The sequence below is a fragment of the Pistacia vera genome, unplaced genomic scaffold (assembly GCF_008641045.1).
Source record: "Pistacia vera cultivar Batoury unplaced genomic scaffold, PisVer_v2 Contig73, whole genome shotgun sequence".
NCBI classification, from domain to species: Eukaryota; Viridiplantae; Streptophyta; class Magnoliopsida; order Sapindales; family Anacardiaceae; genus Pistacia; species Pistacia vera.
Window position 1 is genome coordinate 636102 of NW_022196590.1, and position 55532 is coordinate 691633.

Sequence of the window (55532 nt, forward strand, 5' to 3'; positions counted from 1 at the left end):
GGCCTCGACACACTTATCATCGACAAGTTTATTCAACTTCAATCGATATACATCAATTCGATCGCAAGGCCCGAATTACATCGATAGTTGGCCATGCCGATCGAGACTCTAAACATCTAAATTTACATCTACTAATTTACAACGGTTCACATCGACAATCAGCCATGCCGACGAAACACCGAAACATCTAACTTACATCTGCTGATTTGTATCAACTGATTTACATCAACAATCGGCCATGTCAACCTAACTTGGGCACATTTGCATCAGAGATTCGATCACTTGACCTAAGCGCACGAATTCTTGAAAAACTAAAACATTCCAAGTATGCAAATCACACAGTAACATAAAGAAACACAACTCTTGGTAATGGTGCAAATAGAAAATGATCTATTAAAAGTTTATAGCCTACATCTGCAAAAAGTTGCGAGTACAAAAGCGAACAAGGCATCACGTGCCTGAAAGGTCTAAGATAGTATTGACAAAAGCTTAAAAACTAAGGGTCAACAGGTCCTGGCTGATCCTCCCGAGTCAACTGATCCCCAGTCAGCCTAACCTCTTTCTCTTGACTGGTTGATCCACCAGCAGTGGCCACATCCTTAATGGACTCGGTCGAACTCGCTAGAGCTTCCTCTTAGTCTTCAACAAAATCTGTTTGATCTTTAGGATTAGACTGGGCTCACCCACCTTCCATTCGGTCATCAATACCGGCTACCTCAACCTCTATTTCCTCCCAGAGTTCTATGTCGCCATCAGGGTCCCAATGTGCAGTCTTCCTGACCTTGTATTACTTCATCAGCTCATCAAAAGCCTTGATCATGGCATCCTCAACAATGGATTTGCAACGTTCCCTGAGTGCGACTGACTTTTCCTCTCTTTCTTAGCTAGTTCTCTCTTTACTTTAAAAAGCATCTTCTCGAAAAAAACTCTCCTTCGCGTTCTTCAACGTTTGAGCCTCCTGGTTTTTCAAACCGATATTGGACTTGGTCAACTCTTAGATTCACGCATCTTACGGGACTGCAACCTTCTTCAAATAGAGAGTCACACTTAAAGCCTATAAGAAAACATGCGAGTTAGTTCTATAACTTAGCAAAAAAGTTGGAAATTAAAAAGTACTTGAAGCTTCCGAGTCACTGTCCACTCGGCCATGGTAGTGACCCCCATCTGATTTAGTCGTTTCTCATCAGCAGACAGTAAAAATGATTAAGCCAAATTACTCATCCAGTTGCATCAGAGTAGATCGATGCCATGTTGGGAAGAATGATAGTCACATTCTCATCCTTATCAAACAAGACTTCCTTAGATGATCTGGCTTCTGTCGATGAATGACCGACAATAGGAGTCGACTCAATTTGCTGAACTTGATCCCTCATCGGGGTTGACTCCCTCTTCCTTTTGGCTCTGCGCTGTGCGGCCACATCACTCGCATTCGGTATATCAACCTTTAGATTCCTCATCAGCCTCTTTGCAATGGCAACCTCCTAAGGTGTTAGTGGATGAAGAAACAAATGCCCGAATAGTAGCTGATTGCTACAGCAAATCAGTAGCATGTGCCATAGTTGCTTTGATAAAGGGAAGGGGATACCTCTTTGAATAGCTTCCACTTTGGCCCAAAGGTGACTCGTCCTTAAGTTGGACTGTTTTAAGATCACTTTCTAGTCTATCTGTTCCTTCGAAATGGCAACCGGTCATTCACTTATTTGAATTTTAAGGATTTTTTTCTCTGACCACTTCTCTTTTGAAAGACTGAAATACGCCCAGCAGGAACGAAATGAGAATCGTCGTCACGTCAAGATCGTCTCTGCTCTGTCCAGCTCCGTCAAAGTCAGGTTCTACAAAAAAAAGGGAGAATAACACTTAGTAATCATAAGTATAAACACGAATTAGTCTCTCACCCCTGCCTTTTCATGTGTATGGTATCTCGCCCTGACCTCTCTCATCGAATATAGCCTTGTCCTTTATGAAGAAGAACCGCTCCTTTAGTTCTTATCGCTCAACCTCAGGTTTATCACCAAGTGGAGTCGATCGTGCCTAAGGGTGATGGCATATCTATCTTTCTCTCGGTCATGCTCCTTCGGATAGTAGGAATGTAGAAACTCATGCAAATCGAACATGACTTGGTTATGAGTGCATACAGTTCCAAGAACAACAATAACATCCATCCGTTCGACATTATCTGTGTTGGTGCGATCATGAAATTGTTTACCACCTCCCAAACGAGCTGAGGTATGGGGAAGCACAAACCGTCATGAAACCATATCTCATACATGTTCACCCATCCTTTTGCCTCTTAGTCAACCCGTTCATAGCTCTTTGGGAACTGATCTCTACTGAACTAGGAACGTAGTACTGCATCCGAATCCGTCATTAATCATTCTCCAAAAGTAAAGGCAAAAATTCGACTCCCAAGATCCCACTACTCGGTTGGCTAGGCTCCTTTACCTAGCTGCCACTAGTTGAAGCATTGCTCTTGGAGTGTTTTGGCTCATCTTCTGTATCTACCCCACTCATCCCTTGCCTCTCTGAGCTATAGCTACTCGACTTAGCAATACCACCTGGCTCGGAGATTGCTACGTTCAGCCCCTTGGGAACTCCTATTGGTATGTTGCCTTTGTTGGAGTATGTGCGCTAGAGCCATTCAATTATTGTAGAATTGACTATTTGTAATAATGTTTATTAATCAATAAAAAGACATTTTTTACTAAATCATGTAAATCATATCTGTATGTATTGATATATGTCCTTAGGATGGTAGAATCGTGACGAGGGTATCAAGTGTTTCAAATCTTGATAGTGAGAACCCTATGATCACATATAGTGGCCATTCTAGAAATATATGTAGCCACAATTTTATTCTGACCAAGGACACAGATAATACAGTAAGGTTATCATCGTGTTGAACGACCTTGTTGAAAGGCAGTGAATGATCTCACTTGTTAAGGTTGTTTGCCGAGAACCTAGTGCAATACGTGGGTGCTTGCTGTAGGCAAGTTCACTGGACTGACCCACTAGAGGATTCCATATAGATGGTAACCCCATCTATGGAACAAATCCTCTAATAAATCGTGGTGCATGTGATCCTTAGACTTGAGATCACCAGAGTGCCTTGTGCACTGATTGGTGTAGTTTGACATTAGCCCAAGACTATGGTGGATTGATAGATGATTCATCACTCCCGAGGAAGGGAGAAGTTAACTTACGACACAATTCAATGTATGGCAATGACACTAAAGCTGTGGCCACAGTGGGATTGAGTTGTTGCTCAATCCAATTTATTTATCTGATCATTGGTCTAGTAACTGAATACAAAGATATCGAGAGTAACTGAGGTTGACATTATTTATGTACCTTAGTCTCAATGAGATAACAGATGATGAAAAGATTTGATTGCATGGTAACCATATCGTTGATAAGTAGCTATTTCGCTAAATCTGAATCTATTGGATGGCTATGATGCCTTACTATGGGCCAATCTTGGTCTGTGTGTAGTGAGACGATTAATTGGTGTTAATCGTGATACTACTCACTGTCGGTATGATACGGAGCCTACGGGTCACATACTTAGAAGATAATTTAAGAATCAGTTTGTATAAAGGCTATTTTCATCTTTTAGGACAAAAGGGTATTGTGGTAATCTCACAGTACAATTAAATTTGCTGATGTTGTTGCCTGTATTTAATTTAATATTAAAATTAAATTAGTGAGATTATATTTAAATATATGTACGTATATATTTAAACGAATTATTATTATTAATTAAATGTTAATATATTTTATAAATATATTAATTAATTTTAATTTTAATAATAATTAATTAAAATAAAATACCATAACAAGGGTGTTTGGATACAAGGGTGGATTAGGGTTGGAGCCCATACCTATACCTTATAGGAATAGGGTTTTAGCACATGCACTATATAAGTGCATGTGTGTTAAAGAAAATTATTCATTCATTATTGAAAGAAAAGAGGCAACCCTTTACTCTCACCCTCTCACATTTCCCTTTGTTAGTGAATCAAAGATTTTCTTTAATTCAAGTTATTTCTTAAAGTCAATTAGTGGATCTAGCAAATCGCTCTTTGGTTATTTGGATTATCTTCGTGTGGATCACTGTTCGTTCGGTTTTACATTAAATCGGTAGCGAAGTAGAATTAAAGACATTTGAAGGAGCCTCCAAATGTGCGTAAGATCTCTGATCCTTGTCTGGACTGATATTATTTTGTGCAGAATTTTGATTTAACATGTAAACTATATAATCTATACCTGGATCTTGGCATAAAAGGAATCGATTTATCCTTTTAATTTTTGTTTTTCCTCTGCATTGGGTAGATTGATTCCTAACAGCTCTTCTGGCATTATGACCATAGTGGGAGCCTGCTCGTACTTAGCCCACACATCGGTCTCCATATGACTTCCCTCACTCGATCCTAAGTGTGACATCAGATGACAATTTAAGCAAGTCTTTATGTTTGACTCGGTCTTGCAGACCGACAGAATTACTAAGGGTAATCTAACCTCGATAAACTCCTTCACACCAAATCTAACGCTTCACTCGGCTCAGACAGAGACACTGAGATGAGTTGAGTGGCTATCCTAAGTGTATCGATTTCATCTTCCCTTACCCGATGAAGCCAAAACCCCAAAATCCTAGAAAACACAAAAAATCTTTGATTTCGTCAAAAATGCCAAATTCGCCAAACAATGACCAAAAACTTGCTAAATCACACTTTATTTACTTGGCACACTCCCAGGACTAATTATACTTAGTTTCTTGAGAAGAAGAATAGAAAAACCAGAAAAAAAAAAATACAAAAACTCCAAACCCCTTCGAAAGTTCTCCAAAAAACTAGCCTAAACACGCTAAAAGTGCTCCAAGAAAATAGAAAACAGGAAAAAGAAACTGAGATTCGTAGAGGAACGGAAGTTTTACTATGAATAGAGGTAAAATTCACCTGAATTGCCACTGCAATAGAGAGTTTTAAAAGATGAAGAAATTCAAACGCCAAGACGAAATGAAAACAAAGAGAAGCTTAAAGGATTTATCCTTTTTCTGCACATCCAATCTGTTAGAATGGCCATGCGGCACCTGGCAATTGGGTGCAACCTTTTGCATTCCTGCTCAAAAGTAGAAACTAATATTTGTCGTACACGTGTCATACAATGGAATCACTTCGAGATCCGCAGTTTGCCTTCTCTCGCTCAAACTCTATGAAACCCAACACAGTACATGCATCCCATTGCTAAAGCGCCACAAAATCACTCAAACAAGACTCGGCTCGACAAGACAGACGACCCTATCTAAGTGCAAAAGTCAACAAGTATATTATGTTAAAACTATACAAGACCTTGGTCTTCCAAACTGACCAAGTACCACCAAGGATCACAACTTACACCCTATCACTCGACTAAATCAGCAAAGTGGACACAGCTGCAAGGACCATGCCTTGCATCCTAACACTCGACTCAATTAGTCGAATGGAGTCAATTGCATAAGAATGTGTGAGTACAACCAACGGGAACATTTCACATCCCTCATCAAGATATGACACTTGCACTCAGTCAAAAGAGCATTCGCTAGTCCTGGTAGACCTCCGCTCAGCCTAATTAACCTCCTTTCGGACCAGTTACTCTACAAGCAAAATACTTTTTAGCTTAGAGAGTGGGGGGCTAATTGTGGGGGTAAAAAATCACCCAGGGTCCAGTCAGGCCCAGATAGGAATTTTCTACTACAATGGCCCTAGGACACGATCTAACTCTAGCTGGGCTAGCGTTGAATTTCATGATTTTGGGCCAAAGCCGGTGGCCCAAATCTAGCCTTCCTCCCGAATGGGCGTTATCGACAACCCACTTAAGGCTAGGCCTCCGGAACAAGGTAGGATTGATTCTTCCTGTTCGATTCAATCCTAATTCGTTCAAGATTCCGTATCTTGGATGAATTAAGACTCCTGCTGCTAATGAAGGCGAGTGAATCAGGATTTTCCTATTCACTAGATCTCTTCCTTTATGGATTTAGAATCTTAATAGGATACAAAGATCCCAGACTAATATATAAAAAGGGGTCACCCTACAGTTTAGGCATTCAACATTACAACTTCTAACCCATTAGTTCTCATTCTTGAAAGCTATACATTGTCAACGTGGTTTTAGATTCTGACTAAGTTACTGGTAATCTTTTCTTTCCCTTACCTTCACTAAAAAACCTTTATTATCTTTGATAACATGAGAGTCAAAATGCATACGGCAAACAACAACCCGATGTTTTCAGTTTTTCTTTAAATAATCGTAGATTTTAGCGTTTACACTTGTGTGATACGAAAAAAGAGTTTATTGTAATCAAAATTCTAAATTTCTACATAATCTAATCATCTTAATTGAATTTTCTTTTTTTGTTTTAAAACAAATATTTCGATTTAGGTTTGTCAACAAATATTTCGATTTAGGTTTGTCGGATTTATATTTACACCCTATTAGCCCGTAAGACATCACATGCTTGAATCAACAGCCTGGTTCGGTTTATATTTTCGGGTTTGGGTGGGTACTTACGTTTACCCATCTTCGCTAACGTCTGTTAAATCCTGGGTCAATATTCGATTTTTAAATGGCAGGACAACTAGTAAGCGAAAATCAAATCATTCTCTCGTTAAATACATTGAAAATTATTTGGAAAATGAAGCTGAATCTGGGAAAGAGAGCGAGTCTCTCTTGATCTCAGCCTGTCAAACCCGTCAATACATCTCCTGCAGGTTCCTTTCTCACTCTCTCTAAAATCAGTTTAATATTTACTCTTCATTTTCAAATTCTTTTTCTTTTTGTTTTATAATTTTTAGCTACTTAATTTGGTCGAATATGATTTTTGAATTGAATCAAACAAACTAGGGTTTTGTAGAAATGAGATTTGGGAATTCTTTTTTAATCCATTGATTTGTGAATTCGTGTTTAATCCATTGATTACGGATTCTTGTTGAGTTCATTGATTTTCGAATTCTTGTTTAATTTATTGATTTATGTTTGTTTTATTAGTGGATCCATGTAGATGTGTGGTTTTATAGTAATTCTGTATTTATGGTTTTCGTTACAATCTTAGTGAACAACAATGGATGCTTGCAGGGTATTTCATTTGCTGCGTGTCGGGATTATGCTTGACTGATGTTTGAAACTTCTCTGTTAATCAAGTTGTGATAAATTTTGTAGAAAATGGAATCATTTGCTTTCAAATTAGTTAATACAACACTGAACTGGGTGACGTTGGCTCTAGATGCTCCGTCTGCCCGAGCTGTTGTTTTTGGAGTGCATATTGGCGGTAACTTCTAAATTCCAATATATTTGTGGGTATTTTTGTATCTTTTAGGGATGAAACCTTGTCTGACTGAATTAAGGTTGTTTTGGAACTCTGTCGGTACTTGATAGGCCATTTGTTTGTGGAACTTCTTCTTCTTGTGGTCATTCTTTTCCTACTTTCCCAGAAAAGTTACAAGCCTCCCAAGCGGCCGCTAACGAAGAAGGTTTGTGTGACAGCTCTTCTTTGAACTTGTCATTTCATCCACAATTATGGTTCAAAAAATGCATTTATGTCTGTTCTTATGATAAGGGTTGTAACAAGGGCTTTAATTACATGTCTTATGCTGGTGAATTTTTTTATTATGTATGGTTCTAGAGAAGTATACGATGTTAGTAGAAGCTGGGAAATTGTTGGTCGGCTTTATGAAAAATTTCCTCATTGGGGATACGTCACATGTTTGTATTTTTTTTAGATTGAAAAATCTCCATCAAGTGTTGATGCTGTATAGCCATATGAGTTTTTCATGAATTGCCCCATCTTTTAACATATGCATTTAAATTTTATTGATTATTTGTCAGATTTACTTTGTATCCTTTATGACGCTTAATCTGTTTCTGGTGCTCATTCGTTTCTCTAAAATGTCATTGTTTTCATAGTAGTTTGTCTACCATTCACTCTGATGTACATAATGTTGTATCAACCTAACATTGCTTAAAAGTTTGCTTGACTTCAATAGGAAATAGATGAGCTATGCGATGAATGGGTTCCAGAATCCCTTATTCCTCCTATCACAGAGGAGATGCAATATGAACCCCCAGTACTGGAAAGGTAAAAAATTGAAGTTATTTATATAGTACATTTTGTTTGAATGTAGCAAAGTTATGCTGCTGCCTCGATATATTGCTTATTTGTCTCACTTTTTAGATTAAAGGGGTACCCTGTATCTTCTGATCTTTAGTTTCATAATCTTTCTTTCTCTACAAAAGTCAAGTTCTTTAATGATACTACTCGTTTTCCCTGTATTTGATATGTTTCAATTGCCATTATTGTTCACACTAAATTATAGTGTACAAAGTCATAATTATTACCTTATGCGTCTTAATTAATTTTTATGTTTTGCAATTTAAAACTATTGCCTTACATGTCTCAGTTAATTTATGTTTTTTTGTAAGACATCTGTTCTATATGATTTACTCTAAAACAAGGAATCGTGGAATTCTAAGATTGAGAGTCATTTTTTCTGAACAATCGATTAGTTTTTTGAAAAGTATCTTAGTTCACAAGTTGCTTTTGATGCAGTGCTGCTGGGCCACATACAATAATTAATGGGAAAGAAGTTGTGAATTTTGCCTCTGCAAATTATCTTGGATTTATTGGACATGAGAAGTTACTTGTAAGAAAAGCTATTTTCATTATTAATTTGTGTCTACCATGATTATGGGCACTAGGATTCTCGCATGTAAAAGAACTCTGTGGCTTGGTCACTTCATAAAAGTTGTAGTCCTGGATGTGTAGATGAATTTGGCTTTTGAATCACCTCTTTCGATATCTAAAGCTACAGTAGGCCATTCGAAGACTCATACTCAGCTAGGAAATCCTTCCGCGAGTAGGATTCCAGGTCCGGCTTTGCAACAACTAATGAGGACACAAACGAACTCGGATTCTCACCCATAATACCTTCCTGGAATGCTTGATTTGTCTACTTTACTTTCCCTGAACCCTTTTGCAATCGAGAAATCTGACTCTATGAAAAACCTGAAAACGCAGCATTGGTCAGAATAAACAAAACTCTGGAATTTCCTAATATTTTCTCAATTATTTATAAAGTCTATCCAATTGCCAACACAAATAAACTCAATCAACTCAATTAGGCATAAACATAACAAAAAACATAATATGGAAGGAATAAAATATTAAATTACACTCTCTCAGCGCCCAACATAGTGCCTTTGGTAATCAACACTCCTTTACTCTACTCCACAAGGGAATCAATCAGGACTGAGATGATAGACAAGGCTCCCACAGACCTCTTAAATATCGAGGCTTAACGACCATGATGCAAGAAGGTGGTAAGGTGGCAGCATTAGAGGCCGAGAAAGCCAACTCCGGACTAAAAACCAACTTTACGAGAGTAGGTAACTCAGTTTTATTCACTTGACTTCCTCATGATCAGGTGCTCAGGAATTGCTTTCGCGTCTCGATAAGCTCATGCAAAACTTGTCAACCCTGACCTTGGAAGCTCAAACAGAGATCTGCAATCCTCCCATATCTAGTCGTCCTTAACAGATGGCTCAACCTTACACAATCCAGTAACTGATCCTCCTTACAAACATCTTCTCTCAGTTGACCCCCCTCACACTGAACCCATTGTTTAGACAATCCAAAACCACAGTTTCAGACATCAGCCACTATTGTCACCACACCCTACCAACCTGACTGATAACCCGTACTGCGAACTCTTAGGCTCGGCTCTCCTCTATGGGTCAGCGAACAACATACGCCCAACAACCCATCCTGGTATAACCATCCTTGTAGCTTTAGTCATCCCTAAAATACACTCTGTGTCATTCATGCGATCGGAATAGTTGTTCGATCACATTGGGGCTCACTCAACCTAAATGAGCAATGATACTCTCCAATTCCCAACCAAACCATTATGGAGCAAACCTGCAATCCACACATTATGATGCGACTCACCTTGGCGCACCAAGTGTCACAAGTATACAACCAAATCGATGCACACTATTATCCACAGGCACCCCTCTTGAGCAATATTGGCAGAAAAGTAGCCAATAAAAAGGCCATGATGAGATGCATACTAGGTGCCCACCTCACCGAAAAAGCTTGCCTTACACTACGCAGTCCCCATTTGGATTCAATACCTTAGCGAAATCCATGTAAATTCATTATACCCAACATGAACCATATATGGGACAACTGACCCAGATGATCGCATAGCTTCGTATAAGTATACCAAATATCTCAGGGAAGCCTAATGTGCAAGAGCTTCGGTTCCAACCTCTTAGGACGGCTTTACAGTAGTACACTAATCTCCCCACAACACCATAAGCTCTTTTGCTCAACTGATCGACACCTTGTCGAGCAATTTGCCAGCAGCAAAAAACTGGAGAAGCTATCAGCCAATTTATATCGAGTGTACCAAAGAAGGCGACACCCCTGCGAGAGTATGTTAGTCGCTTCAAACAGGAGAAAATCCCCATCCCTTCCTGCTTGATGGCGAGTTTAAAAAGACCTTACCAACTCGACAAACACAACGGAAGATGCATTGGCTTGGCATAATCCAAATCATGGAAAGGATGAAGCCAACCAGATGTGACATAACTGTTATGATGATCGCAACCAAAACTAATGACAGGCGTCCAAAGCTCACTTTTATGACCACATTATCCCACTCAGTCTCGTGGCCCCAACCATCACATAGAAAACCGTATGATAGACAGCCTGCCTACCCAAATAGACACCCATCTAGCTCACATTGTTCAAAGTTCCAGATTACATCCTCACATTGCCCCCTAATGGCAATTATGAAAGATATGGGCAGACTGTCAAATATCCAGCTAAGTTAGACCAAACGTCAAGAGAAACACTTTCAAATGGTCTAAGTTCGACCATGATCACGAACACAACATGCTGATTGCATCGGTTTGAGACTGGAGGTCGCAGCACTGCTAAAAAGTGCACCTGAGAGATATACCGACTGACAAGGGAAGTAACCCTGAACTAGAAGTAACAATGAGCGGTCCCCCCTCCCAAGTCCAAACCAAGGGATTCTTAATATCTATCCGAGGGCTTAGTATTAGTGGGTCAATTATTCATCGACAAAGAGACATGCTCCAACAACCACCACCAGATGTCCATCATCACATCTACCCATGCAGCCATCCTTAAACAGATCATTCAATTTGAAGACGATGACCCTATCACCCTAATCGTATATACCATGATGCCCTAGTGATTAACTCAGATCGCCATATCTCGTTTAGGAAATTTTGGAAGACGGAGATCCTCAACCAACATACTTTTTTTGGAAGCAATGAAGATGATGGGTTAATGAAGCTGACATAAGTAACACCCAACCATCCTAGTCGGGTTCAGCTCAGAGCAAAATATACCATTGGTGAGATTGTTTTACTTGTCTATGCTTGCGGTGTGAATCGTCAAATATTTTCTTGGTCTTGACCTGCCCTCCCCCTACAATGTTGTCATGGCCGACCTTGGATCCATGACATGATAGTCATTCCATCCACCACATTCCATCGGACAATCAGGTTTCCTACCAAGTGGGGAGTGAGTGAAATCAGGGGCGATCCTAAAGTTTCCAAAAATGTTACAATTGCCTTCAAGGTAGTCACAACAATTATAGTCAAATCCAACTCCCTAAGCGAGCCTGACGAACTATCAATGGAGATTTGAGGTATAGATACACCTCAGATGACCTTGATAAGAAGACACAAATTGATTCTTGACCTAGTCCGCTATTAAGGAATGGTTGATCGAATTCTTGCAGCAGAATATGACTACTTCACTTGGTCTCATTGAATATGACAGGGATCAGTCTGGTGCATCATCCACCACATCGCGGTGGACCCCATCATCCTCATGAAACGAAGAGAAAAAGTTCGCACCAGAGAGAAACCAAATCATCAATGAGGAGGTTGAGAAATGTTGGGTAATGGGTTGTGCGAGGTACATTATCCAGATTGGTTAGCAAATGTAGTGGTGGTCAAGAAATAATGGAAAATGAAGTTTGTATAAACTTCACGACCTAAATGAAGCATCCTCGAAAGATTCATTCCCATTTCCCATATAAACATGCGGTAGACGCCACAACGCATCGACATGAGCTCTCGCTTCATAGATGCCTTTTCAAGCTACATTAGATCCTGATGTATCCGATACCAAGAAGATAGCTTTCATCATCGAAAAAGGCACATACTGTTATAAAGTACTTTTCGACTCAAGAATCAGGGGTGATTTGTCAACGCTGGTAAATAAGATGTTCGCTGAACAATTGGGAGACACGATGGAGGTGTTTATAGACAACATGTTCCCCAAATCCTTAATGCCAATCAACACCTCGACACCTGAGCCAAGCATTCTCGATACTCAGAAGTAAAACATGAAGCTTAACCTTGCCAAGTGTTCGTTTGAGGTCCATTCGGGAAGTTTTTAGGGTACATGGTGACTTAGCATAACATAGAGGCAAACACTGATCAAATCCGAGCTGTGCCACATGTTCTTCGTACACTCAAGAAACCCAAAAATTTGAATGGACCCTAACTTGCGAATAAGCCTCACGACAGCTAAAGGTACTTGACTCCCCCCCCCCCCCTTTCTTCAAACCCTTCATAGAAGACATTTTATACATCTGTCTGTTTCTAAAATGCTATCTTAGCCATTTTAGCTAGGAAAATAATGAGAAACACTGCTTGTGTATTATGTGAGTAGTCTCCTCGACATTGAGACTCGTACAACTACTGGAGAATTGGCCTTATCACTCATCCATGCCCCTAGAACTTTGTCCATACTTCTAGTGTCATTCCATAGTCGTCTCACCACATTCCCACTGAAGAGATCCTTCACAAACTGAAGCTATTAGGAAGACTCATCTAGTGGACAGTCAAGCTAAGTGATTTGATATATCCTACCAAACCGGATACCATAAAGTCTAAGCATTGGTTGATTTCATTGCCGACCTCACTCCAACACATCATCCACAAAAGTTGTTGTGCATGACAAGTGTCGAGTCTCTAAGTGGATTCTCTCAGTCGAGGGGTTAGTAATTCGAATGAAAGTGGTTTGGGCATCGTATTAATTCATCAGAGGGAGACATCGTCCAAAGAGCCATCAAATGCGACTTCGAGTGTACTAAATGAGTTGAGTATAAGACATTAATAGCTGAGCTCACCTTGGCAAAAGACGTAGGAGTAACAAAATTAAGGTCAAGTCCGACTCTCAGCTAATGGTTAATCAACTCCAAGGGACCTACCAAGCCCGAGATACCAAGATGAACACATACCTCACATAGTAAAAGAACTCTAGTTGACCTTTGAAAAGTTTACAATCATCCAGATCCACGATCGAGAAGCTTAAGTAGATGCCTAGCCAACCTGGATCATCCTTCAAGGGTCTCTTCACAACCTCCCTTTCCTGCATGGCCATCGACTGGAATCCCACCAGGAAACACCTTATCCCTAGAGAGCCTTCGGAAGTATTAGACATCAACTCTGTTGACTCATGGATAACACCAATCATTCGATACTTGGAAAATGATGAACTCCCCCTGACAAGAATGAAGCTCACCGACTGCAGAGCCAAGGCTACCATCGCTTCACAATCTATGAGGGTCAACTATTGAAGAGTCCTTTTCCTAGCCCCTATCTCAAATGCATCACTCTAAAACAAGCCAAGTATGTCATCGACGAGATACACGAAGGCGAGTGCGAAACCATGGTAGAGATTATCTCGCCCACAGAGTGATCACAGTCGTTTATACTAGCCTTCCATGCTATTTATGTTAGCGCTTACGCCAAGGCTGTGATAGTTGTCAAAGGTTTGCTAATGTCTCGCACCTCCCTCTTGAAAGACTTAACTCCATTCTCACTCCCTAGCCATTTATAATTAAGGGATGGACATAGTTGGTAAACCTCCAACTGTACCGAACAACAAGTATACATGCTGATAGTCACTGACTACTTCACTAAATAGATAGAAGCTGGGCATTCGCCTAGGTGTGAGACAAGAAGTGAAGGGATTCATCTAGAGAATGTAATATGTAGGTCGTATACAAGGAATGTTCACTGATAATGGATCCCCATTTATAGCTCCGATTCAAGACTTTTATGATATTGTGGTATCAAGTTTAGCTTCTTAACACCTCGTAATCCTCAGTCAAACGGGCAGCAGCGCTCAACAAACGGTGATTCAGACACTCAAGAAATGCCTCAGAAAGCTAACGGTTTGGCAGATGACTACTTGGAGTGCTTTGGTCTTATCGAACACAACCCACTCATCCACTGAAAACACCCTTCTCACTACTATGGTTCAGAGGCAGTCATCCAGTTGAGGTCTGTACCCTTCAACCAAACTCCAATGGACAGATATTAGACAACGACCAAATCTTTGTCACAACTGGATGCCATCGATGAGCTGAGGGATCAAGATCACTCAAGAATGACACATATCAGTAATGAGTTGCTCACACTAATCAACGTAATGTCGTAAGAGCTTTAAGGAGAGTTGGGTGCTTTGCAAGTCTTTAAAATACTAAGAGATTAACGTTGGGAAGTCACCCTATAGAAAGGCCATATAAGGTAACCAGAGTAATGGGCAAGGGCACCTACAGGCTCTAGAATCAAGAGGGAAAAAAAATCAATAATAGTTGGAACACCATCCATCTCAAATGGTACTATTTTTAGTAATGCTTTATTTTCCCTTTTAGTTTTTTTTGTTAAAAAAGGTGAGTGGCATGTCCACCTCTTCTCCAACAGTCAGCCTTTTGGCCAAGTATAATAAAAGATATTTAGCGAAGAAATTGTTCAACTTTAATCGATATCACGACTCGGTTGCAGGCTTAATTACATCGACAGTCGATCATGCTACTGAGTCTCGACAAACATAGTACGACAGTTTATTCAACTTCAATTGATATACATCAACTCGTTCACAAGGCCCAAATTACATCGATAGTCGATCACGCCGATGCGCTCAGCACACTTAGTATCAACAAGTTTATTCAACTTCAACGATACACTCGACTCTTGCGAGCCCAATTACATCAACATTGTCATGCTGCCCGGCCTCGACCCACTTGATCGACAAGTTTATTCAACTTCAATCGATATCATCATTCGTCTCAAGCCCGAATTACATCAAAAATCGGCCATGCCATCGAGACTCTAAACATCTAAATTTCATATACTAATTTACAACGATTCAATCAACAATCAGCCATGCTAACTAAACACCGAAACATCTAGCTTACATCTGCTGATTTGTATCACTAATTTACATCGACAATCGGCCATGTCAACCTAACATGGGCACATTTGCATCAGGGATTCGATCACTCGACAAGCACGTGAATTCTTGAAAACTAAAACATTCCAAATATGCAAATCCACGTAACATAAAGACCACAACACTTGGTAATGGGGAAATAAAAAATGATCTATTAAAAGTTTATAGCCTACATCTGCAAAAAGTTGTGATACAAAGCGAACAAGGCATCACGTGCCTGAAAGGTCTAAGACGTATTGACAAAAGCTTAAAACTAAGGGTCACCAGGACCTGCTATCCTCATGATCCTGATCCCCAGTCGGCCAACCTCTTTCTCTTGACTACTGATCCACTAACAGTGGCTACACTTATGGACTCGGTCGAACCCGCTAAGCTTCCTCCTATTCTTCAACAAAATCTTTTGATCTTTAGGATTAGACTCGGCTCACCCACCTTCCATTCGGTCATTGACACCCGGCTGCCTCAACCTCTATTTCCTCCCAAGCTCTATGTCGCCATCAGGGTCCCAATGTGCAGTCTTCCGACCTTGTATTACTTCATCAGCTCGTCACAAGCCTGATCATGACATCCTTAACATGGATTTGCAACGTTCCCTGAGTGCAATTGACTTTTCCTCTATTTTTTAGCTAGTTCTCTCTCACTTCAAAAAGACCTTATCAGAAGAACTCTCCTTCCGTTCTTCAACGTTGAGCCTCCTAGTTTTCAATGACCATTGGACTTGGTAAACTTTAGATTCGCATCTTACGCACTGCAACCTTCTTCAAATAGAGAGTCACACTCAAAGCCTATAAGAAACGTACGAGTTAGTTCCATAACTTAGCAAAAATTAGAAATTAAAAGTACTAAAGCTGTCGAGTCACTGTCCTACTCGGCCATTATAGTCGCCCCCATCTGGTCAGTCGCATCTCATCCGTACAAAAATTAGCAGCCAAATTATCATCCGTGCATAGAGTAGATCGATGCCTGTTGGGAAGAGTGATAGTCACTTTTCATCCTATCAAACAGGACTTCCTTAATACCTGGCTTCTGTCGACGACTGACCGAAAGTAGGATTGACTCATTTTGCAACTTGATCCCTCATTAGGCTGACTCCCTCTTCTTTTGGCTCTGCGCTATGCGCCACATCACTCGCATTCGGTATATCAACCTTCAGTTTCCTCATCAGCCTTTCTCGATGGCAACCTCCTAGGTATGGTGTGAAGAAACAAATGCCCGAATAGTGGCTGATTGCTACAGCAAATCAGTAGCATGTGCCACAGTTACTTTGATGAGGGAAGGGGATACCTCTTTGAATAGCTTCCATTTGGACCAAGATGACTCTCCTTAAGTTGAACTTTTTAGATCACTCTCTAGTCTGTTCCTTCGAAATGACAACTGGTCATTCACTTATTTGAATTTTAAGGATTTTTTTCTCTGCCCACTTCTCTTTGATGGCTGAAATTCGCCCAGCAGGAACGAAAGTGAGAATTACGTCAGTCGAGATCGTCTCTGCTCTGTCAGCTCTGTCAAAGTCAGGATCTACAAAAGAAAGGGAGATAAACTTAGTATCACAAGTATAAACAAAATCAATCTCTCACCCTGGCTCTCCATGTGTATGGTATCCGCCCGACCTCTCTATCAAATACAGTCTTGTCCTTTATGAAGAAGAACCGCTCCTTCTAGTTCTGTCGCTCGACCTAGGTTCATCACCAAGTGGAGTCGGTGGTGCCTAAGGGTGATGGAAATCTACTTTCTCTTGGTCATGCTCCTTCAGATAAAAGGAATGCAGACGCTCATGCAAATCGAACATGACTTGGTTCTGAGTGCAATAGTTCCAAGCCAATAACCTCCACCCGTTCGACATTATCTATGTTGGTGCGATCATGAAATTGTTTACCACCTCCTAGATGAGCTAGGTATGGGAAGCACAAACCGTCATGAAACCATATCTCATACTGTTTCACCCATCTTTTTTCCTCCTAGTCAACCCCTCATAGCTCTTGGAACTGATTCTCCACTGAACTAGGAACGTAGTACTGCATCGAATCCGTCATTAATCATCTCCTAAAGTAAAGGCAAAAATTTGACGCCTCGATCCCACTACCGGTCGGCTAGGCTCCTTTACCGAGTCCCACTAGTACTGATTGCTCTAGAGTGTTTTGCTCGTCTTTTGTATCTTCCTCACTCATCCCTTGCCTCTGTAAGCTATGACTACTCGACTTAGCAATACCACCGCTCAGAGATGCTCGTTCAGCCCCTTGGAACTTCTACTAGACGTTGCCTTTGTTGGGTAGTGCCCTAGAGCCATTCAATTATTGTAGAATTGACTCTTTGTATAATTTTTTAATCATAAAAAGACTTTTTTTACTATATCATGTAAATCTATCTGTATGTATGATATATGTCCTTAGGATGTAGAATTGTGACGACGGTATCAAATGTCAAATCTTGATAGGAGAGAACCCTATGATCACAATAGGGCCATTCTAGAAATGTCTGTAGCCCAATATTTTCTGACCAAGGACACAGATAATACAGTAAGGTTATCATCGTGTTGACACCTTGTTCGAAAGGTAGTGAATGATCTTACTTGTTAAGGTTGTTTGCCGAGAACCTGTGCAATCTGGGTGCTTACTGTAGGCAAGATCACTGGACTGACCCACCAGAGGATTTCATATAGATGGTAACCCCATCTATAAAATCCTCTACAAATGTAGTGCATGTGATCTTATAGACTTGAGATCACCAGGTGTGCCTTGTGCACGATTGTAGTTTGATAAGTATTAGAGTTGTCAATACGGTATGATTGACGTTTTGAGGAGGTATCAAGATGTGTGAGTGATAGAGATTCATCACTCCTGGGGAAGGGAGAAGTTATCTCAGACACATTCAGTGTGACAATGACACAAAAGCTATGGCCATAGTGGATTGAGTTGTTGCTCAATCCAATTTATTTCCGATCATTGGTCCAGTAATGAAACAAATATACGAGAGTAACTGAGGTTGACATTATTTAGTACCCTCGCTATGAGATAACAGATGATGAAAGGATTTAATTGCATGTAACCATATCGTTGATAAGTAGCTATTTCGCTAAATCTGATCTATTGGATGACCATGATGCCTTACTAGGGCCAAATTTTAGTCTGTGTGTAGTGAGACGATTAATTGGTATTAATCATGAACTATTCACTGTCGGTATGATACGGAGCCTATAGGTCACACACTTGAAGATAATTTAAGAATCTTTGTATAAGGGCTATTTTCATCTTTTAGGACAAAGTTATTTTGGTAATCTCACAGTACAATTAAATTTGCTGAGGTTGTTGCTTGTATTTATTTAATATAAAATTAATTAGTGAGATTATATTTCAATATATGTATGCATATATTTAAACGATTATTATTTAATTAAATGTTAATATATTTATAAATATATTAATGATTTTAATTATAATAATAATTAATTAAAATAAAATCCATACAAGGATGTTTGGATACAAGGTGATTAGGGTTGGAGCCCATACCTATTCTTTATAGGAAGGGTTTTAGCACATGCACTATATAAGTACATGTGTGTTAAGAAATTATTCATTCATTATTGAAAGAAAAGAGGCGCCCCTTTACTCTCACCCTCTCAACTTTCCCTTTCTAAGTGAATCAAAGATTTCTTTATCAAGTTGTTTCTTGAACCAATTAGTGGATCTAGCAAATCTCTCTTTGTTTCTTCGGATTATCTTCGTATGGATCACGTTCGTTCAATTCTACGTTGAATTGGTAGCGAAGTAGAATCAGGACATTTGAAGGAGCCTCCAAATGTGTGAAGATCTCGTTCCTTGTCTGGACTGATATTATTTTGTGCAGAATTTTGATTTAACTGTGAACTATATAATCTATACCGGATCTTGGCATAAAAGAACGTTTATCCTTTTAATTTTTGTTTTTTTGCTGCGTTGGGTAGATTGATTCCTAACAACTCTTCGGCATTAGACCATAGTGGAGCCTACTCGTACTTACCCACACATCGGTCTCCAATGACTTCCTCACTCAACCCTAGTGTGACATCGATGACAATTTAAACAAGTCTTCATTTTTTGACACGGTCTTGCAGACCGACAGAATGACTAAGGTAATCTAACCTCGATAAACTCCTTCACACCGAATCTAACGCTTCACTCAGCTCAGACAGAGACACCGAGATGAGCGAAGGCTATCCAAAGTGTATCGATTTCATCTTCCCTCACCCAATGAAGCCAACACAAAAATCCTAGAAAGCACAAAATCTCCGATTTCGTTAAAAATGCCATTCGCCAAACAATGACCAAAAACTTGCTAAACACACTTTGTTTACTTGGCACACTCCCAGGACCGATATACTCGGTTTATTGAGAAGAAGAACAGAAAAACCAGAAAAAAAATACAAAAACTCCAAACCCCTTCGAAAGTTTCCCAAAAACTAGCCTAAACACGCTAAAATGCTCCATAAAATAGAAAACAGAAAAAAAACCGAATTCGTAGAGGAAGTTTTTACTATGAATAGAGGTAAAATTCACCTGAATTGCCACAGCAATAGAGAGTTTTAAAAGATGAAGAAATCAAACCCAAGACGAAATGAAAACAAGAGTCCTCTTAGATTTATCTTTTCTGCACATCCATTTGTTAGAATGCCAGTCGGCACCTGGCAATTGGGTGCAACCTTTTGCATTCCTGCTCAAAAGTAGAAACTGATATTTGTCGTACACGTGTCATACAATGGAATCACTTCGAGATCCACAGTTTCCCTTCTCTCACTCAAACTCTATGAAACCCAACACAGTACACGCTCCCATTGCTAAAGCGCCACTAAATCACTCAACAAGACTCGGCTCGACGACAGCCGACCCATCTTAGTGCAAAGTCAACAAGTTTTATGTTTAGACTATACACCTTGGTCTTCCGAGCTGACTAAGTACCACCAGAGTGCAACTTACACCCTATCACTCGACTTAGTCAGCTAAGTGGACACAGCTGCAAGACCATGCCTTGCATCCTAACACTCGACTCAATTAGTCGAATGGAGTCAATTGCATAAGAATGTGTGAGTACAACCAACGGGAACATTTCAAATCCCTCATCAGATATGACACTTGCACTCATCAAAAGAGCATTCGCTAGTCCTGGTAGACCTCCGCTCAGCCTAATTACCTCCTTTCGGACCAGTTACCTACAAGCAAAATACTTTTTAGCTTAGAGAGTGGGGGCTAATTGTGGGGTAAAAAATCACCCGGTCCGTCAGGCCCAGATAGAATTTTTCTACTACAATGGCCCTAGGACACGATCTAACTCTAGCTGGGCTAGCGTTGAATTCATGATTTTGGGCAAAGCCGTGGCCCAAATCTAGCCTTCTCCCCTGGGCGTTATCGACAACCCACTTAAGGCTAGGCCTCCGAACAAGGTAGTGATTCTTCCTGTTCGATTCAATCCTAATTCGTTCAAGATTCCGTCTTGGATGAATTAAGACTCCTGCTCTAATGAAGGCGAGTGATCAGATTTTCCTATTCACTAGATCTCTTCCTTTATGGATTTAGAATCTTATTGGGATACGAAGATCCCAGACTATATATAAAATAGGGTCACCCTACAGTTTGGCATTCAACATTACATCTTCTAACCCTTTAGTTCTCATTCTTGAAAGCTATGCATGGTCACCGTGGTTAGATTCTAACTAAGCTACTGGTAGCCTTTTCTTCCTCTTACCTTCACTAAAAAACCTTAATTATCTTTGCTAACGTTAGCTTTTGATTTAAGTATATACAATAATAAACCAAATGTTAACCTGTTGTGGGGGTCAAAAATCACCTATTCACATTTTATGAATAAATAAAAAATAATAATTTTTAGAACTAAAAAAAAAAAAACAAAGAAACATGCCAAATGATCATTATATATTACATGTGTGATTATTATCTATTTTATTTTATTTATGAAGTTTTGATTTAAGTATATACAATAATAAAACAAATGTTAACTTGTTGTGGGGGTCAAAAATCACCTGGGGTTCAGTTAGGCCCAGATAGGCATTTTCTACTACAACAACCCAAGGACACAATCCAAATCTGGTTGGGCCAATGTCAGATTTCATGATTTTGGGCTAAAACCTGTGGCCCAAATCCAGCCTTCCTTCCGAATGGGCGTTATCGACAACCTACTTAAGATCAGGCCTCCAGAACAAGGTAAGTAGGATTCTTCCTATTTGATTCAATCCTAATTCGTTCAAGATTTCGTATCTTGGATGAATTAGGATTCCTACTGCTAATGAAGGCAAGTGAATCAGGATTTTCCTATTCACTAGACCTCTTCCTTTATGGATTCAGAATCCTTTTGGGATACAAAGATCCCATGACTACTATATAAATAAGGGTCACCCCACTATTTAGGCATTCAACATTAACCTTCTAACCCTTTAGTTCTCATTCTTGAAAGCTATACATTGTCATCGTGGTTTTAGTTCCCTACTAAGCTACTGGTAACCTTTTCTTTCCTTTACCTTCACTAAAAAGCCTTTATTATCCTTGCTGACTTGAGCGTAGGAGTGGCTGTGGCAAACACCACCCCAGTGTTTTCGGTTCACTTCACATTAGTTCCTTTGTGTGTACAAGTGCAGCAGATTGTCAGTGGTCTCAACGTCATAAGATTTGTCCTTCTTTCTATAACCGTAGATTTTAGGGTCTACAGTTTGGCACCTAGTAGCGTGCCGAATGCACCAAATTAATTAACCTTACTAACCTAACTACTAAATTGTATATAGGGTGAGCAAGGGTCGATCCCACAGGGAATGATTTGATTAAATCCTATATTCTATGCCAATAACCACAACAAAGACAACAGGAAAATAAAATAAAATCCTAAACAGTAAACACGACAGCAGAATAATGAAAGGGGTTGTAATCAATGCAATCTAAAGAAACAAATAAATCTCCAATGGTAGAAAATATCAAATTAAAAACAATCAGTTCTCGGTTCAAGATCCACCTAAACATGCATTGGACACGAACTAACCGTAACATTATTCTATCTCGTTATTATGGAATTACTAACCCTAGGAAACAACAAGCTCTGTTACCCGAATTTTCCCTTAATTGTCACTACTGAAATAAACTCTTCAACTAGATCCTAACCATTGAACAACCTAGAATAAACTCTCTAAGTTTAATTCAATGGCAGCCTTAAGAATTAGGAAAAGAGATCAATCCAAGCAACAATCACGCAAGATCGGATTATTTAACTTAGGTTATGTTATTCAAGGTGACAGATTGAAAACTTGTCCGTAATCATCTATCACCATGTGTTACTCATTGAATAGAAATAGGACAATTATGTATCACAATTCCTAACTCTAACAGATAAAATTTTGATTAAATAATTCAGTAAGCCATTACTAAGGGGGTGTTTGTCTAAGCTTATAAGCTGGTCAAACTTGCTTATAAGCTCTAAAATTAAGCTGACCTGTCTGTTTATAATTTTTTTGAGCTTATAAGTTGAGCTTATAAGCTAAAAAAAATAAGTTGGGGGGGAGGTACTTTTTTTTTTTGGGGCTTATAAGCACTTTGCTTATAAGCTAGTTTGGCCAAGTAAAGTGCTTATAAGCTAGTTTGACCAAGTATATTACCATATTATCCTTATTTAATTTTAAAATTCCATAGTATGTCATTGTTTAATGTAGTACCTTTTTTAGTAATTTTATAATAAAATGTACTTATAAGCCCCATTTTACCAAACACGTCAATTACTTATCAGTCACTTATACGTACTTTAACCAAACACGTAATTGCTTAAAATTTCAAATGCTTTTAAGTTAATTTTAGCTTATAAGCAATTGTTGCTTATAAGCTAATTTTCATAGGCTCAGACAAACACCCCCTAAATCACCCAAACAGAAAATTATAAACAATTAAAATAGAATAACATAAATAATTCCAATAAAAACGAGATTGAGAACAATGTTACTGAAGTTAAGTTACACCAATGACATGAATTCAGGCTTCAAAATCCCTTGAACTGAAGAAGAAAGATCAGCCACACATATTGACGTAGAAAGTGAAAAACTAAAAACAAACCTCCACTGCTATTCTACCCTTGTTTAATCTAACAACTCCTAAATAAGTAATGTGTTTTTTCCTTAATTCTCTCCCATGAAAACGGAAATTACTTTCCTAGATCTTTGCTAAACGATAGATTTCCAAAACTGTCAAAATCTTATCAGATATGGAAAACGGAATTCATAATCCAAATTGCACTAGGATTCTCGCAATGTAAAAGAACTCTTCTGGGCTTGGTCACTTCATAAAAGTTGTAGTCCTGGATGTGTAGATGAATTTGGGCTTTTGAATCACCTTCTTTCGATATCTAAAGCTACAGTTAGGTCCATTCGAAGACTCAATACTCAGCTAGGAAATCCTTCCGCGAGTAGGATTCCAGGTCCGGCTTTGCAACAACTAATGAGGACACAAACGAACTCGGATTCTCACCCATAATACCTTCCTGGAATGCTTGATTTGTCTACTTTACTTTCCCTGAAGAACCCTTTTGCAATCGAGAAATCTGACTCTATGAAAAACCTGAAAAACGCAGCATTGGTCAGAATAACAAAAACTCTGGAATTTCCTAATATTTTCTCAATTATTTCATAAAGTCTATCCAAATATGCCAAACTTACAAAATAAACTCTAATCAACTCAATTAGGCATAAAACATAACAAAAAACATAATATGGAAGGAATAAAAATATATAAATTACACTCTCATCAGCGCCCAACATAGTGCCTTTGGTAATCAACACTCCTTTGACATTCTACTCCACAAGGGAATCAATCATGACTGAGATGATAGACAAGGCTCCCACAGACCTCTTAGTAAATATCGAGGCTTTAACGACCATGATGCAACGAAGGTTGGATAAGGTGGCAGCATTAGAGGCCGAGAAAGCCAACATCCGGACTAAAAACCAAACTTTACGAGAGTAGGTAACTCAGTTTTATTCACTTGACTTCACTCATGATCAGGTGCTCAGGAATTGCTTTCGCGTCTCGATAAGCTCATGCAAAACTTGTCAACCCCTGACCTTGGAAGCTCAAACAGAGATCTGCAATCCTCCCATATCTAGTCGTCCTTAACAGATGGCTCAACCTTAAACACAATCCCAGTAACTGATCCATCCTTACAAACATCTTTCTCAGTTGACCCACCACTCACACTTGAACCCATTGTTTAGACAATCCCAAACCAACAGTTTCAGACATCAGCCACTATTAGTCACCACACCCTACCAACCTTGACTGATAACCCGTATCTGCGAAACTCATTAGGCTCGGCTCTCCCCTATGGGTCAAGCGAACAACATTACGCCCAACAAACCCATCCTGGTATAACTCATCCTTGTAGCTTTAGTCATCCCTAAAATACACTCTTGGTCATTCATGCCGATCGGAATAGTTGTTCGATCACATTGGGGCTCGACTCAACCTAAATGAGCAATTGAGTACTCCAATTCCCAACCAAACCATTATGGAGCAAACCTGCAATCCACACATTATGATGCGACTCACCTTGGCGCACCAAGTGGGTCACAAGTATACAACCAAAGCGTCGATGCACAACTATTATCCACAGGCACCCCTCTTGAGCAAATATTGGCAGAAAAGCTAGCCAATAAAAAGGCCATGATGAGATGCATACTAGGAGTGCCCACCTCAACCGAAAAAAGCTTGCCTTACAACTACGCAGTCACCATTTGTGGATTCAATAGCCTTAGCCGAAATCCCATGTAAATTCATTATACCCAACATGAATCCATATGATGGGACAACTGACCCAGATGATCGCATAGCTTCGTATAAGTAATACCAACATATCTCAGGGAAGCCTACATGTGCAAGAGCTTCGGTTCCAACCTCTTAGGACCGGCTTTACAGTAGTACACTAATCTCCCCAACAACACCATAAGCTCTTTTGCTCAACTGATCGACACCTTTGTCGAGCAATTTGCCAGCAGCAAAAAACTGGAGAAGCTATCAGCCAATTTATATCGAGTGTACCAAAGAAGGGACGAACCCCTGCGAGAGTATGTTAGTCGCTTCAACAAGGAGAAAATCCCCATCCCTTCCTGCTTGATGGCGAGTTGTAAAAAGACCTTACCAAACTCGACAAAACACAACGGAAGATGCATTGGCTTGGGCAGTAATCCAAATCAGGTAGGAAGAGGATGAAGCCAACCAGATGTGACATAACTGTTATGATGATCGCAACCAAAGACGTAATGACAGGCGTCCAAAAGCTCACTTTTATGAACCACATTATCCCACTCAGTCTCGTGGCCCCAACCATCACAATAGAAAACCGTATGATAGACAGCCTGCCTACCCAAATAGACACCCATCTAGCTCTACATTGTTCAAAGTTCCAGATTACATCCTCAACATTGACCCAGCTAATGGCAATTATGAAAGATATGGGGCAGACTGTCAAATATCCAGCTAAGTTAGACCCAAACGTCAAGAGAAACACTTTCAAATGGTCTAAGTTCGACCATGATCACGAACACAACATTGCTGATTGCATCGGTTTGAGACTGGAGGTCGCAGCACTGCTAAAAAGTGGGCACCTGAGAGATATACCGACTGACAAAGGGAAGTAAACCCTGAACTAAAGAAGTAACAATGAGCGGTCCCCCCTCCCAAAGATCCAAAACACAAGGGATTCTATAATATCATATCCGAGGGCTTAGTAATTAGTGGGGTCAATTATTCATCAGCAAAGAGACATGCTCAAGCCAACCACCACCAGGATGTCCATTCAACACATCTACCCATGCAGCCATCCTTAAAACAGATCATTCAATTTGAAGACGATGACCCTATCACCCTAATCGTAATATACCATGATGCCCTAGTGATTAACTTGCAGATCGCCAATATTCTCGTTAGGAGAATTTTGGAAGACGGAGGATCCTCAACCAACATACTTTTTTTGGAAGCAATGAAGATGATGGGGTTAGATGAAGCTGACATAAGTAGACACCCAACCATCCTAGTCGGGTTCAGCTCAGAGCAAAAATATACCATTGGTGAGATTGTTTTACTTGTCTATGCTTGCGGTGTGAATCGTCAAATATTCTTCTTGGTCTTTGACTGCCCCTCCCCCTACAATGTTGTCATGGGCCGACCTTGGATCCATGACATGATAGTCATTCCATCCACCACATTCCATCGGACAATCAGGTTTCCTACCAAGTGGGGAGTGAGTGAAATCAGGGGCGATCCTAAAGTTTCCAAAAAATGTTACAAGATTGCCTTCAAGGGTAAGTCACAACAATTATAGTCAAATCCAACTCCCTAAGCCGAGCCTGACGAACTATCAATGGAGGAGTTTGATGAGGTATAGATACACTCAGATGACCTTGATAAGAAGACACAAATTGATTCTTGACCTAGTCCTGCTATTAAGGAATGGTTGATCGAATTCTTGCAGCAGAATAATGACTACTTCACTTGGTCTCATTCGAATATGACAGGGATCAGTCCTGGTGCAATCATCCACCACATCGCGGTGGACCCCAATCATCCTCAGTGAAACAGAAGAGAAGAAAGTTCGCACCAGAGAGAAACCAAATCATCAATGAGGAGGTTGAGAAACTGTTGGGTAATGGGTTGGTGCGAGAGGTACATTATCCAGATTGGTTAGCAAATGTAGTGGTGGTCAAGAAGAATAATGGAAAATGGAGAGTTTGTATAAACTTCACCGACCTAAATGAAGCATGCTCGAAAGATTCATTCCCATTTCCCCATATAAACATGCTGGTAGACGCCACAACCGCAATCGGACATGAGCTGCTCAGCTTCATAGATGCCTTTTCAAGCTACAATTAGATCCTGATGTATCCGAGTGACCAAGAGAAGATAGCTTTCATCATCGAAAAAGGCACATACTGTTATAAAGTGATGCTTTTCGAACTCAAGAATGCAGGGGTGATTTGTCAACGACTGGTAAATAAGATGTTCGCTGAACAATTGGGAGACACGATGGAGGTGTTTATAGACAACATGTTCCCCAAATCCTTAATGGCCAATCAACACCTCGATCACCTGAGCCAAGCATTCTCGATACTCAGGAAGTATAACATGAAGCTTAACCTTGCCAAGTGTTCGTTTGAGGTCTCATTCGGGAAGTTTTTAGGGTACATGGTGACTTAGCATAACATAGAGGCAAACACTGATCAAATCCGAGCTGTGCCACATGTTCTTCGTAACACTCAAGAAACCCAAAGAATTTGAATGGACCCTAACTTGCGAATAAGCCTCACGACAGCTAAAAAGGTACTTGACTTCCCCCCCCCCCCCTTTCTTCAAACCCTTCATAGGAGAGACATTTTATACATACTTGGCTGTTTCTAAAATAGCTATCTTAGCCATTTTAGCTAGGAAAGATAATGAGAAACAACTGCTTGTGTATTATGTGAGTAAGTCGCTCCTCGACATTGAGACTCGGTACAACTAACTGGAGAAATTGGCCTTATCACTCATCCATGCCCCTAGAAAACTTTGTCCATACTTCTAGTGTCATTCCATAGTCGTCCTCACCACATTCCCACTGAAGAAGATCCTTCACAAACTGAAGCTATTAGGAAGACTCATCTAGTGGACAGTCAAGCTAAGTGATTTTGATATATCCTACCAAACCCGGATAGCCATAAAGTCTTAAGCATTGGTTGATTTCATTGCCGACCTCACATCCAACACATCCATCCAGACAGAGAAAGAGTTGTTGTGCATGACAAGTGTCGAGTCTCATAAGTGGATTCTCTCAGTCGAGGGGTTTAGTAATTCGAATGAAAGTGGTTTGGGCATCGTATTAATTTCATCAGAGGGAGACATCGTCCAAAGAGCCATCAAATGCGACTTCGAGTGTACTAAATGAGGTTGAGTATAAGACATTAATAGCTGAGCTCACCTTGGCAAAAGACGTAGGAGTAACAAAATTAGAGGTCAAGTCCGACTCTCAGCTAATGGTTAATCAACTCCAAGGGACCTACCAAGCCCGAGATACCAAGATGAACACATACCTCACATAGTAAAAGAACTCTAGTTGACCTTTGAAAAGTTTACAATCATCCAGATCCACAGGATCGAGAATGCTTAAGTAGATGCCCTAGCCAACCTTGGATCATCTCTTCAAGGGTCATCTTCAGCAACCATCCCTCTTTTGTTCCTGCAGTGGCCAGTCGACTGGAAAGATCCCTAGCCAGGAAACACCCTTATCCCTAAAGAGCCTTCGGAAGTATTAGACATCAACTCTGTTGACTCATGGATAACACCAATCATTCGATACTTGGAAAATGATGAACTCCCCCTGACAAGAATGAAGCTCACCGACTCAGAGCCAAGGCTACCAGCTTCACAATCTATGAGGGTCAACTATTGAAAGAGTCATTTTCTAGCCCCTATCTCAAATGCATCACTCTAAAACAAGCCAAGTATGTCATCGACGAGATACACGAAGGCGAGTGCGAAAACCATGGTAGAGGACGTAGTCTCGCCCACAGAGTGATCACAGTCGATTATTACTAGCCTTCCATGCGAGTTAATTTAGCGGCTTACGCCAAGGGTTGTGATAGTTGTCAAAGGTTTGCTAATGTCTCGCACCTCCCTCTTGAAAGACTTAACTCCATTCTCACTCCCTAGCCATTTATGAATTAAGGGATGGACATAGTTGGTAAACCTCCAACTGTACCCGAACAACAAGTATACATGCTGATAGTCACTGACTACTTCACTAAATAGATAGAAGCTGAGGCATTCGCCTAGGTGTGAGACAAAGAAGTGAAGGGATTCATCTAGAAGAATGTAATATGTAGGGTCGATATACCAAAGGAATTGTTCACTGATAATGGATCCCAATTTATTAGCTCCGGATTCAAGACCTTTTATGATATATGGGGTATCAAGTTTAGCTTCTTAACACCTCGTAATCCTCAGTCAAACGGGCAGGCAGAGTCTTCCAACAAAGCGGTGATTCAGACACTCAAGAAATGCCTCCAGAAAGCTAACGGTGCTTTGGCAGATGAACTACTTGGAGTGCTTTGGTCTTATCGAACCACAACCCACTCATCCACTGGAAAGACACCCTTCTCACTAACATATGGTTCAGAGGCAGTCATCCCAGTTGAGGTCTGTATCCCTTCAACCAAACTCCAATGGACAGATCATTAGACCAACGACCAAAATCTTTGTCACAACCTGGATGCCATCGATGAGCTGAGGGATCAAGATCACATCAAGAATGACACATATCAGTAATGAGTTGCTCAACACTGCAACCGTAATGTTCGAGTAAGAGCTTTTAAGGAAGGAGATTGGGTGCTTTGCAAAGTCTTTTAAAATACTAAAGAGATTAACGTTGGGAAGTCAACCCTAACTAGAAAGGCCCATATAAGGTAACCAGAGTAATGGGCAAGGGCACCTACAGGCTCTAGAATCAAGAGGGAAAAAAAATCAATAATAGTTGGAACACCATCCATCTCAAATGGTACTATTTTTAGTAAACTGCTTTTATTTTCCCTTTTAGTTTTGTTTGTTTAAAAAAGGGTGAGTGGCATGTCCACCTCTTCTCCAAGCAGTCAGCCTTTTGGCCAAGTATTAATAAAAGTATATTTAGCGAAGAAAATTGTTCAACTTTAATCGATATACATCGACTCGGTTGCAAGGCTTGAATTACATCGACAGTCGATCATGCTAACTGAGTCTCGACAAACATAGTATCGACAAGTTTATTCAACTTCAATTGATATACATCAACTCGTTCACAAGGCCCAAATTACATCGATAGTCGATCACGCCGATTGAGCCTCAGCACACTTAGTATCAACAAGTTTATTCAACTTCAAACGATACACATCGACTCGGTTGCGAGACCCGAATTACATCAACAGTTGGTCATGCTGACCGGGCCTCGACACACTTAGCATCGACAAGTTTATTCAACTTCAATCGATATACATCAATTCGGTCTCAAGGCCCGAATTACATCGATAGTTGGCCATGCCAATCGAGACTCTAAACATCTAAATTTACATATACTAATTTACAACGATTCATATCAACAATCAGCCATGCTAACTAAACACCGAAACATCTAGCTTACATCTGCTGATTTGTATCAACTAATTTACATCGACAATCGGCCATGTCAACCTAACATGGGCACATTTGCATCAGGGATTCGATCACTCGACCTAAGCACGTGAATTCTTGAAAACTAAAACATTCCAAATATGCAAATCACACAGTAACATAAAGAAACACAACACTTGGTAATGGGGCAAATAAAAAATGATCTATTAAAAGTTTATAGCCTACATCTGCAAAAAGTTGTGAGTACAAAAGCGAACAAGGCATCACGTGCCTGAAAGGTCTAAGACAGTATTGACAAAAGCTTAAAAACTAAGGGTCAACAGGACCTTGCTAATCCTCATGAGTCGACTGATCCCCAGTCGGCCCAACCTCTTTCTCTTGACTACCTGATCCACTAACAGTGGCTACATCCTTAATGGACTCGGTCGAACCCGCTAGAGCTTCCTCCTAGTCTTCAACAAAATCTGTTTGATCTTTAGGATTAGACTCGGCTCACCCACCTTCCATTCGGTCATAAAAACCGGCTACCTCAACCTCTATTTCCTCCCAAAGCTCTATGTCGCCATCAGGGTCCCAATGTGCAGTCTTCCCGACCTTGTATTACTTCATCAGCTCGTCACAAGCCTTGATCATGACATCCTAAACAATGGATTTGCAACGTTCCCTGAGTGCGACTGACTTTTCCTCTCTTTCTTAGCTAGTTCTCTCTTTACTTTAAAAAGCATCTTCTCGAAAAAAACTCTCCTTCGCGTTCTTCAACGTTTGAGCCTCCTGGTTTTTCAAACCGATATTGGACTTGGTCAACTCTTAGATTCGCGCATCTTACGCGACTGCAACCTTCTTCAAATAGAGAGTCACACTCAAAGCCTATAAGAAAACGTACGAGTTAGTTCCATAACTTAGCAAAAAATTAGGAAATTAAAAAGTACTTAAAGCTGTCGAGTCACTGCCTACTCGGCCATTATAGTCGCCCCCATCTGAGTCAGTCGCATCTCATTAACAGGTAGCAAAAACGATTCAGCCAAATTATTCATCCAGCTGCATTAGAGTAGATCGATGCCATGTTGGGAAGAGTGATAGTCACCTTTTCATCCTTATCAAACAGGACTTCCTTAGATGACCTGGCTTCTGTCGACGACTGACCGAAAGTAGGAGTTGACTCAGTTTGCTGAACTTGATCCCTCATTAGGGCTGACTCCCTCTTCTTTTTGGCTCTGCGCTATGCAGCCACATCACTCGCATTCGGTATATCAACCTTCAGTTTCCTCATCAGCCTTTCTACGATGGCAACCTCCTTAGGTATTAGTGGATGAAGAAACAAATGCCCGAATAGTGGCTGATTGCTACAGCAAATCAGTAGCATGTGCCACAGTTACTTTGATGAGGGGAAGGGGATACCTCTTTGAATAGCTTCCATTTTGGACCAAAGATGACTCGTCCTTAAGTTGAACTATTTTAAGATCACTCTCTAGTCCCCTTGTTCCTTCGAAATGACAACTGGTCATTCACTTATTTGAATTTTAAGGATTTTTTTTCTCTGACCACTTCTCTTTTGAGTGGCTGAAATTCGCCCAGCAGGAACGAAGTGAGAATTATCGTCATGTCGAGATCGTCTCTGCTCTGTACAGCTCTGTCAAAGTCAGGATCTACAAAAGAAAGGGAGAATAAGACTTAGTAATCACAAGTATAAACAAGAATCAATCTCTCACCCGTGGCTCTCCATGTGTATGGTATCTCGCCCCGACCTCTCTTATCAAATACAGTCTTGTCCTTTATGAAGAAGAACCGCTCCTTCTAGTTCTTGTCGCTCGACCTTAGGTTCATCACCAAGTGGAGTCGGTGGTGCCTAAGGGTGATGGAAAATCTATCTTTCTCTTGGTCATGCTCCTTCAGATAAAAGGAATGCAGACGCTCATGCAAATCGAACATGACTTGGTTCTGAGTGCATAATAGTTCCAAGCACAACAATAACCTCCACCCGTTCGACATTATCTATGTTGGTGCGATCATGAAATTGTTTACCACCTCCTAGATGAGCTAAGGTATGGGGAAGCACAAACCGTCATGAAACCATATCTCATACGTGTTCACCCATCTTTTTGCCTCCTAGTCAACCCGCTCATAGCTCTTCGGGAACTGATCTCCACTGAACTAGGAACGTAGTACTGCATCTGAATCCGTCATTAATCATTCTCCTAAAGTAAAGGCAAAAATTTGACGCCTACGATCCCACTACCCGGTCGGCTAGGCTCCTTTACCGAGTCCCCACTAGTACTGATTGCTCTTAGAGTGTTTTGGCTCGTCTTTTGTATCTTCCTCACTCATCCCTTGCCTCTGTAAGCTATGACTACTCGACTTAGCAATACCACCCGGCTCAGAGATGGCTGCGTTCAGCCCCTTGGGAACTTCTACTAGTACGTTGCCTTTGTTGGAGTAGGTGCCCTAGAGCCATTCAATTATTGTAGAATTGACTCTTTGTAATAATGTTTATTAATCAATAAAAAGACATTTTTTTACTATATCATGTAAATCATATCTGTATGTATTGATATATGTCCTTAGGATGGTAGAATTGTGACGACGGTATCAAATGTTTCAAATCTTGATAGTGAGAACCCTATGATCACATATGATGGCCATTCTAGAAATGTCTGTAGCCGCAATATTATTCTGACCAAGGACACAGATAATACAGTAAGGTTATCATCGTGTTGAACGACCTTGTCGAAAGGTAGTGAATGATCTTACTTGTTAAGGTTGTTTGCCGAGAACCTGGTGCAACACATGGGTGCTTACTGTAGGCAAGATCACTGGACTGACCCACCAGAGGATTTCATATAGATGGTAACCCCATCTATGGAATAAATCCTCTAACAAATGGTAGTGCATGTGATCTTTAGACTTGAGATCACCAGAGTGCCTTGTGCACCGATTGGTGTAGTTTGACATAAGTATTTAGAGTTGTCAATACGGTAGTGATTGACTGTTTTGAGGAGTGTATCAAGACTGTGGTGGATTGATAGAGGATTCATCACTCCTGGGGAAGGGAGAAGTTATCTCAGACACAATTCAGTGTATGACAATGACACAAAAGCTATGGCCATAGTGGGATTGAGTTGTTGCTCAATCCAATTTATTTATCCGATCATTGGTCCAGTAACTGAATACAAAGATATCGAGAGTAACTGAGGTTGACATTATTTATGTACCTCAGTCTCGATGAGATAACAGATGATGAAAGGATTTAATTGCATGGTAACCATATCGTTGATAGGTAGCTATTTCGCTAAATCTGAATCTATTGGATGACCATGATGCCTTACTAGGGGCCAAAATTTAGTCTGTGTGTAGTGAGACGATTAATTGGTATTAATCATGATACTATTCACTGTCGGTATGATACGGAGCCTATAGGTCACACACTTAGAAGATAATTTAAGAATCAGTTTGTATAAGGGCTATTTTCATCTTTTAGGACAAAGGGTATTTTGGTAATCTCACAGTACAATTAAATTTGCTGAGGTTGTTGCTTGTATTTAATTTAATATTAAAATTAAATTAGTGAGATTATATTTCAATATATGTATGCATATATTTAAACGAATTATTATTATTAATTAAATGTTAATATATTTTATAAATATATTAATTGATTTTAATTATAATAATAATTAATTAAAATAAAATACCATAGCAAGGATGTTTGGATACAAGGGTGATTAGGGTTGGAGCCCATACCTATTCTTTATAGGAATAGGGTTTTAGCACATGCACTATATAAGTACATGTGTGTTAAAGAAAATTATTCATTCATTATTGAAAGAAAAGAGGCAGCCCCTTTACTCTCACCCTCTCACATTTCCCTTTCTAAGTGAATCAAAGATTTTCTTTAATTCAAGTTGTTTCTTGAAGCCAATTAGTGGATCTAGCAAATCTCTCTTTGGTTCTTCGGATTATCTTCGTATGGATCACCGTTCGTTCAATTCTACGTTGAATTGGTAGCGAAGTAGAATCAGAGACATTTGAAGGAGCCTCCAAATGTGTGTAAGATCTCTGTTCCTTGTCTGGACTGATATTATTTTGTGCAGAATTTTGATTTAACATGTGAACTATATAATCTATACCCGGATCTTGGCATAAAAGGAATCGATTTATCCTTTTAATTTTTGTTTTTTTGCTGCGTTGGGTAGATTGATTCCTAACAACTCTTCTGGCATTACGACCATAGTGGGAGCCTACTCGTACTTAGCCCACACATCGGTCTCCACATGACTTCCCTCACTCAACCCTAAGTGTGACATCGGATGACAATTTAAACAAGTCTTCATGTTTGACACGGTCTTGCAGACCGACAGAATGACTAAGGGTAATCTAACCTCGATAAACTCCTTCACACCGAATCTAACGCTTCACTCAGCTCAGACAGAGACACCGAGATGAGCGAAGTGGCTATCCAAAGTGTATCGATTTCATCTTCCCTCACCCAATGAAGCCAACACAAAAATCCTAGAAAGCACAAAAAATCTCCGATTTCGTTAAAAATGCCAAATTCGCCAAACAATGACCAAAAACTTGCTAAAACACACTTTGTTTACTTGGCACACTCCCAGGACCGAATATACTCGGTTTATTGAGAAGAAGAACAGAAAAACCAGAAAAAAAATACAAAAACTCCAAACCCCTTCGAAAGTTCTCCAAAAAACTAGCCTAAACACGCTAAAAGTGCTCCAATAAAATAGAAAACAGGAAAAAGAAACCGAGATTCGTAGAATGGAAGTTTTACTATGAATAGAGGTAAAATTCACCTGAATTGCCACAGCAATAGAGAGTTTTAAAAGATGAAGAAATTCAAACGCCAAGACGAAATGAAAACAAAGAGTCGCTTAAAGGATTTATTCTTTTTCTGCACATCCAATTTGTTAGAATGGCCATGCGGCACCTGGCAATTGGGTGCAACCTTTTGCATTCCTGCTCAAAAGTAGAAACTGATATTTGTCGTACACGTGTCATACAATGGAATCACTTCGAGATCCACAGTTTCCCTTCTCTCACTCAAACTCTATGAAACCCAACACAGTACACGCATCCCATTGCTAAAGCGCCACAAAATCACTCAAACAAGACTCGGCTCGACTAGACAGACGACCCTATCTAAGTGCAAAAGTCAACAAGTATATTATGTTAAAACTATACAAGACCTTGGTCTTCCAAACTGACCAAGTACCACCAAGGATCACAACTTACACCCTATCACTCGACTAAATCAGCAAAGTGGACACAACTGCAAGGACCATGCCTTGCATCCTAACACTTGACTTAATCAGTCGAATGGAGTCAACTGCACAAGAATGCATGAGTACAACCAACGGGAACATTTCACATCCCTCATCACGATATGACACTTGCACTCAGTCAAAAGAGCATTCGCTAGTCCTAGTAGACCTCCGCTCAGCCTGATTAACCTCTTTTCGGACCAGCTACTCTGCAAGCTAAATACTTTTTAGCTTAGAGAGTGGGGAGCTAATTGTGGGGGTAAAAAATCACCCAGGGTCCAGTCAGGCCCAGATAGGAATTTTCTACTACAATGGCCCTAGGACACGATCTAACTCTAGCTGGGCTAGCGTTGAATTTCATGATTTTGGGCCAAAGCCGGTGGCCCAAATCTAGCCTTCCTCCCGAATGGGTGTTATTGATAGCCCACTTAAGGTTAGGCCTCCGGAACAAGGTAGGATTGATTCTTCCTGTTCGATTCAATCCTAATTCGTTCAAGATTCCGTATCTTGGATGAATTAAGACTCCTGCTGCTAATGAAGGCGAGTGAATCATGATTTTCCTATTCACTAGATCTCTTCCTTTATGGATTTAGAATCTTATTGGGATACGAAGATCCCAGACTATTATATAAATAGGGGTCACCCTACAGTTTAGGCATTCAACATTACATCTTCTAACCCTTTAGTTCTCATTCTTGAAAGCTATGCATTGTCACCGTGGTTTTAGATTCTAACTAAGCTACTGGTAGCCTTTTCTTTCCCTTACCTTCACTAAAAAACCTTTATTATCTTTGCTAACGTGAGCGTCAAAATGCCTACGGCAAACACCATCCCGATGTTTTCTGTTTTTCTTTCTGTAATCGTAGATTTTAGCGTTTACACTTGTGTGATACGAAAAAAGAGTTTGTTGTAATCAAAATTCTAAATTTCTACATAATCTAATCATCTTAATTGAATTTTCTTTTTTTGTTTTAAAACAAATATTTCGATTTAGGTTTGTCAACAAATATTTCGATTTAGGTTTGTCGGATTTATATTTACACCCTATTAGCCCGTAAGACATCACATGCTTGAATCAACAGCCTGGTTCGGTTTATATTTTCGGGTTTGGGTGGGTACTTACGTTTACCCATCTTCGCTAACGTCTGTTAAATCCTGGGTCAATATTCGATTTTTAAATGGCAGGACAACTAGTAAGCGAAAATCAAATCATTCTCTCGTTAAATACATTGAAAATTATTTGAAAACTGAAGCTGAATCTGGGAAAGAGAGCGAGTCTCTCTTGATCTCAGCCTGTCAAACTCGTCAATACATCTCCTGCAGGTTCCTTTCTCACTCTCTCTAAAATCAATTTAATATTTACTCTTCATTTTCAAATTCTTTTTCTTTTTGTTTTATAATTTTTAGCTGCTTAATTTGGTCGAATATGATTTTTGAATTGAATCAAACAAACTAGGATTTTGTAGAAATGAGATTTGGGAATTCTTGTTTAATCCATTGATTTGTGAATTCGTGTTTAATCCATTGATTACGGATTCTTGTTGAGTTCATTGATTTTCGAATTCTTGTTTAATTTATTGATTTACGTTTGTTTTATTAGTGGATCCATGTAGATGTGTGGTTTTATAGTAATTCTGTATTTATGGTTTTCGTTACAATCTTAGTGAACAACAATGGATGCTTGCAGGGTATTTCATTTGCTGCGTGTCGGGATTGTACTTGACTGATGTTTGAAACTTCTCTGTTAATCAAGTTGTGATAAATTTTGTACAAAATGGAATCATTTGCTTTCAAATTAGTTAATACAACACTGAACTGGGTGACGTTGGCTCTAGATGCTCCGTCTGCCCGAGCCGTTGTTTTTGGAGTGCATATTGGCGGTAACTTCTAAATTCCAATATATTTGTGGGTATTTTTGTATCTTTTAGGGATGAAACCTTGTCTGACTGAATTAAGGTTGTTTTGGAACTCTGTCGGTACTTGATAGGCCATTTGTTTGTGGAACTTCTTCTTCTTGTGGTCATTCTTTTCCTACTTTCCCAGAAAAGTTACAAGCCTCCCAAGCGGCCACTGACGAAGAAGGTTTGTGTGACAGCTCTTCTTTGAACTTGTCATTTCATCCACAATTCTGGTTCAAAAAATGCATTTATGTCCGTTCTTATGATGAGGGTTGTAACAAGGGCTTTAATTACATGTCTTATGCTGGTGAACTTTTTTATTATGTATGGTTCTAGATAAGTATATGATGTTAGTAGAAGCTGGGAAATTGTTGGTCGGCTTTATGAAAAATTTCCTCATTAGGGATATGTCACATGTTTGTATTTTTTTTAGAATGAAAAATCTCTATCAAGTGTTGATGCTGTATAGCCATATGAGTTTTTCATGAGTTGCCCCATCTTTTAACATATGCATTTAAATTTTATTGATTATTTGTCAGATTTACTTTGTAGCCTTTATGACGCTTAATCTGTTTCTGGTGCTCATTTGTTTCTCTAAAATGTCATTGTTTTCATATTAGTTTGTCTACCATTCATTCTGATGTACATAATGTTGTATCAACCTAACATTGCTTAAAAGTTTGCTTGACTTCAATAGGAAATAGATGAGCTATGCGATGAATGGGTTCCAGAATCCCTTATTCCTCCTATCACAGAAGAGATGCAATATGAACCCCCAGTACTGGAAAGGTAAAAAATTGAAGTTATTTATATAGTACATTTTGTTTGAATGTAGCAAAGTTATGCTGCTGCCTCGATATATTGCTTATTTGTCTCACTTTTTAGATTAAAGGGGTACCCTGTATCTTCTGATCTTTAGTTTCATAATCTTTCTTTCTCTACAAAAGTCAAGTTCTTTAATGATACTACTCGTTTTCCCTGTATTTGATATGTTTCAATTGCCATTATTGTTCACACTAAATTATAGTGTACAAAGTCATAATTATTACCTTATGCGTCCTAATTAATTTTTATGTTTTGCAATTTAAAACTATTGCCTTACATGTCTCAGTTAATTTATGTTTTTGTGTAAGACATCTGTTCTATATGATTTACTCTAAAACAAGGAATCGTGGAATTCTAAGATTGAGAGTCATTTTTTCTGAACAATCGATTAGTTTTTTGAAAAGTATCTGAGTTCACAAGTTGCTTTTGATGCAGTGCTGCTGGGCCACATACAATAATTAATGGGAAAGAAGTTGTGAATTTTGCCTCTGCAAATTATCTTGGATTTATTGGACATGAGAAGTTACTTGTAAGAAAAGCTATTTTCATTATTAATTTGTGTCTACCATGATTAGGGGTGTTCAAAAAAATGCAAAAACCGAACCGAACTGGTAACCGAACCGAAAAACCTTTTAACCGAAAAAATGGTTCGGTTACGGTTCAAAGAATTCAGAAAACCGAATTTTAGGTTTGGTTTTCGGTTCAGGTAAAAACGAAAACCGGTTTGCTAAAATACTTATATATATTAAATAAAAAATAATAATAATAATCTTAATCCCTAAATCTGCACAATTTCTTTTGTTGTTTTCCATTGAGACTTATTTAGTTATTTTGTTGTTTTATTATGGACGTTTCATTGCGGACTTTTATTTTTGTTTAATTTTGGACTTTTATTTGTATCAATTTTTAATGTATTGTTAGTTGTGGTCAATGTATATGTATGAATGTTTAATTTTTATTTGGATATGTATTATTGATGTTTACAATTTAATTTAGGAAAAATAAAAAAAATAAAAAAATTTATAATAAAAAAGAGAAAACTGGTTAACTGAAAAACTGGTTTTCCCCCAAAACCGGTTCAGTTTCGGTTCAGGAATTTTCCTGAACCGAAAAACCAGTTCGGTTCAAGAACCGGCTAACCGCTTTTGAACAACCCTAACCATGATAATCAATTGAGTTCAATAGACACTAACTTAAAATACATACTAGGAATCATGCACCTCTGCATTGGAGAAATATGGTGTTGGTTCTTGTGGTCCTCGTGGCTTCTATGGAACAATAGGTCAGTCTCATCTTTGAAACTATCTCCAATTGACTGAGCTGAAGTTACTTTTCCTCTTATATAGGTATATACATTCATATACTAATACATTGGACCTCTTCCATATTTTAACAATTTTTTTTGTTCAGATGTTCATCTTGATTGTGAGGCCAGAATTGCTAGGTTTTTGGGAACTCCTGATTCAATCCTCTATTCTTATGGACTTTCCACCATGTTCAGTGCAATTCCCTGTTTCTGCAAAAAAGGAGATGTCATTGTTGTGTAAGTTTATGCTGACTATTTAATGTTCAGGTTACCTATGTGGCTCTGTTACAGAATGGAGTTAATAATTATTTTTTATTTGAATTTGATTTATATGGATAGCGTGGAAAAACATTAGCTGCTGTTTCCTTTTAGAGTAAGATTTTAAGTTAGGTTGCATTATGATTTAACTTGACTCTAGCAGGATAATAAGCATGACTGATCTTGACTGTTTACTTTTCAGTTAGGTATGAGGTTATTTTACTGTCCATAAATATGTGTTCCCCTTTAATATGAGTATGTTAGATGGATTAAAGTTTATGAGCTTTTTTCAATATAAAAATTTAAACTTTGTTTGCATTATGATTTAAATAGTGTAATTGGAAATGTGATCATTTTTCCATTAATCACTGATGTTTCTCATTACTGAGGCTTCCTTTTGTTGAAGTAATACATTTTTTTTTTTTTTTTTTTTTTTTTAATAATTTGAATCAATTCCACCTCATAATTTTTCATTGCCTTTCCTAATATATGATTATGGACAGGTTTTTCTGATCATGGTTTCCCTAATTGATGTTTCTCTTTCATGATATTGCCCAATTAACCTTGGCAGTTTTCAATGGAAAAGCATAAATACTAATTTGAGTTATTTTCAGTTCTGTTTTTATGATTTAGCACTTTATAAGGCATGTCAGAGCAACATTTTTCAGCCACAATGGTTTCTTTTTTCTCCTATTTTCTAATCTTTGATCATAGTTCGTTGGATATTTTTTTTTTTTTTGAATCTGGTATTTTTTGTCTGTGGCATATTTCTCCAGTTAACTTCCACGTATTAGTACAGGAGCTTTTGCTTCTTAAATAGTTTCCTAGAATTTTGGTTATAGATTTGTTCCCTCAAAAAATGTGGCTCTTATTTCTTCTTTTTTAGGGATGAGGGAGTGCATTGGGGAATACAAAATGGCCTTTATCTCTCTAGAAGTACCATTGTATACTTCAAGCACAATGATATGGAATCATTACAAAAAACTCTGGAAAGAGTTACTGCAGAGAATAAGCGGGCTGAGAAACTGCGGCGTTACATTGTGGTTGAAGCTGTGTACCAGGTATCTTTTGTCATCCTTTTTTGTATTTTCAGTTATTCTTTTTTTTCTGTCTTGTCACGAAGCTGTGGATTTCCACCATTTTGACACATGCCTCGTTTGTGGCCAAACTCAATTGGTTTACATGGGCAGCGTGTGTACTTTATAAAGCCCTGCAATTGCAATGGCTTTTGTGATCTGAATTGAATAAAATCATCTGCTTTATTATTCCTCCTAATATTCTCTCATGTGTCTATTTATTTATTTATAATAAAATACATATTAATAGACTTTGACCTATTGTGCCTTCTTTGTATATCTTTTTTGTGAATGGAAAGAATGTTTCTGCATTTCATTGATATAAATGAAATTCTGGTAGGGGAAGGTTCACCAAAATCTATTCTTACGGTGTTCTAGTATCCATCTTCCTAAAGCCAGAAGACCACAAAATTTCACTGTTTGTCAGCTCTTGATTTGTACCAAGGCTATCTGAAAGGGTCTTAGTTTTACTGGTTATTGGTTGATTTTATTTTCTGAATTTAAACAGTTATACGAATAATTAGTTGTTGTAAAGTTCATCTTTTACCTTGTTCTTTTATTAGTTGCTATGTGGCTTCAGTGATATTATTTCTCTGGGGCATATGGGACGCATATTTTTCACTGGTACAATACAATTCTTAAGAGAACTGATAATCAATTTGAAGAATTAATTAATTGTTTACAAGGTTTAATAGTATCCTTGGTTTTCATTTTTGTTAGTTATTTGTTTGCTATGATGCTATAGTATCATTATGTTGTCATGCTTCGGAATCTATTTCATTTTAGACGTAATCTGAACATGAGGGACTGAATAATATTAATTGTTTAATTCTAAAATTTTTAGAATTCTGGTCAAATAGCTCCGCTGGATGAGATAATCAGATTGAAAGAGGAATATCGATTCCGCGTTGTGTTGGATGAGAGTAATTCATTTGGCGTACTTGGCTCTTCTGGAAGAGGCCTCACTGAATACCATGGGGTTCCGGTATGTTCTGAACACTTATTGTGCTTTTTTTGTTGCTTTGATCTCTGTTAATTGTAACTGTATGGCCTTGCAGATTGAGAAGATAGATATTATAACTGCTGCTATGGGGCATGCATTAGCCAGCGAAGGAGGATTCTGCACTGGAAGTACTAGAGTGGTTGATCACCAAGTATGGAAACTAAACTTTAGAAAACATAGTCCAGTATTTTGATGTGCTCTTCAGTACCCTTTCGGGTTTTACAACCTCAAAGGGAAAAAAGATGCATGTGGCACTGTATTTGGACAATAGGAAGTCGACAACACAATTATTTAATCTAAAAACTTGTGTTGAACTCAAAAAGGACTGTTTTGTTTTGTTTGTTTCTGAAAAATAGGAGTTGAATAACTAACAAAATATTTCTACTTTTCCAAAATATAGTAGCAGATGCATTCTGGATTTGATAACACAGAATTTAATTACATGTTTTCATTTAATTTTTCTAATGTAATTTTCAAAATGTACCATGCGGGGTCTAATATTATCATAATGAATGTGGAAGTTCTGTGTTGCACATTCTTTCACTCTATTATATTCACAGGTGATGATACTTATTTTTTTTTTTCAATTTGTAAATGCTAATTTTTTAATCTGTTAAATCTCTGGCAGCGTTTGAGCAGTTCTGGATATGTTTTTTCTGCGTCTTTGCCCCCATATCTTGCTAGTGCGGCAATTACTGCTATTGATATCCTTGAAGAAAACCCCAATCTGATAACAAAGCTAAAGGAAAACATTGCTGTATTATGGAAAGGTTGGTTTCAGAATCACTTCATTATGCACAACTAGTTGTAGGAACTGAAATTTTAATTCGAAACAATCCTAAAAATCTTAAGAAAAGGCATATAGATCGTATGACTTGGGATTTTGGTGTATGTATAGATATACTCTCTGGTTCACTTTCTCTTTGGTTCATTTTTCTGCCTATGTATACATATGCTGATATAGTTGAATTTTACTTTCTGCCTATGTATACATATGCTGATATAGTTGAATTTTACCAACTTGTTTTAATCTTCCCATTAGATGGCACATCTACCTTATTTTTATTTTCATATCGACATTATGGCTGTTGCTATTATCTGCATGACTATTTTTCACAAGTCATGCAAATACAATATTCGCCCAATGATAATAAAGACTGGTTAAAAGATTTAAGTACTCATTTTCTATTCACTATGTATCCTCACACTGGGTGTATGTTTTCATATATACATTATTAAATGTTTTGGAAGAATTGGTTGTCTGATATGGAATGCTTCCATAGTAAACAAGTGTTTTTTGGTTGTAAATGGGTGTATGTTTTCATGTTTACACTGCTTTGGCTTTTGAAAGAATCGGCGTTTCAGATATAGTGCTTTCAAAGTAATCAAACATCGTATGTCTGGTAGCATAATACTTGAATGATGCTGATGGTATCTAATTACTGATGTAGGAGTTTGGAATTTGTGAATAGCAGATATGTTTCTTCTTGACTTTTTGATTTGAAACATATTGGATAAACTGCAGGTTTATCAGACATTCGTGGCATCACAATTGCAAGCAATCCAGAATCACCAATTGTATTTCTTAGACTAGAAAAGTCAACAGGTTCACAGAAAAATGACCTACTGCTGCTCGAAGATATTGCTGATCGTGTAAGCATATTGTTCTTTGGCTTCATTTAGATTCACCCTTTTGTTATTCAGTCGTATCCTGATTCTATTTCTGGTGGCTTACATTCTAGGCTTTGAAGGAAGACTCAATATTCGTAGTGGCTTCAAAAAGATCAACACTTGATAAATGCCGTCTGCCTGTAGGAATTAGGTTATTTGTTTCTGCTACTCATTCAGAATCTGATCTGATGCAGGCAAGCGAATCTTTAAAGAGAGTTTCGGCAGTGGTGCTGAGGGATTATAATTGATTGCTGCACAAGGCATCTTTCTCTTTTCCGGGCAAGTTGGATCACATAGGATTTCTCTTACAAATGGCATTATTTATTAAACAATTTTGTATTTTATCGCAAGCATGCTCAGGAAGGACTGTAAATGTTGATACTTTATGTATCATTCCTTGTGTGCATTTTGACATGCATTTTTTTTTTCCTTTTTCTGTGTTGTTCTTTTAACCTTGAAAATTTAATTTAAGTTGATTAGACCTTGTTACAAGAATTCCTAATTCTCGAGTTGTAGAGAGGGAATTATGTTATGCTGTTAACCTTTTGGAAAACGTTACTGTTTGAAGCTCAACACCTGAAAGATGATGCTGCTATGATTATTATTTTTATTTCTTTTAAAAATTAGACCTCAATATCTATATCTATTTTAGTTAAAATTTTACCATTTTATGTCCTAATGATTATGTTGATGCGTGATTTTTACACCAATCAAACGCACGTGTGAAATGCTGAGTTGGCCCAGAAGACACACGTGGATGAGAGAGTGAGAGTAAAAGCAATAGAGAACAGTGCTTAAAGTGGTTCGGATGCTCAAAGAAACAAATCTTACATCCATTGATTTTGTATTAATAGTGGTCAGGTCGCGTTCAGCGAGCTGACTTACAAGTGATTACACAGGAGAGAGAATGTTATTTTTCTTTAGAGAGATTAGCTAATCCCCCAAATGAGAGAGGAGCTCTCAATTTATAGTGGGATGGATTAAGGTTATGATTACTAAATCTGTGAGTTGGTGGGATTATCTGTGTAAATCCTTTTTTTATGTCCCATTGCTCACTTTCTAGAGCGATTTACGCGATTTGGTGCAGGGATTAGACACGTTGAATCACTCTAGCTCCTGGCTGGTCTGACGAGTACTCACTACCCTGACAGGAGCGTGTCGTCCATGCCATTGTGTGACATGGCTGCCTCTGACTGGTTGCGGACCTACTTAAGCTCTGACTTTTTATGCTGATTAGGTCTTGCGTCAGTCCTACTTTTTCAGGCATAACAGAAGTCCCCTAGTTTTTAAGGTTTGAAGATCGAACCTTGGAAACTATAATTCATGCCGTGACAAGATGCCTTCGAGGAAATTCTGTTCCGACCTGTTTGAAAACAGGTCGAGACTGCGCTTTTGTGCGTGCGACTTGATAGTCTTTGCTTAAGGATGAATGACCTCATTTTAGACCATACCAGTGCTTTGATTTCGATTTTCCAAAGTTCACAACCTAATTATACTTGGAACTCTCCTCTGGACAAGGGAATGGGCTGTTTCAGAACTGAATACTCGTCGAGAGTCACGTCGCTTCGCGACCAATGGGGTAGAATCGAGGAGTCACGTTGCTTCGTGACTGGCCAGACGAAGAGTGTTCTACGTAACGATCTCTTCAGACGTTACCTGTTGCATTTTCGTAATGGATACATTTAATGAAACGCCTTCTGCTCTGACAGACGTGTCCTGGGCACAATTAATGCCAGCCATGCGCATTAAATGCATGACATGCTGAAACGATATCCCCTATCAGAGCATTAAATGTAGATTGGAGCGCATTTAATGCGGAAGGAGAACGTACCATCGCTTGAGTTTTTCAACGGAGAAAGACGACGATTTGGGAGCGTGACGGTCACCCTTCCCCGTGGATCTGCGACACGTGGTCGCAATCAACGGTGAGATACATTTTTCCGCCTAAACGTCGTTTGATTTTAGGAAAACCAAGCGCCAGTTCTTTTTGCTATAAAACCTAGGTTCATTTCAGGCAATGTCACCATACTCATCTTTTCAGAGAGAGCAAGAGACTTTTGCAAACTTGGATTCTTTGCCTTCCAAACCAGCGCGTATTTGATATTCGAAGCAGAAGAATTCATCTTCATATTTCAAGAAGTAAGGATCGCTTTTTGTTTTTATTAGGATCGCTTTTTGTTTTTATTTCTTACTCCCAGTAGTTGATAAATGATATCAGTCTGCCGGTAGTTGATCGGAGACGAAATGTTCTTGCTGGGTTCGAGCCATGAATGGCGGCTCGAAACATTCTGTTAGGGTTTTTCTGGGAATTAGGAAGGGAAGTGTTTCCTTTCCTCCACGTCATCATACGAAATAGTGTACGAGGGCTAAATGATTCCCTGCTTGTCGCTATTGCAGACTGCAGTAGGATGGACCCCTCGACGACCAGATATAAGGAAGGGACCAGTTCGTCTACGCAGGATGCTCCTGCGAGGCCCATTCAAGAGATCTTCTCGGTACTTACTAAGGATGAGCTCGAAAGGGTGATAGACCAATAAGCTATCCGCGTGGAGGTCTTCCACGATAGGACGCGTACAGCTCGATATCCGCCACGTGGGTTGGCTGCGATCTCCGAGGAAATCTTCAAGGGTAGGGGGTTGATCCTTTTCCACCCTTTTGTCAGGTCGGTCTTGGATCATTTCGGTATCGCGTCGATGCAACTCACGCTGAACGCGTACATCATTGCGGTTGCCATGTACATCGCGTGTCGTGAGAACAAGTTGGGCGAGCTAACTGCGGTAGAGCTCAGTTGCTCGTATATCCTAAAAAAGAGCAAGGACAAAGATTCTTACTACTTGTCCAGGCGACCTACTATAGTAGCGGGGATACATAGTTACCCTAGCAACGTGGGGGCCTACGAGACGAAGTTTTTCTTCTTTTGTTACGACGACCTTTGCAGCTTCCAAGACCTGAGTAGGTTCTTTTCCCTTAACGAATTTATTGACTGTTTCTTTTGCTAACGATCTGTTTATTTTTCTGGTAGTTAACAAAACGACCAATTTAGATCTGCTCGTGGACCCGGACAGAATCACAGCTTTCTGTTTCCTGCCCGAAACGAGTCGTGACGCAAAGCTGCTCGTGACAACCGCGAATCTGCGGAGATACAGTTTCTTCAACGTAGACGCGACCTTAGAGCCCCCATCGAGTAAGTTGCGTTAACTGGGTCTTTTTCAATTGCGTAATGAACTATTTTTACTAACGATGTTCGCATGCAGCAATCATGCCTCCGAAGGTGCCAAGGTCGCCACGATGAAGGCAGTTTACTTTCTCTCGAGTGAGGACCGCTAGGACGACTGAAGCTGCTCCCACTGGTCTCTCGACCGAAGGGGGAACATCGGGGGCTTCGGCGCGTCCTGCTGAGACTTCCCAACCTTCGACGGGTGCCCCAATCCGACCTACAGGAGCTTCCCAGCCTTTGGTTGCTCGCTCGAAGCAAAAGACAACGGCCCAACGATCCAGGAAGAGGCAACAAATTCGGGTCGAAGAGTCAGAGTCAGAATTGTAGGATCTGGGTGTTCAGCCCTAGAGGTCGCAGCCAGGCATTCCCACTGCTTTGGGAGCATCTCGAGTAGGTCAAAGCGAGGTCGCAGGCATTGGAAAGAGGTCGGGTAAGGAACCGGTGGGCGACACCCCTGCGGGGGCACCGGCAAGGACACTCTAGTGCTGGACTCGATGGGACAACTGCCGGATCATTTGCAGCCGGTGGTCTTCAACTTGCTGGAGTGCGGACTCGCGGAAGTATTTGAAGAGTTCGTGGATTCCAATCATGTGGACCTGATGTCCACATCAATCCAGCACATAAGCAAGGTAAAACGAACTGTCCTCAGCGAGGACTTTGTCTTTTCGTTCCTGGTAGGAAACTAACATTATTCTTCTTGTTTGTAGGCTCTGCTCTCCATGCAACTATCCTTGCAAAAGGTCCGGCTGGGAGCTGCTACGGGAGAGGTCGCGCTGAAGGAAGAGAATGCGCGACTCAAGCGGGACCTAGAAGCCGCCGAAGCAGAAAAATGAGCTATCCACTGAATCGGCGAACCAGTACCTGAACGAAAGGAATGCGGCTTTTCGTACGATGGATTTTCAAAAGACCGAGCTCGAGAAGCACGGGGAGGAGATAAAGGAACTCCAGAGGACTATAGCCAGGCTCTCTAGGGAGGTCAGCGAGAAAGACCAGGAGCTCAAAATGACCTCTCAGCGGGCCTTACGAGCAGAGCAGGAGAGGAGGCCTCCGAGAAGCAAAGGCAGGCTCTCGAGGCCAAAATCCAAGCAAGTCAGGGAAGAGTTACTTCACTGACCGAAGAGATGCAGAGCCAAGCAGCGGAGATCGAGGTAAAGGCTTCTGAATGGGCGATTGAGTCCATCAATGCCTTGCGGTCGAAGAATCCAGAGATTGATATGTCCGACCTCCCGGAGGATTGGCGGGAAACTCTCATATCCATGGCGCGGCTTGACGATGAGGAAGCAGCGGAGGCCACCCGAGGATTTGATCAGGGAGAGGCTTCGGGATACGCCCCGGAGAAGCCCACAGTCGACCAGACGGATGACGACCAGCCCTGAGATGATGAGGTCCAGGAGTTGGGGATCAGGGCCGATAATTGTAATTTATTTTTGGGATCTTGTTTGCTGTACTTAATGAAATGCATCTTTCTTTGAGCACTTACGATTTCTGTACCCCATGTTATATATGAGATCGTATTCTAACTGTTTATAACATTAGAACAAGTCTATGCAAACATGATTACAACACGTCTGTGCAAGCAAAATTACATGTCGAAAGATATTACAACAAAATAATACACTTGTTATTTACAAAGATTGTGAGAAATAAAATCTTTACAAGGAAAGATTGAGTTCGGAATTACTGATAATATGGTCGGAGGTGCTCAACATTCCAAGCTTGTGGTACTTCGGAACCATTCAGCCTTTTGAGATGATAAGTCCCCAGTCTTATCACTTTGGCGATGTGGTATGGACTTTCCTAGTTCGGTCCTAAAACTCTTGCACTTGGTTCTCTGGTACCGAGAAGAACTTCCTTCAAAACAAGGTCGCCGACCTGGAAGTCTCTTCTCTTGACCTTAGAGTCGAAGAACCTCTTCGCGCGCTGCTGATAGGCTGCTATTCTTAGCTGAGCCTTGTTGCGATGTTCTTCAACTAGGTCTAGACTTGCGCGCATAAGCGTTTCGTTGTCGGCTTCGTTGTGCAAGTCCCTCCGAAGTGAACCGGTTCCTACCTCCACAGGGATCATCGCTTCGCAACCATATGCTAGCGAAAAAGGGGTTTTTGAGGTAGAGGTTCTCGGAGTTGTCCTATATGCCCATAGGACTTTGGGGAGGTCATCGGCCCAATTCCCCTTGGTTGTGCCAAGCTTTGCCTTCAGGGTGTGCTTGATGGTTTTGTTGATAGCTTCAACCTGACCATTTGCTTGCGGCCTTGGACTGAGGTGAATTTTTTATGAATACCTAGCTTGTTGCAAAACTGCTTGAACTCCTCGTTGTCGAATTGTTTACCATTGTCTGAGATAAGAGTATGAGGAATCCCATAGCGGCACACAATGTTCTTGAAGACGAAGTCCTTGAGTTTTTTGGTCATGATTGCGACTAATGGTTCTGTTTCGACCCATTTGGTAAAGTAATCCACCGCGACCACGACCACGACATACTTTACTCCACTTTTACCAACTGGCATGGGACCGATGAGATCGATTCCTCACATGAAGAATGGTCAGGGCCCGGTCATGGTTATCAGCTGGTGGGAATGGGAACGAGCTCGCATGTTCGCGAACCGCTGGCACTTGTCACACCTTTTGACAAAGTTGTAGGTGTCTTCTTGGATTAAGGGCCAATAGTACCCTTGACGAACAACTTTGTTGGCGAGAGATCGTGCGGTGGTATGATTATCGCAGATCCCTTCATGTATCTCCTTCATGATGTAATCTGCCTCTTCGTTGGTTATACATTGGAGGAGATGGGCGCCAACCCTTGCCTGTACAACTGGTCTCCGATGAGGGTGTAACAAGCAGATCTTGTTTGCAGAGTCCTTGCCTCGATCTTGTTGTCAGGCAAGGTCTCGTTCCTAAGATACTGAATGATAGGGGTCATCCAGGAATCTGATTCTGCTACATTCATGGCCTGTTCGATCGAGCTGATACTGGGGGTCTCGATGAATCGAACAGGAATGCTCTCCGGTGCATCTGAGTCCAATGACGAGGCTATCCTTGCCAAGGCATCTGCCACAGAGTTGTTATCTCTAGGAATTTGCGTGATCGTGAAGTGCTTGAACGGCTTGAGTGCGGCCTTAGCTTTCTTCAGATAGCTTATCATATTTTCTTCCTTGGCTTGGTACTCTCCCAAAATCTGGTTAACGACCAGCATGGAGTCGCTGTGGATACTGATCGCGGTGCCACCCATTTCTCTGGCCAACCGCAGTCCAGCGAGCAGAGCTTCATACTCGGCCTCATTATTGGTTGCCTTTAAACCGAATCGAAGAATGCCATAAATGTGAGCCCCTTCAAGACTCAAAAGGAGAAGACCTGCCCTGGCCCTCTTTCTGTTCGATGATCCATCGACATAGAGGCTCCAGGTCGATAGATTTTGAGCAGTTTCCTGAATGACTTCACTAGGCTGTTGCTCCGACTCATTCGTCAGATGATATAAGAATTCTGATATGAAGTCGGCAATAGCCTGCCCTTTGAGAGTTGATTTTGGTATGTACTTTAGATCGAACTGACTTAATTCCATGGCCCATTTAAGTAATTTACTCGATGCCTCCGGCTTCTAGAGGACCTGTCTGAGCTTGTAATTAGTCATTACATGGATCGTATGAGCGTGGAAGTAAGGTCGCAACTTTCTGGAAGCGATTAGCAGGGCATAAGCTGATTGTTCCATTTCTGGATACCGCATCTCGGCATCTAACAGATGCTTGCTCGTGTAATACACTCGCTATTGGACCCTATCCTCTTCCCGAACTAAGGCTGCACTGACCGCGAACTGAGAAACGGACAGATACAGGAGGAGGATCTCTTGCGGGAGAGGCTTGGACAGGAGAGTGGCTTCTCGAGGTGCTCTTTAATATTCTAGAATGCCTGTTCGCACTCGGGAGTCCATTCAAACTTTTTATTGGCCCTTAGAACATTGAAGAATGGCAAGCAGCGATCTGTTGCCCTCGATATGAAGTGACTGAGTGCCGCTATTCGCCCATTGAGGCTCATGACCTGCTTTTTGTTGGTCGGACTCTTCATATTGAGGAGAGCTTGGATTTTCTCGGGGTTAATCTCTATTCCCCGTTGGCTAACCATGTATCTTAGAAATTTTCCCGAGGATACTCCGAATGAGCACTTGAGGGGTTTAGCTTCATTCTGTATTATCGGAGGATGTCGAACATCTCAGCGAGATGCGCTATGTGATCTGAAGCAAGATGTGCTATGTGATCTGAAGTGATATGCGACTTGACCAGCATGTCATCTACATAGACCTCCATCGATTTTCTGATCTGTTCGGAGAACCTTCGGTTAACCAGCCGCTGGTAAGTTGCGCTAGCGTTCTTGAGGTCGAAGGGCATAACTTTGTAGTAGTACAGCCCCTGATCTGTAACAAAGGACGTATGCTCTTCGTCTGGCACGTACATCGAAATTTGATTGTATCCTGAGTACGCGTCCATAAAATTCAGCAACTTGTGCCCGGAGGTGGCATCCACGAGCTGATCGATTCTGGGCAGGAGAAAGCTATCTTTTGAGCATGCCTGGTTGAGGTCGGTGAAGTCGACGCAAGTCTACCGACTGCCGTTGGACTTCTTTAGTAGAACCAGGTTGGCAACCCAGGTCGGATAGAGCGCTTCTCGGATGGATCCATTTTGAAGAAGATTATCTACCTCAAGTTTCAAGGCGGCATATCGTTCCGGATCCATCGCTCTTCTCTTTTGGCGAACCGACTTGGCTTCATTATCGATGTTCAATGCATGTCAAATAATATCTGGGCTAATCCCGACCATATCTGCATGTGACCATGCGAACACATCGATATTCTCTCTGAGGAAGCTGGTCAGTTCGGTGGCGAGCTGGGGGTTAAGATTGCTCCCAATCCTTAACACTCTGCTCGGCTCACTCTGGTCGACCGATACTTCAGATAGATCATCAACTGGCCCACTAGAAGGGCATTCCTGAATAATAGGATCCATATTATCCTCGACTAGGCCAAGCTATGGCTCGATCCGGCTAATCGCCATTGCTTGTCGGGGAATGCTGCACGAGATGCCTTTCCCTTTGCACGCCATTTATACTGTTTTTACATAACAGTCGCGAGATACGTGCTGAGATCCGCTGACTTCCCCTATCCCTGTCGGGATGGGGAACTTCATCTTCAGATGGTATATCGAAGTGACTACCTTGAAGTTTCTCAGCAGAGGTCGCCCCAGGATACTATTAAAAGCGGATGGGCAATCCACTACCAAGAATTCAGTTACCTTGGTGACTTCATCAAAGTCACCCAGCGTGACTGGGAGCAAGATCGTTCCTTTGGGGATCAGGTGGTCCCTTGTAAAACCATATAAGGGGATCGAGGCAGGCTTCAGGTCGGCCTCGTCCAAGTTCATTCTTTCGAAAGCTGTCTGAAACATGATGTTCACATCACTTTCGTTGTCTACCAACATTCTGTGGACGTTATGGCACCCTATCAGGGGCGTGATCACAAGAGCGTCATCGTAGGGATGATGCAATCGAACTGCATCCTTTTCGGAGAAGGTAATTTCCTCCTCCCTGCGAACCTTTTGTGGTCGCCGCGTCGTGCTCATCACACTGATGAGATCGTGAGGGGCTGCACGAGCATATCTTTCTTGGGCACCTCGCGAGTTCCCCGCGAGGTACGGTCCCCCAAAGATCAAATTGACGCTGCATATACCTTTGCAATCACGATGCTTCTTTCTTGGTTCCCCTTGATTTTTCTCTTGTGCGGGAGTGGAGTCATCAATATATTCCTTGAAATGCCCCTGCTTGATGAGGTCTTCGATTGCCTGTTTGAGAGCTCGACACTCATCGGTGTGATGCCCATTATCCTGATGAAAGTGACAGTATTTTTTACTATTTCTGGCTGATGGGGGATTTTTCATAGGCCCAGGCTCTCCGAGCAGGCTGGCCTCTTCTGACTTGTCAAGAATAGCTGATACAGACGTATTCAAAGGCGTATACTGATTTATTTCGCGATCGCGACGAGGAACTAGAGCATAAGACTTTTTGGGCTCATAGCGCGGTTTCTTTCCTTTTCGTTGATAGTCAGTAGCCCATCTGCGATCAACTCTCCTACTTTCCTCCCAACCAGGCGCACTACCTGAAGCGCCAGCGGTGGAGCGCTGCCACATAATTTTCAATACAGAGGTACTTCTCCGCAAGGTTATAGAAGCGGGTGAGGGCAACATCATCCTCAGCCTGTAACTCTTTCCATAGGTCAGTCTGTGGGCGAACTCCCACTATGATGAAGTCCGAACAGACTCTTCGGGAGTGTGAGCTACTTTATTAAGTTCTCTGTGGAATCGGTCTATGTAAGACTGGAGGGATTCATCCCCATCTTGCCTTATATTGCTGAGGTAGCTCAAAGGCATTGAGAACTTTCGGTTTGCTTGGAAATACCTCAGGAACGTCGCGCTCATCTGAGACCACGAGCTAATCGACCCTACTAGGAGTGACCTGAACCATCGTTTGGCATGAGAGGTTAGAGTTACTGCCAAACAACGGCACTTTGCCAAATCTGAAACCTGGTGAAGCTCCATCAGGTCATTGAATTCATACAAGAGATCCTGCGGATCAGAATTTCCATCGAACGCCCGCATATCAGGCATTCTAAATCTTGATGGGAAAGGGGCGGCTAATACTGTGGGAGAAAAGGGAGAAGCTGCTGCGACCTGCCCTTGCTCGTTTTGCTGAGCTTTCAACTGATCTAGAGCTCGCTATAGCTCCTCAATTTGAGGCAGCGGAGCTATTTGGGGATTGCTTTCGCCCATGCGAGTTTGACCCTCACGATTGCAATTAAGGAAAGTCCAGAGGTCAGATTCCTTTTCGCCTCGGTCGGCAGTTCCGACCGCTCTTGACACCCGCTGGCTAGAGCCGTGTGATGGCGATGAATGGTGCAGGGAATTTTCACGACCTCCGCGGTGGTACGAATCGCCCCGCGAAGTGTGGGAACCTCTCGCACGACTATGATCAGGATTGTTTCTCTGACGGTGATGAGAATCGCCCCGCCCATCACTTTTATAGGGGTGTTCATGCGACGTGGCATGGGACGGCTCAGGCTGCGACCTTTCACCGAGTCTTAATGCCATGGGTATTCTACTCGGGACGTGGTCGGTGTTCGCCGGCCCTTTGGAGCCCATAGGCTCGTTTTTTGCCATTTGCTTACCCTTCCTTCGGCGTGCTGCAGTGCTCGCGCCACGGGCTATCGCCCTTTGCCGCGCTTTCGCACAACCTGCAGGTGTCTTTGGCGGTTGTACTGCCTCATTTGATTTGGGTGGCATGCCTCGGTCCAAACGGTCTAACCTTCGGTTGACCGTCTGGAGAGTATTGTCGAACCTCTCCAGGTAGCTTCTGATGGTGGAGTCAAGTTGTGAACTTGAAAGGATATCCCTCACGCATTTTGTGGAACCGAAGGTACCTCGGGAGAGGTGTCCTCCTATACTTGTGGGATCTCCTCAGCACCCTGATTGGTTCGCTCAGGTTCAAGTTGGCGAGCCATTTGTTGTTGTAGGACCAGTAAGTAAGAGACTCTCCTGATGAAGGACGGATACTAAATCAAGCCGTCCTTTTAGCCCAAACTGTTGATGCTTGATTTTGACACCAACCAAACGCACGTGTGAAATGCTGAGCTGGCCTAGAAAACACACGTGGATGAGAGAGAGAGAGTAAAAGCAATGGAGAATAGTGTTTAAAGTGGTTCGGATGCTTAAAGAAGCAAATCCTACGTCCATTGATTTTGTATTAATAATTGTGGTCAGGTCGCGTTCAGCGAGCTGACTTACAAGTGATTACATGGGAGAGAGAATGTTATTTTTCTTTAGAGAGATCAACTAATCCCCCAAATGAGAGAGGAGCTCTCAATTTATAGTGAGATGGATTAAGGTTATGATTACTAAATCTATGAGTTGGTGGGATTATCCATGCAAATCCTTCTTTATGTCCCATTGCCCACCTTCTAGAGCGATTTACGTTATTTGGTGCAGGGATTAGACACATGGAATCACTCTAGCTCCTGGCCGGTCTGACGCGCACCCACTGCCCTGACAGGAGCGTGCCGTCTATGCCATTGTGTGACGTGGCTGCCTCTGATTGGCTGCGGACCTACCTAAGCCCTGACTTTTATGCTGACTGGGTCTTGCGTCAGCCCTACTTTTTCAAGCATAACAGATTATAATAGAGAAGATGATGTGAACCGTATATCATACCTAAACGGCTAAACCTTCGATGAAGAATAATTGCAGGCTGTGATCTGGATGGAAAAAATCAAGATGAAAACTTGGACTATGTTCATGTTCGTATAATCTGTTCTCCAAAATTTCATTTTCATTTCCTCTGAATTTGAGAAAAATCCATCCGGTATGGGGCGGGGATTCCTTGCAATAAGCGGGGAGTCCTATAGATAATGGGTTCTGTTTGATACATTATTTAAAATAATATTTTATTTTGAATATGATAGGATATGATTTAATCAAATAGGATATGATTCTGAAAATGTGTTTGGTACATTT

At 40.6% G+C, this 55532-nt stretch overlaps 1 protein-coding gene across 2 annotated transcripts; it reads left to right on the top strand.

Moving 5' to 3' along the window:
• Window positions 1-6612: 6612 nt before the first annotated feature.
• On the top strand, window positions 6613-44387 carry LOC116115055 (long chain base biosynthesis protein 1). 2 transcript variants are annotated; one of them, XM_031401187.1, is made up of 13 exons: window positions 6613-6743; window positions 37507-37615; window positions 37723-37817; window positions 38331-38422; window positions 38894-38987; window positions 39668-39740; window positions 39869-40001; window positions 40909-41083; window positions 41943-42083; window positions 42157-42252; window positions 42730-42871; window positions 43627-43754; window positions 43844-44387. In XM_031401187.1, the coding sequence occupies exons 2-13, from the start codon at window positions 37510-37512 to the stop codon at window positions 44018-44020; spliced, it is 1452 nt and encodes a 483-aa protein (XP_031257047.1). In that variant the 5' UTR covers window positions 6613-6743; window positions 37507-37509; the 3' UTR covers window positions 44021-44387. The 2 variants fall into 2 exon arrangements, 1 of the variants encoding a protein (XP_031257047.1); XR_004125612.1 differs by lacking the exons at window positions 42730-42871; window positions 43627-43754; window positions 43844-44387 and adding an exon at window positions 42515-42691 and having other exon boundaries at window positions 42157-42355.
• Window positions 44388-55532: the final 11145 nt, after the last annotated feature.

Excerpts from the sequence above, each read along its gene's own strand:
- LOC116115055 (XM_031401187.1), top strand. The coding sequence starts at position 37,510 with ATGGAATCATTTGCTTTCAAATTAGTTAATACAACACTGAACTGGGTG. Across the intron at positions 39,741-39,868 it reads TGGCTTCTATGGAACAATAG|ATGTTCATCTTGATTGTGAG; the intron begins GTCAGTCTCATC and ends TTTTTTGTTCAG. Across the intron at positions 42,872-43,626 it reads CATTGCTGTATTATGGAAAG|GTTTATCAGACATTCGTGGC; the intron begins GTTGGTTTCAGA and ends GATAAACTGCAG.